We start from the raw sequence: 72,089 nt of genomic DNA on the forward strand, positions 1-72,089 counted from the left end.
TGGATCCAAGTTTAGCCACACATTTAACCTTCTCCAAGGGACTAGAAAACCAAAACTTTTGCAACAGATTCTCGTTTACTTTGTACAGAGGACTTTGGTTGGAGCATTTTATCATATCTGTCCATAACCGTAAGGTGAAACTGAGCCTGAATGTAAAGTCTTGTTGCATCCTTTCTTCTGGGTTTGTTTTGTGTTTAGGTCCATCTTTCATGAGAAACTTTCTGTAAAGAACACATTTGATTTTTTTTTTTTACATTTAACTTATTTATACAAAGGGGTAAGAAAGAAAGTGGAAAAGAAGCCATTTTTGACCCGACGTTTTTCTCTGAAGTCTGACTCCACCAGAATGCACTCACCATTACAGGAATGTGTCCACTTCTCTAAAATTGCCTTCTGCCTGCGAAATTAATGACGGGCATTTGTACAGTGACAGGCTGCGCCCAGTACAGCTGTAATCTCTCTTCAGCTTTGTCACAACACGGCAGAGGACACAGGGACAAAATAAAAAAAAATAAAAAACACAGACAGGAAAGGCTCGTCATTAGTCTTTGCAAGGATGCTGAAAGGATTTTTTTTTTCCATGTATGTATCCACTGTTTTATTTTTTTTTTTTTTTTTTTAAATTATGCAACTCATTGAAGCCTGGGAATCTAGAGGTTATCAAGATGACACAAAGTAAGCAGAAGTCAGCGTGTAGCTCTGGTCATCCATTAATCATGAGCACAAGTATGGATGAGCACAGGATGAAATGATTCCAGCACCTTACTTTATATTTTTTTTAAACAATGGGACATGTGGCTTTGTACTCCCCCCCCCAACTAAACAGGATAAAGAATAGATGTAGAATCTGAGTGATTTTAGTTTATTTGAAGACGTTCACCACTCTTTCATGCTGTAGCTCTGTGGAGATATTTGCTTTTTGCCTGAGTTTGCTAAAGTCTCACAAACTTATAAAAAGCTTGTTAATCCAGTTCCTCATCTGTTGTTGAATTTCTTTAGATTTGTTCACGATATGTTGCTTTATGAGAGCTTTGTTTGGTCATGCGAGGTTTTATTTAAGCATAAAACGTTGGGGATCTTCTTCCAAACACGGCAAATCTCACTATTTTGCAATTGGGTAGATTTTCTTTCCCCCCACATTTATTTAAAGCAGTTGACAGTCGTTTTGACTGAATCTGTCATAGTCAAGTTTCAGCCCGTAACTCAACAGTTGTGCTCCTTTTTCTTTTGTGCTAACTAGAAGCTTGAACAGACCAGCAGTGCCAGTCAGCAGTAACCGATGACTCAAACAGAGGAACAAGCAGGGTTGATGTTTTGGACTTTCTCTGCAAAAAATGAGCTTGAGTGTGAAAAAGTTGCAGGGCTAAAAAAAAAAAGAATCACAGTAAAAGGTAGAGCTTTCATTGGAGGTCCAATTATGAAAGTAAATGGTTAAACATTAACGAGGTACCTCGAGAAGCTACTGGACCGTGAATATTAGAGTATTTCTCTTTCGTCTCAAGTTACGCTAAAATCAGGTCGCCCTTTTGTACAAGACAGAAAAAAGAGAGAAATGTTTGGAAATTGCCAGGTCTTTCATTTAATATATAATTTAACAATTAAAAAAAAAATCTAATGTTATATTTGAGAACTACATTGAAAATTGTGCTTTGGAAAACATTTTTTTTTTTTAAGAAAAAGCACAGTAAAAGAAGGCCAGAACAAAAATAGCAAAGTTACAGAGGACAGAACATGTTTTCATGGCTGCACTTAAAAAGGAGGATTTTTTTTCTTTCTTTATTTTTTACTTCTCCTTTTATTCTCGATAAAAGCATTCGAAATAGGACTGTGTAAAGTAAAAAATAAAAAAGGGGGGTGCATAATTGAAGAGGGGCCCGCATTCTGTTGCTTGGCAACCTCTCTCCACATCTCTGCGGACCGTTAGAGCGACTGCATTTGTTTGTTTGCGAGCATGCCGGCGATGACTCCCACATCAAGGAAGCGCAGCGGTTCCTGGCTGTTACGGCCCGACACATGAAGGAGGTAAGTGGTTCAGAGTGGATCCAATTAGACTTGGACGTTTCACCCATAAATCATTGGTGCCCCACCCCCCCTACCCCCCCACATGTGGAGATTGGTACAAATGCTTTTTAGCTTATAAGTCACTGCTACAAGCCAATATTTTACTCCCCGTTTGTTAAGAATCATCTGAATCCTTGGGTGAGTAAATGGGTAAATGTTAAAATTAGGCAATGTGAGTAAATCTGAGAAGCCTTCGGTGGCAGAGCGGAGCGCTTAATGTCGTTTAAATCCAAATGAGAATCGGTGTGGTTCAAATCACACGGCCGAGACGAAACGAGAGAAACTGATTTGTGTAAAAAAAAAAAGAAGAATTTTCTCATCTCGACATCGTGGATTACGTAACAGGTTTACTGGTGGAACATGAAACTGGGCTTTTCTCTCTTGGTTTACCCGTCCGCATTTTGTAGACGTCTGGATTTGTGCCTGGACTTTGAGTCGACCTGTGCAAAGTCTCCAGTCCCTCTTTTTTATTTCGGTTGCTCTGGATCTTTCATTTAAGGCATAAACCAAGCACAGTTGGAGCTACAATCATTAATTGATGCCTGGCATTTCTTCTTGTCTTCATCTCTGAGCTTATGTTTTGTTTTTTGCTCAGCAGTCCTGGAATTCTCCATTGGATGCCTTTTTTTTTTTTTTTGTCCGGTTCCTGTAATTATTGAATTCTGGACGATGGGAAGATCCCTCATTGCTCTAAAGTCCTAAAGCTTCAGAAATGATTTTGGAAATCTGGTTTTCAGTCATGTCCGCTGATCTAAAACAAATACTTTCTCTAAAGAAAAGAAAATAAAAAAACCTGCATCAGCAGACATGCACTGCATTTTGTGCAAACGCCACTGAAAGTAAACTTTTGAAATGCCTTTTTTTTTTGTTGCTGTTGCTCGTAGAGGCTTAATTAGTCCGTCGCCGTGTCTTTTCCAGACAGCATCCACTCGCACTGGCACACTTTAAGCCCCGATCGCACATTTTGGGCGCTGGGCAGCTGCTGTATCTCTAAAGTAATGAGTCATCACAGATGAAAATGTTTCACAGTCAAACTAGGCCAGGCCAAGATAATGACCGAGTCTGAAGTGAGAGAAGAGGACATTGGTGTTTGTAGAGAAAATCCCGGCGCTGATTTTTATTTTTTTTTTGCCCGTGTCTCTTTTTCTTGTCTGTGGACACAAGCTGCAAACAGTCTCTCTCCTGAAGGAAGAAACTTGACATCCGAGTGTTAACTCTTTTTTTTTTCTTTTTTCCATTTGTTTATGCCTTGTATATCCAAAGCCTAGTCACCCACACACTCAAATCACGACTGTACAGAAAGTGGGACTCTCAGCCATGCTGAACCTCCTCTGGGTTATATCACAGAGTGGAGGGCTCGGTGCAGGCTGCCATAATCATCCCTTGTTTATGCTGCACCTCAGGCAATTGGTCAGGCAGCAACCACCTATGGATCAGCAAGGCTACTCCAAAAAGGCCAAGTGACATGCAGCATCTACAAAAACACTCTTTTTTTCAGCCAAAATGTGGGCTATTTTCTCTCACACATAATGCCCTTCTGGCTTTTTTCTTCTTCTTCTTCTTCTGTGTAGCGCTAAATTCAGTCTTGGGTTATTTGGTTATAAATGTTTTGTCGCCGAGCCGTATTGGTTTTAAATATCTCTTGGATTTTACGGGCTGAAAAAAAAAGGCAGAGACTTAATTTACTGGGAGAGTCACGTTGGATATAAAAAGACTAATCATCCCTGTCAAAGTGCCAGGTTTTCAAGGTGTTAAACTTTTATTTTCCTAATTACTTGACTAATTTGACACACGGTCCTGCTCAGTCAAACTACTGTTTGCGTTTCTCTGACGGCGTTTGGACTACTGATGCAGTCATCAATTTCATACCTGCAACCCTTAGTGCTTAGTTTCCCAAAAACATTAACTTGTCTACTAGCCAGTTGATATTCCTTCAAACCTTCACAATAAGAGCCTAAGGCATTCGGTTCTGCCTCGAGTGCAGAGAGAGTAAACAACAGGTGCAAAGTGCGTGAAAAGCTAATATCAAAGTTTTTTAAAGTTTACCCCCTCCACCCCCCTAGCTGTCTTTAACGACCAACTGGAACAACAGCAGTCAAAAAACCGGAAACATGAGTCAAACTGCGACAAAGTTGGACTTTCTTGTTGCATGTGGGATTCATTATCCGTTTTCTGAAGGGAGACAGCGCTCTGGCTTCAAGCAGCATTGCACGTACTTCTATGCTTTGCTCATTTGTTCTGTTTTTTTTTTAAGGCAGTGCCTGTAAAAGTCTTTTTTTCTTTATTATGAGAAAGGGCAGGCAACTGTCAGAAGACTGTTTGTTTGGCTGAAACGACAACATGAATCTGTGCTGGAAATATCCATCAGACTTTTTTTTTTTCTTTCCCCACCCCCCCAATTACTTTTACAATTTCTTGTTTGGGATGACAAAGAAAAAAAGAAAACGAAATGGATTTTGCAGCTGTCAACCAACAGTGGCCTGATGTCACATTTATTACTACTGCAATACTTGCCCATCTAAATATGAACTCAGTCCAGCCCTGCTGCCGTCTTACCGGTGAGATGTTCACCAAAAATAAAAGATGAGATGCTCGTATGCCTCCGAGGGCATTTGTGCTTTGATATCACTGAGAAGAAGTTTGTGAAGTCTGTTAAGTTTGAATTTAGCCTGACATAATGTAGGAACGCTCTCTGCCAAATCCTGAAGGCTACTCTCTGCAACTTTGCATACAGGTCTTTGCAAATGCATTCCCACTAATTGAGCCTAATCAGGTTACAGCTACAGACTCGTGGGATTTTACAAAATACGCCAACGGAAATGAGGACACTATCGTAAAACGAAAGAAAATTAAAGTCATTTTTCAGCAAAAATATGGAAATTTGGCACGAATTTTTCGGTTCCCTTTTTTTTTTTTTACCTGATACCCTTAAATAAATTCTTGTGGATAATCACTTAATTTGCTAATCTATTCTCATTATGAACACAGTTGTTATGTTTGAATGCATACAATGTATGTCAGGTGTGAAAACACCCAAAGAACGAACTCCAATCAGATCAATGTAAAAAAAAAAAAAAAAAATTGAGAGAGCGCCGAATGAGAGAGCCGCTAAACTCTAAACAGCCACAGATGCAATTGAATGGTTTAGATCAAAGCATGTTGATTTGTTGGCATGACACAATCAAAGCCTCAGCCAAACTCCATTTGATAAGCAGCAGCGCATTTAAAAATGGATGTGTGACGCAGAGGAATGAGCCTGCATGTCAGACTCTCCACTCCGGTTGAGAGAGAAAATATCCAAAAGACTTCTAGGTGCGTCTGAAAGTATTCAAGCAAGGATGCTTAGTACAAATTCATGTCTCTTTGTAGATTTTCTTTGCAAAACACAAATGTTTCTTTGCCTTTATGATTATTTGTTTTTACTATTAAGTTAGTGGCAAAAGGTGAAAAGATAAGTGTTTGTGACTACTTTTTCAAGGCACACTATGAAATATTTTCATATCCTGAAAGGTTCACGCTCTTCCCTCCATCAGGGCACCAGCTGATCGGAGTTGTGCTGCGATCAGCTCCCTTGCGTAGACGCACAGCAAGCTCCGGCCTCCCTTCCTTGACATCTCGGAAGCCCTTTGACTCGCTCGCCTTGAGTTGATTAATGATCCGGAGCGCCGCCATGCCCACAGATGACAATCCCGCAGAGAGACACACGCGTGGATGAGGCTCGGCTGATTAATGGAAGGGTTAATCCGAAGAGAAGCATACGAAAAGTGTTTCGTTTTGCGCCGTAGGTGACACAGAACAGCCTTTATTTTAGCTCCGCTCAACATGTAACGTCCACGTTTAGACGACATGGAAGCCGCTTTTATAGAACAGGGTCTGGTGGCGGTCAGCGCTGATGATGGCCTAACTATGAAAAGCCTATTTGCCTCTGTGTTTAATCGTTGAGCTCCTGGATCATCACAAAGCGCCGTGCCGTGGCAACATATCCTCCTTTTCCTTGTGATGTGCTGTTATTACTGCTTACACCTCTCGGTTGGGGGAAAAAACACACACACACACACACACACACAAAAAAACATGGTGGCATTGTTTTATTTCACACATAAATCACCTTTATAGCATACACAACCCTTAACGGCACTTAATGTAACACATAGCCTAGAAACAGATGCCCTGCCAGATCGTTGTGTTCTTGTATTACTCAAACTTCTCATGATTAGATGTGGGAAAATTGTTGTTACGACACTGCAGGCCTTTGATGGGTTTCTCTGGGTGTGCATTTGATTTTTTTTCTTTTTATTTTTTTTATAGGATGAAGGGAGTATTTCTTAATCTAACACGTCAGCAAGGAAAACATTTACGATGGTCATTCCTTTTTTGTGTGTGTGTGTGTGTGTGTGTATTTAATTTCTGCTATTGTGATTAAACAGCAGAAATACTACGAGGATGTGATGCCGTCTTATTGATTTTGGAGCAGGGAATCTTTTTATTGTTGCTTATTGCGCTTTAACTAAACTGTAGCCTTAATGCAGCGTTGTGAAGATCCAACAGACTTGTTTTCATTTTGATCCGTTGATCATGTTGGCTGAGTTCTTCAGTGACTGGTACCACTGCCTGCTGGTATTTTGATGTTGTCAGTATTAATTAGCACCACGTGCTTCTATTGACGTTGCTCTTACATGTGTGTATGTTTGTTGCTGCGGTTTTTGTGGATCTAAGTGTTTTTTTTTCTCTCTCTCTCTCTCTCTCTGCAGGTGTAGAAGCAGAATTAGATGTTTTTCTTGTATTCTTCTCATTCTTCCTTCATCTCCTTTCACATTTAACTTTTATTCTTCAACATACAGTCGGTTCTGCAATAAAATGCTTAGGGTTACTGTATATTCATCTCTTAGAGCCTCAGACCAAATTGAGAATCTGTAGAAAGTCTTTGAAGTGTGTGCATAGATCTTCATTTTCCAATCTAACCGAGTTTGAGCTATGTTGATTTACCTGACGGTGACCGACTTGTTGCATCTAAAGCAGCTCAAATTCTTCTGGGTTTTCCTCAAGGCTTAGGAATGCTTGGTTACTTTTTGCCTTTTGTCCAGAGACCCATCCGTGAGGTCAGACACTGATGTTGGATGAAAACACCTAGACAAAATCCTCTACAATAGCTTACTTGCTGCTGTAAAGTCTTGTGGTGGAACGCCTACGCTGCTGCAGCTAGCACCAGTAACCTTCTTGGAAACCAAGTCCATGAAGTTCTCAAGTCAGGTTTCATCAAAATGTCGCATGATGTTTGGATGCCTGTAGGAAGTTGGTGACTTTGCATCTTCAGTATTTCCTTCAGAAAAAAACTAATTGCTTGAATCTCCTAGTGCACAAATCTGGAGTGGTGATACATGTCGCCCAATCTTCCAGTGCTCTTATTTTGTATTCTTATCCACTCGTTTTGTTTTTTTTTTCATGACAAGACTGTTGAAGCATTACACTGTCAAGGCCTCTTAAGTGGAAAGAAGATGGGAACCGAGTTAGACAGCTGAGCAATAATAAAATGCTTACAGTAGTTTAAGCTTCAAAATGGAATTAAAGGTCTGAGGAAATTGGAAAAAATACGACCGCAATTAAGCCAACATCTTTCCCACGAACCTAATCCTTGACTGTGTTTCTCCTTCCTGACAGCAGCTGACATGTTTGTGTCTTGGAGCCGCTCCGCTGAAAACTACATAAGGGTTGAACTCTTTCGGAAAGCGCTTTAAAATCCCGGTCCTCCTTCCCCGGCCTCGTGTTAGACAGCTTTACCCCGGGGCTAACTAACAAACGGCTTGCCCGATGAACCGAGACGACTAAATGACTTGTTGTTGTTGCGCCGCGCACTTCAAAGCCAGGTGCATTTAAAGGCTCCGCAGATGAAAGGCGGGCTGAGAGGATCCAACGGCACGCCGCTTGTTAGCGTGCAGCTCGGCGGGGCGAGAGAGAAATATCAAGGTGAGAAGATCAAGGATGAAAAAGCGGAGGCAGAAATCAGAGCAAAGGTGGAACAACCTTCTGGCTCAAGTGCCGAACTTTTTTTATGCCGTTGTGGATGGGATGGTGACTGTCGTGTTGGGGGAAAGAGTGACTATTATGTGACTGCTTAGAGTTCAGCAAAGATGTAAAGGTGCATCTCAATAATCTGGGATATCATCACAATTTACGTATTTCAGTAATTAAAATGAAATTCACTTTGATTTGCAATTTTCCACTCAATCTTCCATTAAAATGTATGACTTACCGTTTTTGCGAAGAGTGTTAATGACGCTCTTCTCCATGATGTATGTAAAAAATTCTTTTTTTTTTTTTAAAGAGATGTCATTTGTAATACGTCGACATTTTGTTCGCTTCCACTTTCTGACCCGAGACGCAACTGTACGTAAAAGCGACATTCTCTGCGCGCGCAGCGGTGCGTCCGAGTGGGCCCACGTTTAAAATCCACGACGTGGTTTTAAAATCGCGGGGAAAACAACAGAAGTGTTTCCCCCCAGAAGCAAAACAACAGCAGCCTCATCAGGTCGCCCGAATCACCAGCTGCTCCAATCAATCCCTCCTCGAGAACACCCACGGCGGCGCATAATGAAATAATTATAAATAGAAGGCGTGAGTGTCTTGTTGATTCGCGCAATTTTAGTCTAATTTTTCAACAACAACAAAAAAACAAAAAGAAAGGGGGATTAGCTTCGTCAGTGGAAACCCAAACCCACCACACGTACTCAATTACACCAGGACAGAAAGAAAGCAGAGATTTTTAATTAATTCAGAAGATTAGTTACGATCTGAGTTTGGCTGTTCATGGAGTCATGATGTAGCAGGCCACCGCCTGACTGTGGCACTGACATGCTTGACGCATTCATCACTCTGATTATAAAGTAGAGGCGTGCCGTCGTCCTTGCTTAGCTGCACACAAGTGAAGTAAGTCAACAGTCGGCCTTCAAACTGCGTCGCGCAATCGTCAAACCACCGACTACGTAGCAATGTTTTCCTCACTGACAGATTTCTCCTGTTTCAGCTTTTTTTATATATATTTAAATGTTTTAATAGACAAAGAGAACTTGAGTGAATGAAAGCGTCAACTTTAAATTTGGATTTCTAAATACAGACTTGGACCTGCCGCCCTTTGGAGGCGTATTGGACCATGTACCAACACAATCCTGGGAGTAAATGGAGACTTTGATCTAAAATATAAAAAAATCTCTAAACAGATAAAGAAGTGTGTATCTGTCTTTATGAAATTGATTTTGTACCATTTAAACTCAATTTGAGAGCAAAATTGAGATTACATCGACAGCTCTCTGCTACTCAACGAAGAAAAAGAGCAGAACGCTCAGAATCAGAGCTCCGCTATTAAAACCGTTCCACGATGAAAAACTTCGTCTGATGGGTGGAATTGTTTTCTGTGATGACATCCCTCCTCCCATCCTCCCCCCCCAAAATTACTTTCCGTCGCTTTTTCCAGCCATTCCCTGCCCACGTTCTTGTCGCATTCAGACCAAACAATACATGCATGTGATCTGGGCTTATTTTTATCTCTGTGCTTTGTTCGCTGTCTTTATGTGGCGGCGGAGCGATGCTTCAATAACGCCCACTCGCATGGCGTTGAAAGAAAGTAACTGACCGAACACTGAATGCAGCAGATTTAAAGATCACTAGATGTACATTACTTTTCATTTCTCAGCTTTTTATTACTTTTTTTTTTGTTTGGACATTAATTAGTGCCAACGTGAACAATGTTTCTAGATGCCCTGATATTTTGTCTTGCAACATACGCTTTTCCCTTTGTTTTTATTTTTTATTCTGTGAAATCCTTGTGAAAATCTCACCTACTCCAAACATTGTCCACACTGTTGTTGTCCTGCTGAATTTCTAAGCAGCCTGCCTCAATCTTGGGAAGACACATATCTTTGCAGCACAGTTTTTTTCCCTCAAGATTGTAGCTGCCCACTGACTATTGTGAGTCATCTGAGCTTTATAGAAAATGCTCAGGTGCCACAACTGTTGACAGAATTTGTCAGAAGGACAAATCTTCCCGAGATTCAACTGTCCAGCTGATGTCTTTACAAGTTCGCTCAAATATCAGATCAGTCTGCAGTTGTTGTACTCCAAGTAAAGTTCTTAAGCTTTTGTTTCCTAACCAGATAGACAAACTAAAACATGGAATTTTGTTTCTATGTTTTTGTTGGTTGTCAAAATGTGTCCACTTGTGAATAACTCAAACTGACTTCACCAGCTTTACTCCGGTGTCAGAATCCCTCCAGGTACAATGACTGTAAATAAAATGATAAAAAAAAGTCTTTAATTTTTTTGAAGTTTTAATAATAAATATTTTGCTCTGTCAATCATACAAAACCACGCACCACAGATTTAGTCTAAAGATGAAGTCAAAACGGAAAAAATAAATGTGGAAAAAAATTATTGCACTCAAAAAATAGTTTTTTGTGTGCATTTTGAAGCACTTTGAAATCTGAGATAAAAAAAAAACAGTCAAATAGGTTCTGAAATAGTGGACGTTTACTTCGCATGACTTTGAAAAGTTAAATTAGTATGCTACGCTTAAATATCACTCTCCGTTTCAAAATGCAAATTAATCATAGCCTCTTTCCTTTTCTTTGCTGCTCCTGTAAGGTTAAAATCAATATCCATAACACCAATATGATGTAAGCTAATTACCGCATGCATTCAAATTACGGTTATTTCTCTACTTTTCCAGACAATATGTGACATTGGTAAAACCATTTCACACAGCAAGCACAATCACGACTTGCCCAGTGATGACACATTCCTGGAAACCTCTCTGCATTTTTCTAAGAGGAGTGCTTCTATTCTGACCTTGTGAATATTTCACTATAAATAAAAAAATAAAAAAAAAACCTTGAACTGGACATTGTGACAAATATGTAGATGTGGGAAAAAAAAATACAGTGTAAAATATGCAAACATTAAAGGTCACTAATGCAGGGCCAGCCCGAGCATTTTTGGGGCCCTAAGCCCACATACCAACACGTCATCATTCCTTGGCTGCACTATACATGTAACATAGCTACAACTATTAGTGCACTAATAGTTAGTATAACTAATAGTTGCTTACATAGTACTGGTAATGATGGGTATTGATTTTAACCTTACAGGACTAGCAAACAAGCAGAGATGCTCTAATTAATTAGCATTTTGAAACGCAGAGTGGTATTGAAACGTGGCATACTAATTCAACGATTTGAAAATAACATCTTCAGACAAACACTGAAAAGAAGGTTTAATGTGATAAGCGTGAAATATGGAGAAGTTAAATGCACTTTGATTCTGTTTAAAACTTCTAACATTGCTTCAAGGGCATAATTAAAGTGCTTTTTATTGTATTTAGCGTTCTGCCTTGAAATCTTTCTTTTTTCTTTTTTTTTTTTTACTTTTCTACCAAACCCTTCGAAGACCAGGATGTTTTCTTTGTCCATTGTTTGCATCCCGGCATTCACGCGGACGCCACTTTGAAGCTCAAAATCTCGCTCGACGCCGTCGCAAAAATCACGCAGACGGCCCCGCGGGCGTCATCCGGCGGGAACGCTCACTTCGCTCCCCGCAAACAGAGGAACAAAGGTTTCGACCGGTGCTCAGATCCCCGGCGTCCGACAGAACGCGGCGGAACGTCTATTTTACACCGTAGTATCTGCTCTGTGCAGCTTGTTTTGCTGCATCTGCTCTTCCTCTTATTGAATGCTGCTTTCTTGGTTGCAGACAGTGGCCTTAATCAGGCGGAGCCTCTTCGCACAAAAACTGCTCAACAGAAGCCAAAAAGGCTTTCAGCGTGTTCACCCTGAACAGATTTGCTTACACTGTAGCCAGCACTTCCTCCCCTATTAGTGGAGAGTGAGCAACAAAAGCAAAGTGACAGCTGAGTGAAAGTTAAAGTTGTGGCTCTGCCTGGTGAAGGTTTCGCGTGGCTTGAAGGCAGGTTGGTGTTAAGATGCGCTGTAAAACCAGGGCAAAGAAACTGCATTCAGGTAGAAGTAAGAGGAGGAACTTGGACATAAAATGAAAACTTGCTCTGTTGAATCAAGCCATGAATTTTAAAATGAAGTACAGGCAAGCGATTTAATCATCTTTTTTAAAAGAAAAACAAAAAACAAAAATCAGCTATATGGAAGGTTATAGGTACAAAGTGGTCTGTTTACAGCTGGGAAATGGAAGAAGGATCTGTAAAAAATGTGTGGGTACAAGTTGGCAAAGGAGCTAAATGACCCGAGCGCTGACACGTCGGCAACAGAAAGGTGTGGAGATTGAAAGCCAGTGTGAGAAATCTGAAAAAAAAAAAAAAAAGGAAAAAATAAATAAATAAAAGAGAGCGCTGCTGTAGCGTCTCGCCGTTCCAAACCATGTGGAGGGGGGGAGGGGACGTGTTAGCGTTAGCAAATTGCAACCCATTTCATGCTGAGTCAGACGAAATCAAAAATGTGACCGTTTCAGCCTATGTATCATCGGCCCATCATAAACAGTCATGTTTGTGAACCAAACACAGCTTGCGGTCAGTCAAATATAGACACTTGCGCTGACAAAGCCGCCTTTTAGTCATACAAAGGGGAAGATAAGAAAGGGAACGGGAGACTCACAGATGGCATTCGCTAGAGCATAGTTTGCTCTGGGGCCAATGAGTGGGACCTCTGTGTGCTTTTTTTTTTTTCTTTTTCCAACGAATGTCATTTGTTGAGTTGCCCAACAGAGCACAGCAGCAATAAAACATGCTGTAAAGCTTGTTTGTGGATGTTAGCACACCCTTGTGATTTTTCCCTCTCGCAGTTTTTCACCAAAGGAGAAAAATCCTTCACCTAAAATTCTGAGCCTGTATATTCTTCCCAACTCTCAGCATTTGGGTTTGAAAGGGCTTCGCGTTATATCTGCATACAATATATCTATTGGTCGCATTTGAATGTTTTCCCGCTCTGACATTTTGCCTTCCCAGCAGCCGTCTGTTGTTGAAATCTGAAGCGTTCGGGGATCAAAAAGCAGCATTTATTTCCTTCCTGACACGGAGCTGCTGCTTTTATACCCAACAAACGTTTCTAGCTTTGACCAGTGAGCTGAAGTTCTCAGCTGCGTGGTACTCACTGGGGAAATTACACTGCAAAGAACAAGCAAATAAGAAAAAGGTAAACTTATGGAAAAAAAAATAGAGGTGTGTTTATTCAAGTTAGAACTTTCGGCTTGGTTACAAAGTCTTAAAGGCGTAGCATGCATTGATTTATGTTTAATTACTTTCTTGGACTCTTAGAAACCACATTTTCTGCACTGCTGATTTCATTCATGTCAGCCCTCATCTGTGTTTTGTTCTCCATTTATGAAAGAGAAGCATTTTGACTTGAAATATAAAATAGGATTAGATGTAACTTTAAAGTGGAGACATTTTTAAGCCAGAATAGCTAACGACACATTTATCTTTAGCACCATCTTGAGATTTGATTGCTCGATGCTCACCGACCTCAGTTTGTAGCTGAATCAATCGTCCTTCATCGGAACGACAGAGCGTCTGCACAGCGTAACATGAGATTATGTAATATTATCATATCTTTACTGTGACATTTGATTAGCACTTGCCTAAAGCCTGACCAATAGTATTAAAAACAGCAAAAATACAATAGAACCTAGCAGCTAGAACATCCAAGTAAATGCAAAACACCCTCCCCTAATCTAAGAAAAATAGAGAAAATAAGAAATAAAGTATTGATCGGATATTCTAAAAAAGAAATTTGACAATGCAATTTCAAAGGCTGAGGGATTCCTGCAAATGATAGTAATGCAAAAATAGAGAAAAACCTGTTGACCAACAACACAAAACTTTGTCTTTGGTCAAAACATTTCCATAAAATATGACAGAAATACCACTTTGTCATAAAATATCCACGTCCCGTTACGTATAACAATGTAAAAGTGTATGCCATACAATGTTCATACTTTTTTTCCCCCCAAAAGGTATCCAGACCCGAAAACATCTTAAAACAATTACCAATCTTTTCCACACTCCTTCGACACCCTGTAAATAATAAGTCTTTCTTTTTCTTTTTTTTTTCCTTTTCTTCCTCCTTTTTGAAAGCAGCTATTTAAATCTCTGCACATCATAGTACTTGAGTTGAAAGGAGCTTTTTCTGTCATTACTCCTTTTTGAGTTACACCAATAAAGTGCTGTGGGCATTAGGCCGTTTTTTTTTTTGTTTTTTTTTTCCATAATGGTTCATGTCACCGGATACTTTGGCGAGCACTAAAATGCCAACGACACTGTTTATACGCCACTGTTCACACATTAAACCCACTCAGAGATTTGTTCTTCTCACTGCTGTGAACTTTAAAATAATAACCCTCATAATTACTAATTACACTGACTTCTTCACCTTTTCCCCAGCATATTATTGATAGCAAATCCTCTTGGAAACATTTCTTCCTTCCCCCTTGCACAACCTCCTGCAGTCTATTTGGTCCCTACATTCATTTTACATGCACTATATGTCCCGTGCTTCTGTAAACGTTGTTCGACTAGAACGCAGCCAATTACTGAAGCTCTGAAATCAAACGCCATCGATCACAGCAGATAAGTTTTAAAAAATATTCACAGGATAAACTGAGGGGGTGTAATTTTTTTTCTTGGCTACTTCTATTGCTTTAGCGTTTTTGTCACACTTGTGTGTTTGATTTATAATACCACACAAAGTTAATTTTAGTAAATCCAGAGAAATTAATATTTATAACAGGGTTAAGTGGTTTTACAGATCGCTGCACATTATGGATGACTTTTAGATGCAGTCTTGGAGTTATATGTTTTCTCTACTTCGGTTTTTGTTCATCCGAGTCACCGATTATGACCCGATCTGGAAAGAAATGTCAAGCACCGTGTCAGCTGTTGTTGAATTTGAAGAACGTGTTGGGTTAGAGCAGGGGTCCCCAAACTTTTTCCTGCGAGGGCCACATAGCTGTTCCTTCCTCTGGTCGGGGGCCGGTCTTAGTTTTTGGAGAAAGAAACCTTAGAAAATTCTGGTCGATGGGGAGGGGGGGAGGTTGCGACGACACATTCGCGCTTTTAGATAGATTTTTACCCAGAATGCAAATGGAAAAAACCGTGAGTGAAACGGTGACTGGGACTGACTAGTATATATTCCATTGAGGGAAAGTTAGTTTCACATCTGCTCAAGCCCCCTGGTGGTTGAAGAAAAATCCACATATAAACCAGAAAATACAATATATGAAAAAAAACACTGAATGCTCTCTGGTATGAGGAGGCGGGCCGGATCCGGCATTGTTCAGGGGGCCGGACCAAATGACGTGGCGGGCCGGATCCGGCCCGCGGGCCGTAGTTTGGGGACCCCTGGGTTAGAGTGTTTTTTTTGACCTACTTCATGTTGTCACAAAAGTTCAATTTAAAGGTTTTTTTCATTTTATAGGTATGGCAGAAAAATGGAAAATGGAAAAGTTGAATTATTTAATTCATATTTAACCAAGGGTTGATGCTGCCACCACCACCGCACTTGATAAACTGCGAGTTAAACGTTGCGTTTAAAAGGTTCGCCTTCATTCCTAGAAACGTGACTCACATTCACCGAGCCAGAAAGTTGCATATCTCTTTTTCTGAATAAAGTTTCAGAAAAAGAGCGAACTGAACTATTTGTTCTGTTATGAAAACAAAATAATAAAAAAAAAAAACACAACGGGGTAAAGTGAAGAAGTTGAAGAGCAGACTTTCACTTTCGCGTTTAAAAATCACTAGAAAGACACGCCAGGATGTTAAGAATTTGAGTTCTGATTCGTTCTGTTCAGAAACGAAAACAAAAACATATCGATTTTTAACGGCGCAAGCAAAACATTCGGTACTGCAGTCCTTGCTTGGAGATGTGCAAGGTTATCTGCGAACAGTGAACTGAGGCACTGATATTGACTGAACCTCTTTATCCAGGACTCCTGTATCCAAAGTTTGTAGTGCATGGCAGTCAAGCAGCTGGCAATTATAAATAAGGGCATAAACGAGACATTAGTTAAAGATGGATAAAAGTTTTTTTTTCTTTCTAGTTGTAGGTAGACCAGGTTGTCCTTTTTTCTTCTTCTTCTTCAGTAAGCTGTTAAAAGGCAAGCAGTTCTCTTTTAGAGGAGCTTAAAGAGGTTATTGCAAATGGAAAGAATGATTTCTCGTAGATGTTTTTTTATCCGGGCCAGAGGAACCTCACACCTTCTGTTTGATGGGAGCAGCTGGAGTGAAGGATGAAGGGGCTGAGATGGATCTTCTGTGATCAAGGTTGTTGCCTTCCTGATCAGAGATTTCCTCAGCAGTTCATAAAGGGGTGTTTGTGGCGATGTGGTGATTTTGTTTGGGTTTATATTGAACCGTGAGAAAGTTGGGCGAGGATGCAATGTTGAAGGAGAGGCTGGATTCGATTAATGACTTATAAACGAAAGGTACAATCCCCTTCCTGAAACACATCAGCAGGTGGAAACGTAGCTTTGCCTTTCTGTATGCAGTCTGCATGTACTTGGAAATCCAAGTCTGTGTTCATGTCAGTTCCCAGGCATTTAAAAGACTCCACTTACTCCACCTGCTGGTCCTGAATGGTAATTGTTTGATGCCCTGTCATCTTTCGGTTTGCCTTTGCCCCAGCAGCACATTGGTCAATGGTCTTTGAGTAAAAAGTTGTGAAAACCAATGTTGGGTGAGTCTGGGAGTCTACAAGATGATGGTACACAAAAGTCCTGAAACAAGATGTGCTGTGATGGCATCTACAAGCATTAGGTTGGGATCTTACATCCCATTCTTTGTCTTAAAGGCCAACTGGAGCTGATCCAAATTGCCAGGCACAATATTCTTAGAAAAATGACTATTTTCTCCATACAATTGCAAATTTTTGAACTCAAAACCAGCTGTGTGCTGTCTTTAAGTCTTTAGCATACATCACAACCAATGTCCAGCAGTAGCTGAATCAGTCTGGTGAAAACTCCTACTTGTTTGGCATAGTCCTTCAGCGTCCTCCCACTAACACTGTAGATGCCTGATGTCTTGTGGGAAGTTGATGATCTTCAAGATGGAGGTCATCAAATGCCTGAAGGTTATGAAGCGAGTATTAGTTTTGGACAGGTCACGGTTATTGGTACCAATCTGCTGCTAGCGAATAGAAAACTGTTTGAGTTTATCTGCTAGAGAGGAAGAGGCTGAACAGTTGACCGTGGCAGGTTTGGACCCTCCACCCTCCTTTGTGCCTCTCTTGCACCACCTTTCACATCTAATTGAATTTAGCTAACCTGGACTTTCACCTGGATTCCCTTCCCAGCTCCTTCGCCCTGCTATTAATTTTTATTTTTTATTTTTTTGCCTTGCACTGTGGATGTTTTCAGAAGGCTTTGCAGAGACCCAACAGGCTGGAATCAGCTGTTGCTGGCAGATTCACAACCCGCCTCCGTTATCGGCCGATTCTGTTTTTTATTTGTAGCGCCGCGTAACTGACAGATCTCACAGGCTCGTCTTTGCTGTTTATCTCAGCCCTCGCCGCTTTGATTTATGCGGGATCCATGAATAAATGATTCACGCTGGCAGGAGCGCGCAGCCGCAGCCGTCACACATTCTGCTGCATCATGCCTGTCTGGCTTTAAGGAGCGGCCCCTGAGCAATCTTGCCGATCTGACAGGCTGATCTGTTACACAATCTACCCCCACGGTCCTGCCACTTCGCCGGGCTCTGCTGCTGTGCACTTGTGCGTCGACCCCGTGCCGTCGCAGTCGTCTTTGCACGGGCCACCATTTCCTTTTCCACGCTTCTTTCTGCGTTACATCATTCTCCCAGAGGTTGTTTTCACCTGACAGAGAGTCACTTGGTGGTCTGTTCAGTTTGCAAATCTGAGCACGCAGCTGACAAGCCCTCAGTGTTCACATATCTACTTATCAGAAGCCAGAGCACACACAGAGTGAGTGCGCAGCATCGGTTGAGGGGGGTGGGGGGGCGCCTGGCACACGTCCATTTATGTACTCAGGTAGTGGGAGATTTGCACAAAGCAAGGCCGTGGCGACCCGCTGCTTGAAAAGAGATGCCATCTTTCTTTTCTGGTAATTACACAGGATTCATGGCGTCGTCGCAGCGCGCGGTTTCATTAGACTCTCAGGATGTGGCGCGGAGCTGGAGATAAAGAAGCAGAGGAGAAACAGTCAAAAGGGCGAAGAGCGAGCAAAACAAACGTACGGCACACTTGCAAGGCCCTCAGGGAGGGCTCAAGTGGTAAACACGCTCTCACAGAGCGCTATATTGCTTTTCGCAATTACATCTAAACAAGGCCAGGCATCCTCCTTCAATGCACCGACTCAGATTCACTGTAATCACTTTTGCTAGGTTGTTGTCGGGGATAAAAATGCAGGCGACCCAGAAACTAGCGGGGTAATAATGGGTGTAATTAACACAGCAGGCAAGCTGATATGATGTTTATACCGTATTTACCCTCCACCCACTACTCTTTCTCCCTTATCGCTAACCCTTCTCTGGAAAAAACAAAAAAAAAAAAACACGAGAGCCTTGTTCTGTTTCTCCCTCTCTGCAGCTTTTGCACTCCCTTCTTTACTTCTTTAGCTCCCCTCTCTTGCCTCTGTATCTCTTTCAGCCTCTCACTGTATCTCTCCTCGCGCGCGCACACACACACACAGACACAGAAACACACGCAGAGTCAAAGTCGCTCACTTCCTGTCCGCTTGTCTTCAGTGCAACAGCACCACCCAGTGGCCCAGCCGAGAAAGGACGCCTTTACGTAACCATAGTTGATGAGGTTTTCATTTTGAACATCTGCTCATATCTCATTCCCCTTCCCACCCCCCACCCCCCACCCCTCTCTCATTAAGCCTGTTATACTTTATTGATGTCAGCCTTGCCTGTTAATGATTTATATGTGTGCCCACCATAACGGGTTTGATTAAACGAACTCGTATGTTTCAGGTGAAGATGTTGCTTTTCCTTGTGACTCTGCTGTGGGGAGACGTGTTTTCCTTACATCAGGACCACACTTGGTGCTGGATGAGTAAATAATGATGACGACAAAAGAACATGTGAAACAGAGTTGCCAGGAGACAAAAGAGATGTACAATTACTTATTCCCATGAGTAGTTGTGCTGATAGCTCCAGAAAGAGAACTGATACTTTGTGTGATTCTTTTTTCTTTTTGGACAGACGGACTTGAACATTTCTATTTGACCTCTGATCAGTCTGTTTATTTTCTAAATACAGAAATAAAAAGATAAAAACATCAAATAAAGGCTAAAAATTCAATCTCATAAAGGTTGAATTTTCAAGCAAAGAGGATATTTCCAAGAACTCCGTCACCACACGTTGTTCTTCTAGCCTCTCAGCTGCTCTGAAACCAAGTCCTACCAAGAAAACTGCCCCGCTTGCTAAATTATTTAAAATAACGTCTGTCTGTTTTCCAGATTGAGTACTGAAAATTACTCACTGAAGCGTTGCATTATTGATTGTCTATTCTATGAAATGGCTCTGATGCCTTCTGAGTTCTAGAGTTCAGGAAGTGAGCTGCAGGTAGATGATTAGTAAAGAAACAAAACGCATCAAAACTTTAATTATTATTACAAAGGGAAAAAAAAATTCTATATATTTCTTGTTTTGTTTCTTTGAAAGTTTATGCCTGTGAAGTTATTTCTGGCAAACCCTCTGATGCCGAATATAATATTGTAAAAAATAAATAAATAAATAAATTCTTGAATTTCTGACATCCTTTCAACTCAAAATGGCATCGTTTTATATTTTAGCAATTCTGAAAACTTTTGCCATATTGCATGGTGACCAGCAAACTTTTGTGGAGTTGTTATTGTCATCTTTTGCCACTTCTTTTTACCCAGTTAGAGATATATTTTAGTATTATTATTAATAAATAAGAACATAACCCATTAATTTATTATTTTATCATTATAGTTTGATCATATTTTTGGATAAAGATTGCTGAATGAAAATAAATTCTGTTTTGATTGACTTTTGGAAAAATTATAAGGCTTTGTATAATAACATGCTCATATCTAACGGTCAATTAAAAATGTGCAAAATTCATAAAAATGAAGTGAAAGTATTTAAACACATTATTCCCCAAATGTTGACTTTTTATGGACTGATTTAAGCTTATGAGTGTTGTGCCGATTAGAATCTGTTTAGCCAGTTTAACAGCAGTACCTCACAGAGAGCTTGAAAAATAAATGGCTGCTTGTTTCTCTGTGGAGCAACTCGGTAGAGCATTTCCTGTTTTAAGTAACAGATGGCGTAACTCTGCGCGTGATACAATTAAAGAATTTGCTATTAGCTTTAAATGACTGAAAATAAGCTTCAAAGCTCCAAAGCTTGTTGTTATACCGACAGTTACACACATTACATTTTAATACACGACGCGGGCGATTAAAGGCTTTATCAAAACTGGCAGGAGAACAAAGTACAGCGGAAATGTTCAGTAAGTAGGAGAAGCCTCGGTTTCCCGCAGTATTTTGCATTCTAAGACATCCCGACACACGGAGCGTGAGAAACAGGGAAAACTTTCATTTTCGCTGTGTAATAAGCCATATCTATCATCAGCAGGACCCTGGAGGCGTTTCATGATGAAGGTGCTACAAAGCAATTTGTGCTGTGCCCAGTTTTCTTCAAATTGCATCATGTATTTGTAATTGCAGTGTAGGTTTAGGCTGTGCATTTGCCACCAGGGCTTAAAAATACAAAACAAAAAAACAAACAAAAAAAAATAATAATAATAATAATAAAATGCCTCACACATACGACAGCTAAGGTGAAATTGTGTAGATGCTTTTATTAATAGCAGCAACTTTCATCAAAGCGTGCCGCGGTCTGAGGAAAACAAATTGCGACAGCTAAGATTTTTACTTATAACGCTGTTTTTTTCTTGGCAAAGTAAAACCAAATCCCGTTAACAATTCGACAAAACACCCCCCCCAAAAAACAGTTAAATTATGGAGCTTAAAATTTCTGCCTCGTCTTGATGATGTAATGAAAACCTTGGTTTGTTCTGAATCACAGATTCGATGAAACCTAACAGGGGTGGGGGACCTCATGGACTCGTATCAATGCAAAGGATTGTTCCAGATGCCACTGTAATGGCGCCTCAGCTGCTAAATCTCAATTCCTCCAATCTAAGCTCTTTATTTACTGTTTGGCAGCTGCACACACAGCCTCGTGTCCCCTGCTGTGGACTTGTGAGAGCCTAGTGGGAGCCTCTCTGCCGCCTCGGATTGTCTCACTGCAGCACAATGGCAGTGCCAGTCTACGGCATCCAGCACAAGTCAGGGCTAAGCTATCTGTCTGGCACTCGGATCCCTCAGTGGCACCCGGCGAACGTGCGCAGAGTCCCAAGTTGTCTGGACTCCCACAATGCCTCGCTGCCAGACAAAAGGTGCTGTCAATCTGAGCTAGGTCGGGCAGGAGGAGAAGTCCTGCCAAGTGTCTGCAGACGGAAGCGATTGCACAATCACTGTATCTGCAACATCGTTTTCCTTTTTTATTAAAAAAAAAAAAAAAAGCTCATGGACGGACTTTCACTGGTTCTGACGGGAAAAATAATAGAATAGAGGAAGAAGATGCACCTTATGTTCATACGTTAGATGATCTGTTCTACTCTGCTAATGTTCATAGACTTCATTAGTAAGTAAGGCTCTTACTGGATGAAGAAAGTATGCGTCTAGTCAATACTAACCTTTTAGAGAGTGCTTCACTGTTGTGTAGCCTAACGTCTTGAGTTTTGTACATTTTTAAGTCTGAATTCAGGCCAAGTCCTCAATTTGATCAAATCAACAACAAACACATCAAGAGGGATAAGGTACATGTCAGTTTCTAAGCTAGATATTTTGAACGTTTGTGAATATCTGGTCTACGAGCCCCAACTAGGTGAGCTGCTTCCACAAGCAAATTAGCTTGACTTGAACAAGTAGAGGCAATGTCTAGCAAGTCAAAGACGATCTGAGAAAATAATCTCGGTTCAACACTCCCATCCCTCGTTTCCATCGTCCGTCATGGTGCCTGTCAGTGATTAGGTGACATCGTAGCAAAGGGTCAATTTGTAGGGTCATTGTCATGTTCTTAGCCTCATATACCCAAGCTTTAGCTACTTTTATAAGATGGTTGGGAGCAGGACTTGTTTCACTGTGCATAATAACTCTTTTAGGAACTTCAGCCAACATCTTGACAAGGTATTTTGCTGTATTTCTGCGGTTGATGTAGCACAGAGAATTTGAATGTTGTAAAATGTGGTTTTTTTTTTACTATACATTTTTATTATTCATCGAGGAGTATCTCTAAATATCTCTAAAGTTGACAACATATTGGAAAAGAACAGTTGTTTTATTTCCTTACCATTGATATATTTGAAAACATCTGATTTACCGATATCTCACTGAGCATTTAACAACTGCAACCGGGAACAAGAGAGTAGCATATGTCTGTGGCAACCAAATAAACACAGATAAATCAGGCTCTCTCTCGAGTCCAAATATTGTTTTCCCACAGCAAAGTTATTTGGCCGTGATCTCTCCAGACAGCTTTGTACATTACACAAGTTTCACGCTGTTCTGAATTTATTAACGGACTCTGTAGTGATTGATCACTGCTTCCATATCACCGGGAGCTTTCCGTTTCCCCCGCAGGCAGATTCCCCCCCCAGCATGTGACTGTGTGAATCAGCACAGCGTGTGGCCCAGCGGGTGACTTTCGGTCTCAGGCTTGTTTCTTTCCGTACACGTTTTTGTGTTGCGTTCCAAACTACGTACGCCCCTGAATGAGATGATTTTGGGTTTCACAGCATTTGGATGTTTCTAATACGATGCATTCGCTTTGTCTTTCACTCCACTAAGCTTTGACATCGCCACTACCAATGACCCTTTTGGAGTTTCTGTCTAAAACCAGCCGCCTTCAGCCGAAAAAAAAATAAATAAATAAATAAAATAAAAATAAAAACAATTCTGCTGCCTTGGAGTCTGAAAGCACTCCGGATTCCCTTACATGTCATTATCAGCGTGTTCCTTTCCTCCCATTCCTCCCACACAGTGGAGGGGGCAGGAAATTTCAGCTTGTACAGAACCTTACTTTCCCATCTGTCTGTATTTTAGCTACAGACGCAGCAACAGCTATGTCAGACTTTAGTGTGTGTGGGGGGGGAGGGGGGTATGTTTTTTTTTTTGCCCACAATGCTTGCTAGATCAATATGCGCAGATTTGGATGCGGGCAGTGAAGTAATGATACAGTATTTTCATTTTGCATGAGAAATGGCAGTGATTGCTGTTGTATGAGAATGACATTGAAAAGTAATTCACTGGTATTCTTTTCAAATCAGGGAGCTATCTTGTCACATATGTCAAGGGACTGAGAAGATATTGCTAATTTATTAGAATTAATAACGGGCAGTAAATAATTATAAGCAATCGTGAGTTAATTAAGTGAACGGAGCAGAAACTTTAGAATACATTTACCAATCTCTCGCGGAAGTTTAGAGATATTTTGAGGGGGTTGAAAGTGTAGAAAGAATTCACGAGAACTATAACAAGGGATGGATGACCTTGAGTGTGTCGACTTTCAGCACCAGAATTGCCAGAAATGAAACTGATAAAAGGTGCCTTTTTGAGTTTTTTTTTTCTTTTTTTGTGAAACTAATCTGCATTTTTGCAGTGTTAGTCTAACTCCATCAAAGGCATGTCAATGTCTGTCTCTCTGGTAAACTCAAGGTTTTCTTGGATAATTCAGAAGTTCTAAGATCCCGGCATACTGGAATAAAACTTTGGAGAGGAAAGTGGAGGAATGAGCTCCAAGTGAGTTCATCAGCTTGGGCCACTTTGATATTTTAGATATTGAACTAGTTTAGTTCAATATCTAAACCAGTTCAATATCTAACTAATACGTCTCTTTCTTTAAGGACTGAGTTTGCAGTTCCCAGACTTCCATCTCTAAAGCTGCTGATGGGGCAACATCTTGACACCCAACTACAGTTCGGTGGGAAAAGGTCATTCTTAGACCTATTTGCCATTTTGACCATCTCGCGGTTTCTTCGTTTGAACTTGGAACCCTATTGTAGCCAATTTGCATCATAGCAAATTAACAAAATCAGAATTAAGAAAATTACTTCAATAGAAGGCAGATGAACTCAGAAAACTGCCACATAGGGTTAGTACATCTCAAACGTTAATAACCTTGCATTTTAACCCTTTTAGACCCGAATTTCAAACGTCTGCCTATATAAATCTTCCTTATTTTAATTGTAAGTAGTTATTTAAATGTCCTGTGAGATGATATACTTACCCATGTACCCATAACAACTGGAACTTTCAATATCCAACAAGTCATTTTCACAATTTACCGTCTATTAAACGAGTGCCCCCCGGATTAATTTCACTCTCTGCAGCTGCAGCTGTGAAATTACCATAATAACCCGATAGTGGCTGGAAAGTGCAACGTCTCCCCTTTCAGAAACCGTTGGAATTTTTCAGATAGCGCCAAGTGTGGTGGAATTACGGTACTGCAAATGTTTACATGTCGGCGGTGACAGGTTCGGTTCTAGAAGGGTTAAAATGTTTTGACAAAATATCAGTTGAATTCAGAAATACAGCATCTCAGCTTCAGCAAAAAAAAAAAAAAGATTTCAAAGCATTCAAATTTTTTGATTTAGATTTGAACTCCATAAAGTGATAGGGATGAAATATCTGCTCATTCGTCCGCAATGAAGCAATTTCTCGTACCAGTAATCAAAGGGTCTTTGAAACTGAAAGTCATTTCATGGATATGCAGCGTGCCACAGGACGAATCAATCGATAATAGTGTGAGCATTAAGGAGAACAGAAGCCGGTCGGGAAGGGGATTATTTTTCCTGATGAAATTGAAGATTTGTCATGCGGAGAGCTGCTGTTTAGACCCACTTAGAATAACTTTAAACAGAATGGGGGGGTGGGGGAGAAAGGTTCCTGTTAAGTAGATGCACAATACGAGTGGCCTTTCAAGTAGACTGATGTTAGAAAGTTTACTTCCAGTCTGGTCACTGTTTAAAAATTAGAAATTAAACCTTTGTCTGCATTCAGAGGATGATATGAGAACATATACAGTAAGAATAACCAGCAAGGCAGATCCATTCACACTATTGCTTTGTGTTTCTGTGGTATTTGCTCCCCGTGTCAGAACCGATTGTGAAAACGTCACATTTAACTTCTAACTGCTTTGTATTCTTTGTATTTCTTAGCTTTTGTGAACTTGCTTATCCAGCAAAATATCAAATTTACTTTTGTCTGCAAAGAGAACTTTGAACCACCGAGTCACAGTCTTCTCCTCCGCCCAGGAACAATATCTCTGTCTCTGGTTCAGTTGTGGCTTAAGATAAGGAACATGATTTGTAAATCGTGTCCTGAACTTTTCAGTTTTTTTTTAATGGTTGTTTCTCTTGAAGCACCAACTTCATACCTTGTGAATCTCCCCTCAAACAGCCTTTGCTTCACTTTCCTCTTAAAGCTACAGCTATCCCTGTCAGCTTGGCATCTGTTCCTACTGCAGTTCTCTCCGCTCAGCTCTCCGTCGATATGCTTGGACACAACACTCTGTAAGCATCCAACTTCGTCAGCACAACCTTTCGGGGTGAGTGTCCACTGCAGACACTTGGACAGAACAGGATTGATCTGGTATTAGAGGAAATAAAAACGATGGTTTGATGGAAAGGTACAGCTGCACTCCCTGCTTTTAAAATGTGACACCATACGTAGAATTAATTCCCTGTGGAAGCACAAGTCAAGGTTCAGTTTGGATTATGATTGAAGGTCTGAATTGGCCCGTGGGTGGCTAAAGACTCTAAATCCTCTTGGACAGAAAACATTAAAGCAGCGACTGTCGGCAGAATAATTTAGCGGGAACAAAAGTTGCCTGCGAGTCGTCGTCTTCTCAAGGTCCTGTGTGGGTTTGATGTGGAGCGGCGCATTTAGCAGGTCTACAGGGGTTGAATCGTTCCCTAGGCCGAAACTTAAAAGCGGTGGAGTGGCAGCAGACAAGGTCGGAGAGGAACGCAGGAAAGTTTAAGAGTTTACAAGTCATAGATATGTTTGCTTCCATTCGGCGCTGTGCTTAGAAGAAGGAAGGTGAACGTCCCCTATTCAGAAAAGTGCTTCATTATTAATCGAGCTTAAAAAATAGATGATTTTTCCAGCGGTAGCCTAAGTTCTTTTGTTACTTTTTTTCTTTCTTTATGTCAGCACTTTTGACAACATGAAGCGCTTGTACAGTGGGGTACCTGCTGATATCCTGACAGCTCAGCCTGCTTGTGCTGCTAATAGCTTGGCTCGGTGAGAGCCTCTGAAAGGCCTTCTGCTGTGTAATTGTTTCTCGCTGTAATCATGCTCAGTCACGGCGGCGATACCAGAGTGTCACCGGGAGTGGAGGTATGCGACACAGCCAAACTAATTCCAGTAATTATTCAGCTGAATTGCTTTTCCGTGGACGGAGGCTTAGCGGGATGCAAAGCAGCCGCTCGTGGCGAGATACCCACGGAACAAAAGCAGGCGCGGCGTCTTCGGGAATCAGATTATTGCTGCACTGTTTTATCTGCAAAACAAAAGGCGTCAACTGTTGGACTTGTATTGGAGTCGTACTCTGAGCGGCTTTAGACGTTACAGCGAAGTAGCAGAAGTAGCAGCTCAGAACTGACCCAGGTATAAAGTCCAATCGGACAGGATGAAAAGCATCTTGTAATGCTTTCACAAATAGATTTGGGTCTGGACTTTAACTGGACCATTTTTGATGCATGAATTTGCTTAGGTAGACTGAGTTTTGGGACTTTGTTTTCCTAGATGGTGAACTTTCCAGTCTTGAGACTTTTGCAGGTTTTCTTCCTATTTTTATCTCCATCTATCCTCAAATTTAACCACATTTAAGCATTCCCATATCATGCTGCTGCCACCACAGTGTTACAAAGTGAGGGTGGTGGGTTAGATTTTATTTATTTTTTTGTCACACAGTGTTTTTCATGCATTGGGAAGAAAGTGTGAATCAAAATACATGCAGGACTTTCCAGATGTGTCTTATTGAAAAACATAAACCATGTTTTATTCACTTTTCACTTGACAGTTCTGCACTACATTTTGCTGGAGAGTTACATAACATCCTAATTAAATGCTGTTGTACCTTTTAGTACTTTGTTGTACATTCCCTAAACATAAAAGATGTAGTAATTAATCATTTGTACATGAACAAATCTAAAGTAAAGGTGTATTTAGATTCAAGATTATTTTCAGGCAATGAACAATGTAAAATGAGAATCCATTCTAAGAAAAATATAAAAGATTGTATGATTGTGCATCTATTTGCAGCCATATAGTGTAAACTGTGTTGGGAGGAGGCAGCAGCTTCTTTGGATTTAAAGTGGCAGGAGCCCCTAAAGGAGCTAAAGACAGACAGAACTGAGCAGACCAATATCTCAGTATCTAAGGATGATTCTGTGCAAAAAAAGATATGACAAACATGTTTTGTATAAATCTATCCATGTCTGTTCAACAAATCATATCCAGTCATCTATTCACATTGATGTAATTTGGCAGTGCATAGATAAAAACTGCTTAGATTTAACTGATAAAACGGTCATCTTGAAACTTTTATTTATGTCGCCTTTTCGAGTCGAGAGAGCACAGAGATGGTTGTGGGCCTCCAGTTTGACACATTTTCTTGAAACAGTTTCTCTTGGAATTGCAGTTTTGAGTTTTTGAAACTATTTCTTTGGCTTTGTGCTGATGTGACTCAGCGATCTGATCTGTCCCCTGCTCTTCCATCTTGTTCTCCTTTTCTGCCTGAGCATACTGGCCTCTGTCGGCTGCTGATCACGCTGAGATAAACATAACAGAAGGTGGAATATCTCAGAGCCATTTATCATTTAATCCAATACAATGACAAAAAATATCGCAATGTAACCTACTGTACAAGTTTTAGGGTATGTTTCCTTTAGCTGTTTTGAATTTCCAGATTGTTTGAAGCTTTTATGAACAAAAAGGTTCAAGTTTTTCCCCACAACATTCCAATCCTGAGTCACATGTTTCATATTTCATCGTCTATTTTTTTTAGTTTTTCTGAACTGGGAGGCGTTCTGGGTGACTCGAGGATAGAAACACGAAGGTGCGCCTGGTATGTGTTCGTCAGTGCCTGCCGGTCTGGTGGCAGACATCAGTAATCCCCATCAATCTCCAGAGCAAATTATAAACTGTGTTCATTTAAAATCCAATTATCCTCATTATTGTCAGTGGTTGATGCCTGCTAATGATGCGTGAAATAGATGAGCATTTATTTATTTATTTATTTATTTATTTATTTTTGGGTCAACGTTATTATGATGATGATGATACATTCAGGTTGTAATAATTTCGAGTTGCCACAAGATGGCGGTGTAGCTCCGCTGTTTTATTAGGAGCTTGGAATAAGAAGAACAAAGCAAGGCTCGGATGGTGTAATGAAAACCAAAAAGAGAGAAGAAGGTTGTCTGTTATTTTAGTTCAATCTGTGATATTTTAAGCAAAAAAAAAGAAAAAGAAAAAAAAAGCTGAACATGTGTTGTGTTCAGCTTGGATTTCAGCTTCTGCTGTTTATTAAATCAGGTTTGAAATGTTATTTTTCACTTCCAAATGAACTCTAGTGGAAATAAAAGGCTTCAAAGTGCCCTTCATAGGGTTCCTTTGACAGGGCTATTCACCAACTGTTGGGATACGGCGACAGCGCGAGCTTTCATGAGTCGTAAACTTCACTCATGACTTATTATAGCCCACGTGTGGAACTAAACAGCTCCTGAGTCTGGATCTCAGAGAATGCGTGTGTCGGGGAGACGAGGGGGGGTTCTGCCTTTGTAATATCAAAGTGAGAGTAGAGCCTCTTTTATTGGGGGGGGGACCGACAGTGCTGTGTTTGCGCTTTCAAGAGCGTAGAGGAGGAGAGAAGGATTAAGAGGAAGAGTGCGAGGAGAGCTCCAGCTGTAAACAACATGACAGACGCTAAAGGAGCAAACTGAGTTTATAAGCCCTGTTCTGTCAACGCTGTGACTAAACACAAAGGGGAGCAGCCGGTCGGGGCCCCCGCACTAATCACATCAGACTCTGTTAAATCTAGCCATGTCCTCGGTGACACCTCACTGTGACTTGCATTTTACCAGATATGCAGGTAAAGTTAGAATTAGACCGCTCAGAAAATTAGAAGACACATTGTTTTTTTTTTTTTGTAGTATTTTGAAAGTTATTGCAGAGTTTCTACTCATTTGTCATGTAAAAACGGCAAGTAATTCCAAAGTTTGTTTTGCAGAGTGTAGGTATTTTCAAGGTAGGCAGGTTTTAAAGACTCTTCCATTCATTGTCTGGTCCGACTATTCCATGTAGGGTCTCAAGAGGCCTGATACCTTTTGCCAGGGGTCATTGGGTAGCAGGTGATGTAAACCCAAGACAAGTCAGCGGTCCGTCAGAGAAACAAGAAAGAAACAAAGGAATGATGCATGTAGAGGAACTAAATAAGGGGGAAGGATACAAACAAAACGAGGGGGGAATGATACAAGGAAAGAACGACACTCAATTACAGAATGGAGGAAGAAAAGTTACAGGAAGAAAGAAGGGCAAGATAAGGAACTATAAAAGGAAATTATAAAAAAAAGTGGACAATGGATACAAAGAAGGGACTCAAGGAAGGATCGAAAGAAGTGTACAAAAAAGGAACAATACATAGTTTTGGAAAATACTGGGACTATTTTCCAGACTATAACAGCCATGTTGGTGTCTTTCCATCCTGCACCGTCCGACATCGCCTGACATCGCCTGACATTGCATGAACTCGGTCAATGACACCTGAAGAATGTTCGCTATGTCGCTCTCCAAGCCAAACCACAGACGTCTCACCAGTCATGTTGTTTTAGTAAACTACTGTTTATCAAGTTCAACAGTAGTCAGCTACCGTCGGCAAACCCTCTAAATGTAATGAGAGCGCAAGGAATGATGCGATTCCACTAAATAACTTTGCAACTGCTAACTCTGCAAGCTGGAACATATCAAAACGCCTCCTGTCCCGTTTACTCACGAATGCACTTAGATGCCAAAGTCATGAGGAGTGTGAACTTTTACTCGTTTGTGTTGTTCACGCTGGGGTTTCTCGATGCTCGAACATGAACCATCAGCTGTCGGTCGCTATGGATAATTTCATTCCCTAATCAAACACATACCTGAAGTGTTGCTTTGATTCATTCATCTATCTATTTAGCTTCTCCACAGGGAGGATGCATTGCATATTAATGCCTTTGTGTCATCTTAGTCCAGTGTGATGGCTGCCCAGATGACCTCACATAATATTTAGTTGGCTTCGAACTCGGGTTTTGGGTCGTACAACTTCACACCCCTCCAGCCACCGCTTAGCAACTTTGTTGCTTCGTCATCACTGAACAATCTATTTGACATTTGGAGCACTTCCTGTCATCGGCTAACATTTGGGTTTGACAGAATTACAGCGTCCAGTGACCCGGATATGAGAATTTTGATGTGATTGCCTGTATTAGGCAAATCCAACTATCTCTCTCTTAATACGAAAGTGTTAAGAATGGAGAATGTCATTATCCGAGGCTGATGATTAAAGGAATATGGAGAAATCTCGGTGTGATGGGAACCCGGCTCAAAAGCAATAACGAGTCCTAATTTTATAAATCTTCAATAAAATAAGCTGGATTTACTAATGGAATAAGTGTGTAAGCTCTCAATGCTTTCATGATTAGAGAGTAATGTGGTTTTCAGGGAGTTCGCATAGATAAGATTTACAGCAGCTGCAGCTTGATAATGCTGAGAAAAAAAAGGGCATATTTGTAAATTATCAAGGTGATATTTGATACGTAGTGGCTGAATGGTGCAGCCTGGCTTCCTATGAACCAGATATGTCATCCAGTTTTATATACACACATACATAATAAAGATCTCATATTGTCACCTTCCTAAAAAAAATGGCTGCCAAGTTGGTGTAAAGTGAACATTTGAAGCAAATAGCCTGCATCTAGTGGTCGGAGTTGAGTCAGTTTATGCATTTTGGTCACATTTGCAGACCAAATGTTGACCGTTATACCTAATGTATGTGCTACTTTAGATTTAAAATCAGTACTTTATTTTGAATTAGTTTTATAGCTAGGAGATGGACATTTTTCACAAAAATGCAAATGTGCAGTAAGCTGTTGAGTTTTGATATTAATTTTTATTTTTATTCAGTATTTTTCTGCCTCTTACTCAGTAATTGCTATGAGCTACAAAAAAAAAAATACATAAATTAATTGTGTTCACAACTGCATGAGTTTTTTACAGCTTGCACCGATATGTGGGCGGTGGCAACACAACAACTTCTGTGGCGTTTAGAGGCCCTTGTTTTATTTGCTAATTATTTTTAGCTCGTGTTTGTTCTGCTATGAAACTGAAATCATAAACGCAGTTCCACATTTCTGCCCGAATTGTGATTCATCTTGTAAATCGTAGCTTTGAAAACAATCTCTTAGCTCTCATTTATGCTCAGGATCAGTTTAAACGTTTACTTGGAGGTGTACGAAATCGTCCATGTTTCTGGACGGCGCAATAGACCTTCGCTGTAAATAATAACGAATTACAATAACACGAAGCTGAAAACATCTGGACATTTTCAGATTAGCTATCCAACATTCCCCATTTTGACCACTCAGAGGACCGCTTGTGTTCGGCGCGCTCGACCTTATCTACACGACGTCCTGCTGTGAGGAGATTTACTTTAAAAATGCTGCCGAAAATCCGGTTTAGCAAACGGGGGGGAATAAAATATTAATGTTCAGCAGCTACTTCTGCACTCTGATTTGGATGTATGGACGCCTGGGCTGCGTGTAGAAGCTCTGATGTGGAAAAAACGTTTGACATATTCATTATCTAAGCAGAGCTTTTGCCTTTTATTAAAGGTCACCGACAAGTCAAGCGCCCGAGAGCAGATGATGCAAATATACAGTGAGCTTTTTGAACAGCAAATATCTTTAAAGGAAAGTGTTTTAACGCAACAGATTCAGAAATGATCTTCACGTGTTCCCGTTAAGTAAATTTAAGCTGTAATGATTGTTCGCTCTGTCAGGAGTGGACTGATTTGCGCAGATTAATATCTTCCCAAAGCTCAATTTATCCTCCTCATCTTGTCAAATGTCGGCAACATAAATTCCGGGTCATTTAAATGAGCATCAACGGCTACAAGAGGCTAAATAAATCTGCCTGGATGAATGAGGGCTCTCGGTATATGAAAAAAAAAAAAAAAAACGGATTAAGAACTAGATAGTTTTCATGTCTTCCAGCCCCATTGGAGACTCAAGTAGATGTGCAATGTTTTTGCAGGAGTGAGCTCATCTCTGTTTGCAACGCTTTCCGAGGAGCTGTGAAATTGAGATAATGCGATTAATTTCTCGCATCTGCTGTTACACGCTGGGACATAATTTTTATTTTTTAATTATTGTACGAGTGCAGAAAATTACAGCGCTTGTGGGCGGGGGGGGTGAGCTCCAGGTTCACAGGGCTCATTACCTACGCAGGATTGTATGTAGTGTTGTTGTTTTTTTTTAAGATCCAGGATTTTTTAATGCTCAGTCTGTGGAATTTATTTTAGGTTAATTGATTACTCGGCTGTTTTATACCATCCTTATCACTTTATTGAAAACAAACCAATACATACAAATTCGGTTCAAGCAATAAATCTTGCACTGATTTTTTTTTTTTTCCTCCAGTTTGGCAAAATATACACTTGAATTACACGTTTGTAATTTGTAGGGCGCCAACAACTCACTGATCAGTGAAAAACGCGATGTTATAAATTATGCTAATCTGCGTTCAGTGCTCAACCCAGTTTGTCATTTAAAATGAACACTGACATCTACCATTGTACAGCATAATTTTACCATGTTAGATTTCCTTTCTTTTTTTTTTTTTCTTTTTTTTTGCCCTGGAAGAGATTTAAGAAGTCTCATCGGCCCATTTCACAGTTTCTCACAAAAGCATTTTGCACCGACTGCATTAGATGACGTTCTGAAACGTTTAATACGTCACGTTTCCAAAGAGAAAGTTGCCAACTTTTTGAAATGTATTTTAAAATGTAAAAAAAAAATATATATATATTTTCATTTATCTTAGCTTCTATTTCAGCTTAGACAATGAAGTGATGAAATCTTAAACATAGGAGTCATTTAAAAGACAAACAACTCATCGTAAGCAGATTTAACCTTGTAAGAAATGCATCTGTTCTCAATCTGAGCAACAACTGGGTTTTTTGTCAAACCCCATTAAAAATAGTGTGGAAAATGCTGTAGGGATGCTTTCTCATGCTGATATGTCAAAGATTAATCACGGAGACTTATCATGAGCACTGAGTGACACCCACTCTGGACATACACTACACAAAGGTCAAGTTATCGGCAGCGGCTCGTTGACGAATTTCTTGTCTGGGCATTCCTTCATAGGTCAAAGGTCATGAACAAATAATATAAGGGTAATTTTTGAGATTTTTCCCATAACTTTTATGCAAGTCTATACTAAAAAACAAAAAACAAAACAGTAAATACACAATCAGAACACGTTTACATTCTAGCTATTGCATTTACTAGTAACAAGCCGATTAAGCTAATCTAAACTATTTATTGTTAATCTTAGAATCTATACTTTCCTGTAAGTTACACCAGATTCATAGTCTGCATTTTGAAACGGTGCAACTAAAATTGAGACCAAATAAACTGACAATGTTTTTCAAGCCTCCTGTTGTCCCATTCTGGTGAACCTGAGCGTACTTCATCCTCAGTCTCCCACATTAAGCTGATGAACATGTCTGCTGTAGCCAATCTGCTTCAAGGTTCAAGACTCTCACCCGACCTCTGATATCAACCAGGCGTTTCTGTCGACAAAAAGGTCGAAACAGCTGTACTCACAGCTGGTTATCTTAGTTTTCTGTAAGCCAGAGAAATGACTGTGAATGATTAGCCCTACAGATCTGGACTCAAAGAGAGAGAGAGAGAAAAACCATATGTTAAAAGTTCCTGAAATCTTACTTCTTTCCCATCTGTATCCTGACTTTGAAGTTTAGGGAGTCATCCCCACCGTGCCTAGACGATGTGGAATCGGTGCCACATTACAAACCTACTTACTGTTTTACTGCCAGCAATTGAGCAGGTGTTCCTAATAAACAGGCCGGTGAGTGTAAGCCTTTTGACATTCTCATTGAGAGTTTTTGTGCTTAGAAGACATAAAACATCATCCAACTTAAATTAAATGAAATGAGCCGTTGAATAGCGTAAGGATACAAGCTCCCAACCCAACACCGAAAGTCCAATTTTCCAAAGCAAAAGCACATTTAGGCACGTTTTTGTTCTCTCTGACTCAATAAAAAAAAAACAAACACACACACACACACACACAAACTGCAATGCCTTGACAGAACTTTACCCGTTGAGCTTTTCAGAACCAGCAGTGCTCAGAAAAAGCTTTCTGGGCAGCACAACGTGTGGTGGTTAAAAGGGCGCCGGCGCTCATTTTTTAAAACCGATTCGACTGATAAACGTTGCTACTTACACGTGTGTTTTACTTTAAAGTCAAAGACAATGTTCATGTAAGCCCCATATCTGTCCATTTGTGTGGTTGAACACAGACTCCTCCGCTCATTGTTGAGGGATTAAGACCCTTAAGCTAATTCAGTGGAGTAATAAGGGATTTCTGTAAACTCCAGATTAATTGGGATTAGGCACTTAAACATTTTAGGTCTTGCTGAAAATGAAAAGAAGGCGCGGAAAAACACTTCTTTTTTTTTTTTTTTTTTTTTTTTTTTTTCCCCCCCACCCGCCTTTTTTCTCGGGAACGTTTCTCTCAACCCCGATGGAGCTGGCAATCATAAACTGCTTGACGTCTACCAGTTAAGAATAAGGCGGAAAACTCGTGGCCCTGAAGCGTCGGCCACCTGTGTGCCCCGTAATACCCTTTTGTACATGCAGGAGTGTTGTGTGTGTTTGTGTGTGTGTGTGTGTGTGTGTGTGCGCGCGCTTCAGATTTCTCATCTATCTTTTCTTCCACCGCTCTGATGGAACAAGCGAGCTGATTATAACACGACCAAGGTTCGGGCGGCGAGTGTGTAAAATTGGACCTTGTCTGCCAGTTTCCACCAACACCTCGGATAGTGTTGCGTGAAATGAAGAAACAGGGGAAAGGATACGCGGCGATGGGTGCAACCGGGGGTATTCGAATCGGTACCGAGGCGTTTAGGTTGGTGGAGTGCTTGCTTTAAAAATCCTCGCAACTTATCTGCCCAATTTCGTTTTGACAGCAAGAGCCGTTCCGCTCGGTTGCTCTGTATTTGTGTCTTCAGGCCCTAATAGCTTTTGTATCTCATGGCCTCAAAATTTCAACATACAGAGGGATTTGGAGTTGTAACTATAATTGCTTTCTCATATCCTTTTTTTTTATTATTTTGTTCCAAAGTGCGGCTATGTTATAAGGATTTCTTCACTGTTTCATATTTTTAATCCTTAAATTTACGAACTGGATGTTCATGTTTTGTTTGTTTTTTTCCTTCCCTTCTTTAAGTGGAGTCATTTCACACTCTTCTTTGTGTGGCGAAGCTTTTCCCACGCTTGTTACTCTGAAACCTTTTTCTGAAGGTCAAGCAGAAAGCACAGATCGTTACTTTTTCTGAGCCGCTTTAATTCTGGAGATGCTGAGCACACGGCGTACCGCTGCTGCACGCCCGCTCTGTCTCGGTACGTGCGTTGCACCCGAGAAGCCGAATTTCTTCCTCTGGGCCCAATGAAACCACTTAAAGAACTCAAGTTTTATGAATCCACCAACCTTTTTGCTCTTTTACACCAAATCCAATTAAGGATTACTTGCTGAAACGGCAAAACAAAACCGGGGACGTAGGGGGAACGAGTAAAACACGAGGACTTAGCGTTTCGTAACTGGAATTTAAAAATGGATTAACAAGTGGGCACTTGGATAATTAACCTCGTAAACCAGAGGCCGTGTTTCACATATTGAAGTCACCTCACGTCTTACATCGCTATATAATATTTTCAGTGGGAGTGAGGCTATAAAAAATGCATCTTCTCACAGTAAAAGAAAATAAAAAATGGTCTTGATAGAGAGAAACAAAAAGTGCTTTCCTCCAGCAGAAGAAACAAGTTTAAGCTGCCAGTGCAGAACTTTTGTCTCCCCCTCCTGGCAGTCGCAGTAATGATGTAACCGCTCATGTGTCCGTAACATGTGTGCCTTGTGGAAATGTACTTCTCGCTCAAACCGACCAGTCAGACCTGTCCGGTCTGGCCTCCCTCTTTCTCTTTCTTCCCACATCAGCGAGGCAGAGCTCCAGCATGTGGCCCTCGCCTTGGCAGAGTGTGTAATAACCAATGTTTGCTTGTGGAGCTGCTGTTTGCTTGAGGTAATGCAATGAAAATACAGTCGGCTGAAAACTGGGTGGAGGGTGGAGTGCTAGCAAAGAAAAGGAGCACTCTTTGTTTATTTGCGGATTACGAAACCTATTATGAGTTGAGCCACTGTTCAAAAAGCAAAATTAAAGGGATTTACAAAAAAATAATAAAAAAATTGAAGGTGGACTTTGACATTTATACAAGTAAGACATTAGGAAGTAAAGGGAGATGTCATCTAAAGCACATCACGGCAAATCAATGCAGCTTTTTTTTGTGCGGGAAAGATTTTATTTGTTGTTCACAGTATAAATAAGTTTGGGATTATAAGTAATCGACGGAAACACTGGAGCATGATTATGCAATCATACTCCAAAGCCAAAATGTTGACCTTTTTGGCTTTAGAAAAATGCTTAAGTTGGCTTGAGTTAGCTGTGACATCAGGCGGTGAACACAGAACACCTGGTGTTAAAAAGTGCAGCATTTTGCAAATTTATACTTTGCTTTTTTTTTTTTAAAGATGATTAAAGAGTCTGAACTTTGAAGAAGGTAAATGCACAAGCCCCTTTCTCTGAGGCATAAATAGACTAAAGTAAAACAGAGGCATGCTGGAAACAGAGTCAGGAAACCATATCGATCTGGACACACTAACAGGAAGTGTATGACTTTTTGGACTTCACAAGCCACCGTTCCTGGAGATTGTGGTGAAAATATGAGCCCTTCTCTGTTGCTGGCGCTAGTACAAGATGTACTGATTGAACTGAAATTGTACCTGATCTGACACAGTTTAATATTGACATACAGATGGGAACAACTGCTGGGGTAGAAGCTCCTCTCTAAGTCCCAGTCTTTCACGCTCTTTCTGTTTTTCATCTGTAAATCCTATAAATACCTGGATGCTCGCTGGATTCCTGATTTGAATTCCGAAGCTCGTTGTCACGCTCCATCACTTGTCTTTTGTTGTGGCAGCTTTCCTCTAATTGCAGCTTCTGGACGCTAATTTTCTCAACACTGAAAGGCCATTCAAAGACTTTAACACTCAAATAGCAACAGGGAAAATAACATCTACCTAAATCTGATTGAGTTAATTGCATTTGTCGAGCGATCCCGAGTGTTAATCCTACTTTTAAAACGCCGAAAACAAAGCGCCTTGCTCATCTGCTGCGGCGCGCCCCGTCGAGCCGAGATCTAGCTCTGCTCCTATGCAAAGATGCAAATTTATCTTTTTATTTTTAAAAATGACTCAGTGATTTCAGACGGAGTTGGATAAAAATAAATAAATAAATAAATAAATAAAAAGGAGCCTGTTATTCACACATGGGTAGCAAACTCCTGCAGTTTTCTGTTGAGATGCTATATTTCGCGCTGCACATTTATAATCCTGTTTTGCCACGGCCAAAACTTAAGTTTGCACCTTTTTTTGTAGTTATTGAGTTGCTGAAAGACACGACAGACAATTGTGCATTTCGGTGGGACTGAAGACTAATCTAGTGCACTTTATTTTTAGATATGGATTTGTCTAAATAACAAATATGGAACGAGTTCTTCACCACACTGCTCATTTGGAAATGACTTTTGCTCTAGAGGTGAAGTAGAGAATAAGAGAATCCAACGTGACGGACGTTTTTACAAAAGCTATTGTAACCCATAACACTCAAAAAAGGGAATAAATGTAACTAAATCACTCATTCGACGTATGCCTTAACTTCTAAGTCGATCAGACTTTCCAAAAACTTTTAGTTATCCACAACTTTTCCCTGAGGCATTAATATACTTCGACACAGAGGCCAATGTGTTTTTGCCCCCGGCAGCCCACCTGGACAAGCGCAGGTATTCATCTTGCCTCCATGCAGAGTCAGCATAATTGAAAGAGAAGCGAAGTATCACCAAAGGTTCTGTGCTAATTTCCAGATAAAGTCGATTTCCGTCGGGTCGTTAACAACTAATGTCTCACCATCACTTCACAAAATAAACCAAATATGCTAATTTATGTCCAGGAATGTGTCATTTATGTATTAAAAATTTCTCTCTATGCTGCTATGTAAACATTTATGAATCATAAAACAGACTTTGGGGCAAAGCATTTATTTTACTACTAGTTATGCAGAGCTTAAAAAAAAAAACTACACAATATTGTGAAATATGGAAATGTTTCACTGGATTGCCTTAAATTTGACATTTCATCCCTTTTTAACTTGACCTCTGTTAGATGGTGCATTGATTTTTGTGCCTCCAACTACTTTAGCCTTTCATGAACAGCTGCTTGCTTCTGTATCTTGTTCTGCAAAATTCCTCTTCCTAACACGATCCATAACCAATGTGGATTACAGTGACTGCACTGAAAACAAGGATGGTCTAAACAATGAGTCATGAGGAGTGAATCTTTACATAAACTGGTTCTAAATTCAATCCAGTGAGTCAGTTTCTGCGTAATTTCTTCTCGACGACCGCTGGCAAAATCATTTCTACAAATAAGGCCACAGTGCCCACGATAACATAATCTGAGTTAACAAGAGATATAGTAATTCATTTCATTCTGTTTTGTGATATTGATGGATTTCGTCAGCTTTTCGGCTGTGGGTGTAATGAGACCTCGCGGCAGCCTTTTGAGCAAACTCTACGTCTGTCTGTGTGCGTGGAGATTCGAAGACGGAAAGACGAGGGAGTTTTATGTTCAGGATGAACTCTCCTCGATGGGTGCCTTGTTTGCGAAACGCAAAGAAATGATTTCCACATTGAAAATAATTCAAATCAAATGAACGCTTTACAAGGTCGAATTAAAAGTTGTTGTCCGACGTTCTTCGGTAAAACCCTCCCAGCTGCACAGCATCCACAACCGGAGAAGAATCGTCCCACAAGATGTTTGAACTTTTTCTGCCAGAAATGGAAGAATTAAAGAATTAAAGAATTAGAAAACTGAACTCCTCCAACATGCTGCCACCTCGAGAGGCGCAATCCAAGAAAATCGTCTCGCTCAAATAATCATGCTTGTAATTTTCCATAATCAATCAACCATATTTGATTGGGCTACATTTAAATATATTTGCCAAAGAGCGCCCACAGAGAGCATTCAATCAACTCAATAAATTAGCATTTAATGAGTTTTATAAACACGAGACGTATCTGAACATTAATTTGATTGATTTAATTGATTCATTGATTTATGAAGTGCTTAGTAACAACCAAATAAAGCGACCGTGGCGTTTAATAAAATCATATCAGAAAACAATAAAGTCCAAGAACAGAAATAAGATGATAGTTTAAATGCCAGAGTCCTTGAAACATGTAGTAAAAGTTCATTTGATGATCATGTGTAGATAAATGAGTTGGAGTGAAACAAAAACAAAAGTTTAAAATCAGTTTCCAAACGGACTGGAAGTGGAGGGAAAGAGGACAAAAGGTGAAATTTGATGTTTCTATTTTCTGACACATATTTCATGAGTTTCCAGACTGTAAATGAAATCGACGTGCAATAATGGTTACAACTTGAGAGCTGCGGCGGCGAAGATGAAAACGAGCTCTCGGCTCATTTTCCACCGACATAAGAAAACTACGGGGAAACGTCGGGAACTCACGTGCGATGAACTCGGCATCCGCGAGACGCGTTGTTTTTTTTGTTTTTATTGTCTCTGAAGCGTGCGTGCAGAGCAGAGACGTCCCCCGAATTAAAAACAAACACCCTTCCAATAACGCCCCCGGTCCCGAGAAGCCGGAGAAATATTCCTCTCTCTCCTCCAGCCAGTTGATTCGCGTGATTATTCACGGCACTCACCCCTGAATGACGTGACACGAGCCGGGGAGATGATGAATGCGGCGGCTCCGCCGACTGTAACGACAACCGGGGACTGTATGGAGAGACAAACAAATGAAAGGAAAATCCTCAAATAGGAGCTTTGCTGTTTGACAGTGTATTATTGAAGACAGCTCGGCGAGCTTTATTTGGATCTTTCACAGCCTTCACGTCCTGATCTCGAGGGATTTAGAATTGAAATCCTGGACATGACAAGTGACGAGTATTTATAGGACGAGCAGCGTTAAATAACGCCTTATTAGATCACTCGCTCTGAGCCGCCAGACGGCGAGGCGATCCTGGTTCTGTTCTGTTTTGAAGGAAAGTCGTATTTGAAGTCGCAGTTTTACTGACAAATACCTTGAAGGCAACACAGGAGGTTGGCGATTGTCTTCTTTTTATTTTTTATTTTTTTATCTCCTTAGGAGCCTCTCATAGGCCGACGTACGTTACTACAGCGAAGAGAAACACTTATACAAATGTGGAATTAAATAAGCGTTACTTTATTTGGTTTTCTTTCATAAGCTTTCATATAAACATGGCTGGGGGTCAAGTGATGCAGCTGGTATGAAAAGACAGATTTTTTATTTTTTGGAGGGTAATCATGTCCTTTGAGTTGTTTTTTTCCATCTTTGCTCAAGTGTTGCTGGTAAAGTCCTTCCACTGTTTGTGTTTTTTGAACCATACTGCAGCGTTTACGTTTCGAGACTTGACTCAACAACCGGTATCTACCTTCGCAGCAGCCATAAATTCTCTGTAATCTCTTCAAAGTAGCCTCAAGCAGATGCTCTTCCGGCTCTTTCAGGTCTTTGAAAGTTTTTTTTTTTTTTTTTCCTAACACTGCCGACTTATTTTTAAAGTCCTGCCCTGGTACCTTGGACCGTTTTGACATTCTGTTGACATGCGCTGCAGCATTTCTCCCAAATTTAGCGGAGGACTGAAATACATGAACGGCAGAGTTGAAAGTGGAAAGCCCTGCGAAGATCTGTCAGGAAGCACAGAAAGATGCTTCAGCCTTCAATTGCTCTATCTGCTGCAAGTTTTTGGTCAGGAAGAGTCATTGTGTTGGCACAGCCAGGCTGCTTTACGCCTGCCAAACTCTGCTATCTCTGACATTTCTCGTACATGCGGCTTATGAGCGGGGAATGAATTGAAGCGCCTTTGCAAGAATACACACAGCTCTGTTATCCAACATTTAGGTTTTCTGGTCTTTATTTTTTATGCTTCAGTGATAATAGGTAAATTCTAATATACGAAAGTGAGATTGAAAAGAATGCAAGAGTTATGTTTTTTGGGAAATAATTGGTGGTATAATTTGCACATCAGCAACTCGACTACCTTTTCCAATAGTCTATGAAGGTGTGCTACCTAAAGTGGTTTTTAAATGCGTCATCAAAGACAACGCAGCCTGACTTTCAGTTGTTTGATTTGGGCTAAATCTGGATGAGAGACATAGGCCATGAAAAGTTCAAAATTAAATATTGATTTTGGACTAAATGAGGATACTGACTTCCCTGAATTTGCCATTCAATCAGATTTCCACGAAAGTCAAATCTTTCCGAGGTTAATACATCAGCACACATTATATGGACGGAAACGCCAAGCACTTGGCCCGGAACGTGAAAAATTCAGCTAAGAGGCAGAGGGAAAAAATGCAAAATATGTTTCTGGATTGTAGGATATGTGGTTTTAGCTTGATGTTATTTAATCAGTGAGCCCAAGCCAGAATGACTGACCCAAGGTCGTCCAAAAAAAACAACAACTCTGCATTACTTGAGCTCACCCTGAAGGCAAAGGCCGTTATCCAACACAATGTTCTCAAAAATGACAAAAAAAACTAAATGTATCTGCGTTTAATATACAAAGAAACTCCTTTTATCTATTCTCAAGACTTCAGACTCAACTATAGCTACCATTATGCATAATTAATAGATCCAAGGTTGTTTTAAGCATCCTGCCTATGCATTTTTTAAAGAATTATCCCCTGAATATATTATGTACAGGACAAGAAAATTGGACAAAAGGAATCAGCATTCCAGAAACCTACGTGAATTTCACTTCGCGGCATCTGCTCACAACTTCCCCCCCGAAGGGTTTGGTTGCTAGGGGACTAAAATACTAATTTAGTCTTTCCACTGAATATAAAGTCTTTCTAGAGACAGTTTGCATATATGCCAGATACATTTCACTGAATATGTATCAGAAAAAACACTAGCTAATCTGTAGTTATTGCAACACCTATGTTAGCATATAATTGCTTAGAATTATGGGAAATCCTAATGTTGCTTTTAATTTAAAGCTGCACTTTAAATTAAAAGTCACAGAGAAAAGTCACAGAGAGTCTTTTCTCTGTGACTTTGAAAAGACAACGTATTGCTGCTTTAGATAAAAAAAAAAAAGACAACAACAACAGAATGGGAAAAGATGCCGCGCTCTGTGCAATAATCACATGTAAAACGCTGCTTTGCGTTCGATTCAACAAAATTCCGTTTTTCCGGCCAAAATTCATTCAGAGCGTTAGCGACGGCTTTCTTCTCCGCTTCGTTACCGTCGCACACAAATCAAGGAAGCGAAGTCGTGCGACTTGTTGGACAGCTTCGCACGGGACGCTCTCGTTTATAAGCGTCAAAACTCCCGTCTCCTCTCTGTAATCCCAGAGCGCCAAACCTCGATGATTCACGAGGAGCATCAGCACATTTCTGACGCACTTAGCTCTGTCCCTACACCTCATGATCAAATCTGCTCCGTCGCTGCCAGCTTGTCATTTATTGCCTCACTGAGGTATGCATGCTGACAAACGTCTCTTTCAGGAGGGACTGTGGAAGGGAAAAAATAAAAAAATAAAAATAAAATAAATATGCTGAGGAAAAATAAATGCCTGCAGTTGAGAACACAGGAGGGTTTCATTTGATGGGTAGATGCCTTGAGCGCTGACAGCTTTCATAAAACTGTGATCGTGTTTGTTGGTTTTCTCCGGTAGCTTCGGTAAGGAAATCGTACCATAAATAGCCACGAGTCAAATAATGCATTCTGTTACTCAGTGGGAAGAATCAGCTTTTAATTTGGAAGTAAAATGCAGGAATAATCATGCGAGTGCAACACAATGGGACTCCATGATTAGAAGATATCGCGGTTGTTGTTTATGTCCTCCTCCTCATATTTCATGTTTCATCCCTTTGTTTCCCATGCTGACTCAATAACTTCTTCTCATTTGTAGGAAGTGGGAAGGACAACACAGAATCCCCTGGGTTACACAGTCCTGAAAAACACACACACACGCACACACACACGCACACACACACACAAACCAGGTCTTACTTGAGCACACATGCACAAACAGAAGCACACGCGCAGGGCTTCACTATACAGTCCATTCCACTTTCATTAGGCCCATGCACAGGTGCAGAGCAAGCTCCTGGCTGATGAAAAATAATTTATCAAAGTCGATGGTGGCACTGCGGCAACCTTTTTCTCCCCCCCTAAATGTCACCTTCAAAGGGAGCTCCTTGCTCACGCATTATTGTTGTAAGGGTAACAGAGCCCAGGAATCGCCTGGGGCAACTAATCGAGGCTCCTATTATCAACGCTATGATTAAATGGCCCTTGGTGGAGTAACAAATCCCCGAATCACCTCATCCCACCTTTAATCTATATTGTGTGCCTGGGAAAAGGGCAGGAGCACTCCTCTCACCTGTCGACCTCCACCTTGATTCATCTCGATTTCGCCTTGTTTAAAAGTTTTAGCCGTCCCAGCATCGGACGGCGATTCCAACGCGTGGACCTCAGCGTAAGTGAAGCAAGAAGTTTTTTTGTTGTTTTTTTTTTAATAATTATTTCCACAAGAAAACACACACATATTCAAGAAGTTTAGTGTACTGTCTTTTGGGGATTTTTGGTGTGTTTTTTTTTTTTTTTTTACTGGTTGCACTTTTTATTTTTGAGGAATTACGTTTTTTATTCGCTGCGCTTTCTCTTCAATAAAAGATCAAAGATGCCCTGTGGAGTTTGCTGAATCGCTTATTGTTGATCTTCAGATGAGGTCTGTGGGTCTCCAGATGTAGTTTGGTGCAAACTTCAAAGACTCCTCCGTTGCGTTCAGATTGGAGTAAAGGTGCACCCATAGAGAAACGGGAACAACAAATTGGTTCCCTCGTTTGCCAAGCCTTAAGAGTAGACGTCTTCAGATGTTGGTTTGTGACTCGTCCTGCCTTTCATTTAGCTCTCCGTAAGCAAAGTAGAGCTCAACCGAGTTGAGATCAAGTGAGCGATTGCGGCGTATTTCTCTCCTTTAACTTCCCAAGGCCCTAGATTTTCCTTTGAAGTAGGCATAAAACCCTTATCCGGACTGACTCGTAGCCTACCAGCCAATCAGCTGCAGCTTTTGTCCGATTTGAAGCTTGAAAGGTCTATTGGCTCACACTTCAAAAATAAATCCCTAGTTTCTTCTTTCTTCTGTCACACTGAGATGAATTACGATAGACGAGAATTAGCTGTTAGCAGTTTTTAGGAGCGAGCATGAAGGGTTTTCAATCGATGGTTGTACTTTCTGTGTGTTGTTAGTTTGTGTGTTTAATGCCAGGTTTCAAAAATGTAAAACCTAACAATCGCTTTGGTTTTGTGTGATTTTGTGTTCATAGAACCCAAGGTGTGCTTATTTGCACCCTTTGGGTAAACACAACTTCTTGTTGTTGGCCATAAAAACTTGAAAAATATGTATTGCTTCTTTTGTATTTGGTCTTAAGGCTAGCACTTAGCAATTAGCTGCTGATATTAATGTTTTGCAACTTAACCTGTAATTTTCCGTACTACATCACCAGATAATGAAGGATTTTTATTAACTCTTAAATGTTTCCATACAGCATTGTCCTTGTTGTTGTTGCAAGCCAATATTAGCTTGTGTTTTCTTGTGTTTCCCATACAAGAAAACGTTATGGCCAGCACACTTGTCAAAAAACAACCCGCCAACACCAAGATTTCCAAAACCAAAATTTTGTTCTGCAGCCTCGAGAGGGAGAACCAATTCTCTTTTTATGCGATGAAAGCACTAAGAATTTATACATTTTGTTTTTCCAACAGCCATTGTCGAGGATTGACGCTCTCAGCTACAACTTTCTGTTCGTATTTTTGGGTTTGACTTCAACATTTCCAAATTTCAGAGTTTTTTGAAATATTTACTGAACTGCGGCTGCTGCCGTCTCACAGCTTGTTGCTTCTGTCATGTTGGCTTTAGTTTGCAGAGCTTGCGATTATCAACAGCTAGCGACTTCCAGCGGCGTCGGTTCATGAAAACTTCGGCTGTAACCAAACTGCTGCCGACGCAGACACTAATTAGCCCGCTTTCGTCAATACGTCAGATTTTAATTTAAAAGCTGAGATAACAAATTTGTGCCCGTGTTTAGAAATGTTCACACTTCAGTTGTTGTTTCTGCAAAATAAAACCTTTTTCTAAGTCGACCAGTCTCTTGTTGGCTTCCTCACTAAATGCCATTAAACAAGGTATTTGATTCCAGGCTGCACCGATTAAACACAACTCCAGTTATAATGAGCAACCCTTATGTTACCCTGTAAGTAATAATACACACACGAGGCAGGGTGCCACGGGAAAAAAAACATGCAAATCCGGTACGCTGGAGGCTTCAATTGGGTTCACACTTGGCAGTTTAGACAGCTGTGGCATTTGTGTGATACGGTTTTCTTGTTCATCAAACTCGTGAATGACCATGCGCGCCCCGCGGACGACGATGTTGTCATCCTGGCAGAAGCCGCTTTGATCCGAGGGAGCCGTGAAAACCTATTATAGATTGGAGCCGATCATCATTCACCAGTGCCCTCAGAGGGGCGACGAGGGGATGTAGAGAGGGAGCCGGGAAAATGTGCTTTGACTGTTTTCATGAATCATATCTATAACTTAGTGAGGCGTGTCCTCGATTTTTTTTGGGGGGGCCGTTTAAGTGTGTGTGTGTGTGTGTGTGTGTGTGTGTGTACGATTCGGCATTGTGCGAGATAAGGCAGGGAGGTTATCTGAAAACCTTTGGAAGCTGGAAGTACGATGGAGGGCTGAAAGAATGGACAGGGGAAGTAAAAGAAAGCATGCGTCTGCTAAAAAGTGTAAATGCATCACAGTAACGCATATCTATTGTTTTCCACGGATGTTGTTGTACGTCTTCCATGGGGAAAATGAAATTGACAAACCTTAAGCCTCAAGTGTGATAAAGCAGAGTCTGTATAGAATTTGTCTTTAAGTAACTGAACACAAGTAAAGTCAAAACTAAAGGGAAAGTAGCAGGAAGTATTGCTAAAATGATCTTAATCATCACCAAATATAACCATCTCTATAGTAACGGGTGTCTTGGCAGGTTGATGGTGTGAAGCACACAGGTGTGTATTAACGCTATGCTTAGGGGAAAAGTCATCAGCATTGACCTTTGAGTAGCAATATCTGCTGGCCATTAATCAGTGAAGGCTACATCCAGATAACTTGAATTCCATTATTATGCATGAAGAAAACGTATTCATAAAGGCTAAGCTAAGCGCTAAAGCTGCTAACACTCTCTTATCGTCCCATACGTGTTGGCATATTGAAGTTATGTGAAGAAATGAAGGGGAACATGTTTAAAACATGTTTGTCACTTTTGTGTATTGGGATCAAGGGTGTGGCGTTTTAAAAATGTGGCGTTTAAAAAAAAAAAAACATAAAAAGATCCGCTCTCTGTGGGGATGAAATTCCAATACTCTGAGTGCAGTCAAGCAGTGGGGGAATTATTATGGCTAACGTATTTGAAAAGTAGATCAAGGCATCAATTTCAGACATGCTGACGCAAATCAATGAATTTTATTTTTATATCTCATCGCGCTGCTTTGAACAAGTCAGTTCAAAGCAGCGCAAATCAAAGTCCTTCAATCCCGACAGCATAGTAAGGTGAGATTGGATCAATGGTGTGTTAGTAATTGCAATTCTGTTGACTTTGTGTTAGTTTTGCACATGTCCGGTGTACCAGGTGTATGAAAGCTGCGGCGTTTGCAGCTACAAAGGCCACAAGAGCAAGTTTGCAAAGCTAAAGGAACGAGAAAATACAGCATATAAACACCACATACTAGCTTTTAAACATGGAGGCAGAAGGATGATGATTTTTAACTTCTTCCACACCATACAATGTAGCGAGTCTCCTAAATAATTTGTCGACGACGTTCCTGTTTGTAGATTCAACGACTTTGAGTTTTGTTAAACATATATTGCGTCTGGCTTTAAAAAAGAGACTGCTTTTTGTCTCTTTTTTTTTTCTGATGAATTCTGGCAGTCAGTGTGATTTGATCACGCTGATTGATCGCTGCCAGTAAAACTCCGCGGTGTGCACCGTCCTAAAACCATACTAAATAACTATAAATGCGCAGCCACAGCTGCTCTCGCCCAGAGGCTTAGAACCTCCAACGGAGCAGCCAGAGGACTCTGAAAATGACTTCTGCAGCAGTGGTTACCAGCGCCTCGGGACCTAGTTTCTTTGTATTGCAGTCTACTAATGAGGTTCATTTGGGATTATGTGAATGCCATTAAATGTTGTCAACTAGTTATCAGAAACCAGTAGAGTTTGCACCTCGTTTGTCTCCTCGTAGCACCTGAGGTTGGCGATAAAGCAACTATCAGTGCTTGTTGAAGGGACTACAGATACTAACAATGAGAGTCTTGGCTTTTTTTTTTTGCAGGAAACGTACAGACCAATGTGCAGCGGAGCGAGTCTTCATTGTTTCTTATTAGTTCTACAAGAACGAGCAGCAGCAGCAGCAGAGGCCTGTTTTCACTTGCTATAAAAAGACAGTAGCACGTTAAAGAAGCTTTGATCGCATTAGATGAAAAGTGCGTTATACGGACAGAGTACATGGAAAACAAAGTGTTCGCGTTTCACACGTTGCTGATCTCGGCGGCGTTCCCGTTCCGGTCGTGTGGGGAAAGCGTCGGCTGAAACCACAGAGCAGTTCATTCACTTCTAAATCAAATGAGCATCCGCGCAGATTAAATCTCAAACTTGCGTAAATGTCTAATGTGAGAAGAGAGTCATGGGTTTGAATTAGTCAATTTGGTTTTAGAGTGTTCTGTAGAGACTGTCCTGAAATTAAAGAAGAAAAAAATAATAGAAAAATCAGCAAATCAGATGTTCAGCGTCTGCCTGTTTTTTTAAATTAGGTTTGTGTTGTTTTTGTGAAGGTCTGAATGGTCAAAGCAGATTAACAGAGAAAACACCCATTGGTATTTATGATGTGTAACAGAAGCGCCAAACACATGTACAAACTCAGAAAAATGGAGGATTCAGACCTGTTTTTGGATGGCGGCGGGGAAAACGTACGCAAAAATGATCAGCCGGTTGTCAAACCTTTATCTTTACATTTACCATTTGCCGTGGCGGGGCAAATCTAAAAATATCCAGTGCGACCAAAGAGAACAGAACATGGATTTGATCTTTGGAATCATGTTGAATGTCATGTTTTATTAGCGTGCCCGTGCATTTCTCTCCATTAAAAGCAGATTTAAATGCTGAATCACCCACACATGCTTTCTTTTAAATTCTAATGCCTCATAGTTCTTCAGTTGAGGCCAAATGGTAAAAAGAGGAGATCTACACTGTATGTCTTTATAAATGATGTGTGTATTTATGCATTTATCTATATCCCATCGGCTGTGAACAATAATCCTCAAAATTTGTTGTGCACGCTAGAAAATAAATCACATTAGAACGGCGTTCTCCCTGAAACTCTAATGCATATCCTCCACTGTTTTGGATTTCAGTCCTGAAACTATAAATTCCTTGTGACATTTCACAAGTGGTAGTGTGAGGCAGATGGTTATAATTTTAGCCGAGTTTAGAAAAAAGCCTTGCTTTTTGAACATCCATAACACCCAGTGACATAAGCGAGAACCTGGCAGTGAAGGCTGACGGTTCTTTAAACAGGAGGCAGACAGCTATTGTAAGCAGACTGAAGCCTGGACAGTAGCACTGAAAAAAGTCACACCACCGGCCATTTGTTTTTGGAAAGAAGCCTGGCTTTGTGGATTCACTCCTGCCCAGCAACCGGAGGGAGGAACACGCTGTACTTCCTCCCAAGGAAGTGTGAATGCAGGGAAACAGTGAAGAATCTGTAATATAATAATGATAATGACACACAATGATAGTCTTGTACTGTTGGTTACATTTGAGAATTTTGGGCATCTAGTTTTTTACCATATTTAGGTCAAAGCAGTAGCTTGGAGGCCGTACATGCAGGCTAATTATAAACTACGAAAGATTCCATGAGGTTGTTTAGCTGTACTGTATATCATCAGGCTGCCAGAACAGCAATAACTCCAAGTTTTGTTGTTTTTATTGCTGGTGTCTTTTTTTCCCATTTCTAGAAACTTACCACTCACTGGGATCTGGCAACTTGCTGGGGAAGGAGTCGTCATGAAGACCCGATGAGCCAATCAGAAGCAAATAGAGTTCTCACGTCATGCTAACCAATCAAAATCCAAAATTTGGGTTCCGTGTTTGTTTATTGGACTTTTTTTTCTTTCCTGGATTGACCCTGTTTTAGTTTTTCCAACACATCTGAGAGCCTTCTGCTTTAACGTCACAAAATCCTGGGATGTTAACAGGAGTAAGAGTAGGTTGGTTTTTATCAATACCATCTGCATTCAGTGAACTGAGGAACTACAGTGTGTGAAACTACTCCTTTCCACTGGTGGAAAAAAAATACTTCCACGCCGGTTTAAAAGCAGCAGCTGTCAGTGAAGGTTTCGTTATAGAAAGTCCAGTGCATTTTTGACCTCACCAGCTTTCATGGCGGGCTATTCCATGCAGACTGAGAGATTTGGGTGGGGGTGGGGGGATGGCAGTCAGCAGGAGAGGCCGCATTTGTCAGAAAAGACAGCTGATGAAGCTTCTTCAGTGTAGCTCCTAATGAGAGTCCCCGCAGGCGCTCATCCTCTGGCAACGCTTCAAGGTGACTCGATTCATCCCCTCCCAAAAAAACGGACATGAGGATCACTTTTAAAAACCAAGGTGCGAGGAAAAACTGATATAACACAGAAGAAGGGCTAAATAATTTGACAAAAATTTACAGGATTTTTTTGGAACGCTCACTCGGGGTCGAGATGTCAAATTAGCAGCGTTTGAAATCCTGGCTGCCTCCGGGATGCGGACATGGGAAATAATTAAGACATCTTGCACACAACATCTGTGAGAGCTCCAGCCTCGCCTGGAACAGAAGCTGCAAAATGGACATTAAAAAATGATGCTCCCACAGACATGCACAAGAGAAGTTACAAAAGCAATCGTCTTGCATGAAAACTTTAGTAGGGACACGGAGATATCCAGCCGGAAATAGAAGTGTCTGACATTTAAACTTCACCAAACTAAGTTCTCTTTTTTTTTTTTTTTTCCCCACATGTTGATCTTTAAACAAGCCCGAAATACCTTGATAAATTAGTAAGCAGTGCATCCATGCAAACCACAATACTTCTGTCATTCCAGAAACTATCGAACTGGACTTAACACAGGAATATTGAGGACATTTCCAGACTTTATTTTTTAATCTTTTCACATTTTGTCCCCTTACAACCAGCAACTTCAACCCACTCAGAGGACAAATTGAGTTGAGTTATAGATTCAATGCAAATTGAGCTAATTGAAAATGTTGAAGGACTATTACTACATTTGCAAGGTACTTTAGTAAAATAATTGTATCTATGTAGCACCTTTTCATCACAAAGTTTCACAAAGACAGAAATAGGATGTGGTTAAAAAAGCAAAACCGTTCCAAAGATCCAAAGAATCTCATCATATCCTAATATAAAATTATCTATGCTTTATTATTTTTTTTTAGCATACAGAAAAGGTATGGTAGTCTAGTTTTAGCTTGTCTTGCATCCAATTTCAGCATCTTTCCAAAATCATTGAACTACGTATTCTGGAGCAGGTCTTCACTTCTTTTGCATCTCAGAAACAGCAGAACCTTGTGACCTTTTCCAACACTGGCAAAATTGACTGGAAAGTTACTGCAGCTCACACAGGAGCGGACCTGCAGCTTTAAATGTGAATGTGCAGCCAGGGAAACAGTGGATGTCATAGCAAAGCATCTTGATCTTTGTCCTAATTTCTAAGTATTGTTTTTCTTCATTACTGACTCTCCGTTCACTACTTTAGCCATAATGCGACTGCGTATTTAGTCCGACCTATATGACTGCTTCTCCTTAATTCAGTTTCGACAGCTCGAGTTTTCTTTACGTGTCAAAAGGTCAAATAGTGGAACTTAATGTCTAAATTGAATACATAAGTTTTAAATGTCAGTGAGGCAACAGAATGCTAATCTGAGAGCTAGCTGTGGTTCTCTGACCCTGTTCAGACGCCACACTAACATCTGTACATGATTGAGAAAAAAATAAATAAATAAATCAGCTCCTAGTCCAGCAGTATAATCGTGCTGTGAATAATTACCAAAATCCAATTATTAATTTTAGCTCTTTAAGTAATGAAATGGGAATATTCCATGTTATGAAGCAAGAGGCTTCTCACATCTACTGTCACACCCTGATCATTTCTGGAAATAAGGACATCGAGGACGATTGTTGTTTATACTTTGATTAGACCATTTTCTCTTTTGCCGATTTTTCAAAAATGAAAAAGATGAGATAAAAATTATATTAAAGTAAGCCAGATATGAGCTAATCTTTAAATGTCAAGAAACAGTAACAAGAACAAGCTGCCTCACTGAACTTTAGCACATCAGCATTCAAAGCAGTAATTAAAAAAACTTCTAAACTAGACCTGTGACAGAAGTGGTTCGATGAGGACCTGTCCTTATCTCACTATAGTTCAAAGTTCTCACTTTTAGAGGCAAAGAGTCATAAGCAAACAAGCTGTTTGGAAAAAAACAATGTCCATAAAATATAAAAATTACCATCACTGGCTTTTCAACAGGGTTTTTACCCAAACGTAGTGGTGGGACTTGAATAAAATGTGCATCAAAAATACGTATTAACACAAACATAATTCAAGAAACCCCATTGCTGCTAAATTATTGAAGAAATAGAATAAGTATGAGCTCAACAAATATATTGATTGTTTCTAACTATTAGGTTTCCCGTCCAATTAGATTATTGTAAAGTGCAGTCCCGTTCAGTTTTAAATGTTTCAAACATGTGGCGAGTGGACGCCGACATTAAGCTTGGGGACATCTGGCTGCAACATGTTCTGCAATGAGTTGCTATTTTAGGTTTTAATGGCTTCCATAATAAACTAACTCCATCCACCACATCTTGTACTCAACAATAGGCGTCATCAGATTGCTTTTTGTAGCAAAAACGAGTCGACAAAAGCGACTTCGTCGTCTATTGTTTTGTTTGTGGACATGGCACCAGAAACGCGCAACAGACGTTCCGTCCGACTCTGGAGAGTCTCAATATTTACTTCTGTAAGTTTTTTGTGGCCTAAATAAATCAATGGACAATGTGACTCACCCATATTTCATTTTAGATTAAAGTCTATAATGTCTAAATTAAATGTCAGGTGTGACAACCATCCCAAAAGCTGTCCACGTATTTCTAAATCAGTCAGGAAGGATGTTCAAGGCTTTAAGCGTCACCTTCACATAAATCAACCTCAACTGTTTTGTAAACAGCTTTCTGCCCGCCTCACTTCATTATCTGTCTTCGCTGCCACCTTTAATCAGCTTGTAATAAGCACAGTGTAGTGTTTCCTTTTCATGCACCGGGCCTAGGAATGTTCTATATAAAACCGCAAAGCCACGACAGCCGGCTGACAGCTTCCCACATCAGTGAATGGGAATTAAAACACGGCTCCAAATGAGCTCCGGTCGCGGCGAAATAAGGAAGCAAAAAGAATTTTCATGTGAAATCCTGACAGCTCCCCGCGCAGGCCAAGGTGAGCGCGGCGTCCAGATCTTTGATCTGGTGCGACACACTATGTGGGAGTGCCAGAACTTTGATAAGGTGCCCTCTGACTGAAAACATCGATTATTCTAGTCGGCATAAGTGTGGGGGAACTTACTGTACCTTCTTGGTTGATGTCTCTGCTGTGCCTTAGAATCAAAAATGGCCTCAGAGCAACGCTCCTGAATGTCTCGTTTGGCTATTCAGTACAACGGCGAAATGTAAAATAGAAGTAGATGTTAAATGCTCTGCAGGGGGAGCCCAGCAGGGGGTTTCTGCAGCATAATTAGGATGAGAAAATGGAATATTCTTTGAATACTAATTGAGTCAGGTCGCAAGTTTCTAGACGGCGGCATCAAATCGTCAAGTGTGGTGACGTAATCGCATCAGGACGTCGACTGTTTTGCAAAGATAAGCTAAATTTAGCAGCCGTACGAGAAAGCCGGCATCAATGCAACCTGGAGCGTCGTGAATGGAGTGTTTTTCTTTCCCTTGAAAGTGACATTGTCCCGTTTTAACCTCAAAGATTAATCCCCGCGTACAACTGGGCTCAGTCAGCCATGCAAAATGACAGACAAAGGCCTCTGATGTTGGCATTTAATTCATAAAAGTGATGACTCCATCAATTAGGTGTCCTAAAAACAGCATTGGCAGGAAATCAATGCCTCGCTGGATGAAATATGGATGGAACAACGACTCCCTCTTAATTGGAACCGGCACAGCTGCAGCGCACATCACAGGCTCCCTTGCTGCACATGCAAATCCTATTTTGATTGGGACTGTAACTGCCAGAGATAATCGCGGCCGAGGCGAAATGCTCTCCGGCAGAGCCGCGCGCATTTTAATATGGTAATGACGCCCGCGGAACGGGGCGCGCGAGAACAAGAGGTAATCGATAAGGCAATAAACAGCTCATTTGCTCTCGGAAAGGTGTTGGCAAGACCGGCGGAGGTTGTCAGGGATGTGAACTCCGAGGAATTTAGGAGCCATCATAGTCGCTTTAAGCTGAAAGCGAACCAGAAGGGCTTCACACCTGTTTGAACTTCTGCTATTAGCCCTGTGAAGAGGGAATCAATGAAGCAACAGGAATCACGATGGTTTCTAATTCAACATCTTTAAATCTGTACCATTTTTTTCAGTATTTCAATTGAAAAGTAATTCAAGTAATTCTTTGAGGCTGTAATTATTTTTTTTTAAAAATGTGTTGGAAACAGTTTATATCTCTTGAAGCACCATATTATGGCCTACCTAATACGGTGGTGCAAGATTACTTCACAAAGAAGGACAAGGCAACAATTGTTGCTGCCAAAGAAGTATCAATGAATTAAAGATAAATGGAAGTAAACATATGGAAATACTATTGTGTATACTATTATTGTACATCCAGTATGTCAGATTACATCCTGCGTGCGACTCCTGAGAACATTCTTACCAGACCCTGCCGCTCGAGCAGTGCCAGCTCTTTTTTTTTTTTTTTTTTTTTTTTTTTTTGGACACAATCAAAGACGGAAATGAGAGATTTCATCAGTTATGGGGCAATCATCACAAAGTGGGATGTGTAAACAGAGGACCAATCAAGACAGAGATAATCTATTTGGATAAAGTAGAAAATGGTGAGGTTTTATGTAATTCAGCACTGCACCACGCTCGTCTGCTCAAATTTTCTATCGTCCCTTAATGACTGCTTTCCACACTTTCTCTCTGTGATATTTTTGCTGGGTTGCTATGGTTATGCTCATTGTTGGTGTTCCAAAATGGCTGATTGGTACTTTTTTTTAATCTGATTAAAAATTAAATGGATTACTTTTTCAATTGAGTCACAGAAATACAAGAGCATCTTAGGTAAATAATTTAGATGCTTTACCCCCAAACCAAGGAAAAATGTAAATCCAAAAGTTAGATGAATAATGAATTCTGCCTTTAAAAAAAACGTCCCAGAGAAAATGACATAGATCCAGTCTCCTGGAAGATGGTCACCAGTGCTGCGGCGCTGCCTTTCTTCCCTTCCTCCAGACGCGGAGACAAGCCAGCCATAACTGTGTGTGTTTGCCTGGCAGTGACAGGCTGCATAACTGAGTAGCCTGCGAGGGCTCTTTGAGGCTGGATATTAAAGTGAGTCACTTCCCAAACACATCATCATTTGATTTTAATCTGGTACAATAAGTAAATTTGGACTCATTTGTCCTGTTTTTGAACCTTATAAAAGGCTTAAAACGATTGATTCATAGAGGCCACGACTGCTGATCCAACTCGTGAACATGGCGTCCTCCTTTTGTGTAGACCTCAAGCGTTTGCCCGCCACTGTTAAAATACCGAGCTTTTACAACTTAAAAAAGAATGAGCCATTACAAAACCTTTAAAGTGTTTGTCAACGTGTGAGAACCCTTCAACACGTTCTTAGTTTCAGAACCTTTTGATTCACAAACAGGAATTCGTCTCTAGGAGTCTGTAGCTTGGACGTTTCCCCAAATATTTAGCATCTGTCTGTTTGTAAGGACAGCTGTTGTCAATAGTATTCTTAAAATGACTCCAATTTATTGTCAGATTTGGTTCTGAACTCCACCTGGCCCTTTCCAAGGCTTTAATTATCTGCTGAAGCAATCCTCTTGTTGATTTTGACATGTTCTTGGACTCGCAGTGATATCTTTAGCTTCAGACACCCAAAGGTGTTGAGGGAAGCAAAACTGACTGATCAAATACCCAAAGCTCATTTTAGCATTGGTCTTCTTTTGTGTTTTCTTTTTTTGGGTCAAAGCAGACCTTGTGGAATAATGACCCAAAGTTTCACTCTGGCTTAATCAGACTATAAATCATGACCCCACAAAGATCGAGCAGATTTCTGTCAAGTTTTCTCTGGCAGAAAAGTTTTTAATCTGGCAAACTTGTTCCTTAACCCACTTGGATGTGGGTTAAGGAATGTATGATTGCTTTCTCATGTTCACCACCATCTTTGTTTGTTACGATATTGTGTTGTTAATCTCCTATAGGTCCTAAAATTACTTCTTGACAATTAAACACTTTTGCAACCACTTTGCTTGCAAAGGATGCAACTGAGTAATCATGAAAATTCAGTGGCAAGACTGAACATTTCATAATCCGTTAGATTCATCACTATTGATGTGTGGTGTGTGCTCAAGAAACCTCAATTCTAAGGTTGTGGACACTCCGGCAATTAGATTTCTATGTCTTTTTTTTTTTTTAATTTCCACCCCTTTTTTAAATCATAGTCTCATCATCTCTACATCACAAAACCCTTGAAGTTTTGAAAGGCTGTGCACATTGATCTAGCATAAAGGCTGAGGAGCTGTTTCACACTGGAAGAAATTATGAATCGACTGGACGGACATCAAGGTTCCTGAAGCAAAGCTACTAGCATGAACAATCAAACACAGCTTGAAGCTTTAGAGATCCCCACTGAGATGGAAGCCCAACTTATTTCACAAAGGCCAGCGCATGGACGAACGTGAGTAACAGGCCTGCTCGCACCTTTTTTTTTAATCTTTTTGCAATGCCAGAAGTCTCTCGGTCGTTTCAGTGGGTGAATTTAAATAAAGGGCTGCCTCTGTTCTGCCTGGATATCCAAAGGCAGAGAGAGTTTTATCTCCCCCTACATACGCATTGTTCACCCAGTGCTGTTTTCAAGGAAGTTCGGTTGTGATGCTGCTCGTGTCACCCAGCGAGTCCATCCAAGCTTGATGCAGGAACAAATGAAACTCCCCCAAGGGGATCTTCTTTGTTTCTTCATGCTGGAATAAATTAATAAAACAAAATTATAGAACTCCGGCAATCGACTTTTATACCCATGTGTGTTGGGGTTGTGTCTTAGAGGGCTGACATAAGTAGGATTTAAATGAGGACAATAATCCTTGCCCGGCAGGAAGCAGCTTCCATAAATATTAATGGCAAGACTTTTTTTTTTTTTTCTTTACTTGACGCTATGTAGTGTCATTGAGGCGAAACTGCAAATGGATGTCATCAAAGTTAAAGCAAGGGCTTATGGGGAGGTTTTATCACTCATTTCTGTTTCATTATGTTGTCTGCATGCGCTTAACGGGAGCGAATGCCGCGATGTTGTCCTTTCAGAGCAATAAACATCACAGGAACTCAGCTGTGTGGGGGCTGGCATGGGGGCTACAGGGCCCTTTGCGGAACACTTAAAGCCAGGTTAATGCTTCCCGCGCTCTCTCTAAAAGGCTTTTCTTCTCCTGTCATTTCAATCACGTCGTCTTTTCACAACTTGAGTGGCGGCTATTTTGGCAGCTGCTTCACCACCCAAGGTGCAGCGATAAGCATGTTCCCGTCGTGCGAGCGAGGGAGGAGGCGGGCGAAGTGCCGCATCAGGAGGTTTGCGCTGCTCTTGGTCACGGCCTCCTCCCCACGCCGCTCCATGTGGGAAACATAACGCCACCGTTGTTACAGGAGCCAGGGGTTTGTGTTTGCAATCGACCGGCGCATTGATTTTGAATTAGCACGGCTGTAACGGCCCCTTCTGTCCAGCCGTGTTTTATAAGATTACGACGTGGAAGATGGAACGCGCCGCACTTCAGGTTGACACCTCGTGCCAGCACCAACAAATCCGTTTATCCGTGTCTTTCCGAGGGATTTCTAAAGAGCTTGGTTGCAAATTCCTTATCCGTGTAATGTTTGGATAAGGAAAAACTTTGGTTGCCAAGACGCCCCATTGAAAAGCCTGCGATTAACCTGCATTTTTTTATTTATTTTTTTTCCGCTGGCCCTCTGTTGCCTTATTTTTATTTCAAACAAACTCTTGAGTTTTCCGGTGTTATTATGAAAGATTAACCCCACTGTTGTGTTGGCACCGACTCCACTTGTCATGAAAAAAAAAAAGAATAATCATGAAATTTCCTTTTCAAATATTTTTTCCACTCTACCTTAGGGATTCTTCTTCTGCAAACTCATTATTTGCACGTCAAGACATTGAAATGACTAATTCGTCTTTGCATAATAGCAAAGTTGCATAACGAGGCCACCACCATGCCTGATAGTGAAAATAAAGTTCTCAATATGATAATAGTTTTAGCGTTTTCTAACCATGTCATTCCTGTGCCGCTGCTCTACCCTTCCTCACTGGAAACGCCAAATGGGTACCTCAACGTTTTAATATTTTTAGGTTTGGCGTAAGGTAGCTCATAAAGCAAAGGTCATTATTTCCCAGCGTGACCATTCTTGATTGTATTAGCGTCGTTCACAATGGTCGCTTTGTCTATGCAGTAATCCAGAAGAGGAGAATGTGAATATTTTGTAAAACTTTTGACCATTTGCTGTGCAGTTATGATTGGGAACTAGTGATTTTTCTACTGGCTCCATGATTTTTAACCTAATATTTTGTTATCTTATGACATTTTCAGAGAATCCATGTGATCCCGAGTTAAATAAGTGGATATGCTATAACTGAGTTAAATAGAAAAACAGACGGTAGATTTTTACTGAGATATCATTTATTGCGAGAAATCCTTTTTTTTTTTTAATTTTCAAAGATACAGTGCCTCATGAAGTCATTTCTTTGATGAAATTAAAAAAAAGTGACAACACCCTCACTGATATAACTTTCACCAGACACTCTTTTTTTTTCAGATTAGTGGCTCTTTTTCTGAAAGTCATCAGCCGTTATCAGAGTTCCTCCACCTTATCAGCGGACGTATACAGCTGTGTGTCGAGGTTAATTAAAAGGACTTATCTGTCATTGACGACCAACCTATGCAACGAGCTTTCCGCCACGCCGGTCGCATTTGTCCCTTTCCTTCAGCGCTCTTGTCAGCAGTTTCCATCACCGCGAGTTAGCGTTCGTTGGGAGGATCGTAATTGTACACCAGACTTGGCTCCACGCACTCGAGGAGCCTCAAGAGAGGGATGACTGCCCTTCAATAAAGATAATGGAGCATGTGCTTCAAAAAAAAAAAAAAAGACAGGCCCACGGGGTTTGCTGTGGGTAAACAGTTTAAAGAAGAAGATCCAGAAATCACCGCGACAAACGCAGCTGTAATCAGAGCACGGGAATTATCCGGGGCGTCGAATGCAAACGATCTGATTAGAAAAGCGTTGCGGCATTAGTTTGCTGATACAAGCAACTTGCGAGCGCCCTGTTTTAAACATTGATTATTTCAGCTTTGCAGATGCTGCTGTTCCCGGGGCCAAACAACAATGTAAGTCAATCACTGGGAGAAAGGAGCCTCGCTGCCGATTCTCGTGATTGCAACAGGAAACTTCTTCCTGAAGGTAAAAGCCGAAAAGAAAAACTAAATACAAAACAAAACTGGAGATTTCTGAGTACAATATGAAAGGCCAACGTCACTGAGGGGTGTAGTGAATAATAATAATAATAATAAATCCCTTCTGAATTAATGGAGCAATACTTAAAATGTCACTAATGGGTTTATTGTCCAGTTTAGTTAATCCTGTAAAAAAAAGTAACCTCAATGTTCTGTTTTTAGCTAACAAAAGTGGTTAGCTGTGTGCTGCTCTGATCATGTAGCTTGTCTCACTTTAGTTTTATCGTGCTACGCTTTCAGAGATGTATTTCACACACCTCGTGTGTGTGTGTTGCAGTCGTCGGATCATAACACAGATTTTCAGTCTGTTACAGATATTTGCCTTTATGTTTTCTGTTGTTTTTGGATGCATTCTTTGGGTTGTTTTCATCCTTTAAAAGAAATGAAACCTGAAGCTATTTTGATGGCATTTGGAACTGTTATGTATTTTTGCTTCACCTTGATGGAAAACTAAAGCCTGAAAGTCTATTTTCAGCTTTGAAAATTATTCAAATTATTCTGTAACCTTCTACTAACTATTTTTTTTTTTAACAATGAGATTTCTCTAACGCTGAAGCTGTGAGCAGTATTTTAGTTTTCCCTTAAAAAGCTGTTTTTATACACATTTTGGGTTGCACAGCGTGTTATAAATGCAAAACAACGTTACTCTGCAGCACTCTGCGTTAGTGAACGTTTCCATAAGAAATTGCAGTAATCCTCCATCAGGTCTTATTAACAAAACCTAGTTTGTTGCTGAGTAACTAGTCTTTACAAAGTCATGTTGTGTGTCCAAGTTTTACTAGCAAAGTCGCATCCTTTGGTAATCATGAGAAAAACGTTATCTTTCCTTTATATTAGGTCCAGCATATCAAACCAACCACACAAGGACTGTTTCTTTTTTTTTGCCTCCAAATCTATGATAACCCTGACCTCCGTGTTGGAATTTAACACCCTTGTCGCCATCCATCACAGCTGATGTTGCTGCGAAACAACACTGGATGTTATTTCCTCCCTCTGGTAGCGCCGCTTTGGATGTGCCTTGCCCTTTTATCTGTGTAATCACCAGTCACCATGCTGAGATCAGACGCACTGTCCGAGTGACTCCATTCACTGTGCCTGAAAGAAAAAAAAATAATAAAACAAATCTGAGGCCATGTGAAAGCATGAGTAGGTGTTTTGTGTGTTTGCATTGTGCCGTTCCAACAGCGCGGTGTCAGAACTGCAACTTTCCAACGCAAACACTGCTGGCAGCTCTCCGTAGTGATCAAATCAGACGTCACAAAGCCCGGCTTGAATCAGCTGTGAAGTTCAGACAAGTTGGAAGGCGCGTAGGCTTGAGGTCGTGCGTGTGTGCGTGCATGTGTTTCTGTGCACAAGCCAAAATGAAGGAGCAGGCTTCATGTGCCCACGCCGCAACGACTCCCCGGTCACCACGGTGCCATTCACAGTCAGAGTTTGTGACGGCTGTCAGACGAGCCCCGCAGCAGATGCCTTGATGTGCTGATGCAGACAGAATGTTTTCTTCGAGTGTTTTATTTCATCCCAGAGAAAAACAAAGAAAAAAAAAAAAAAAAAAAGGGAACGTCTCTGGGTCCAGTTAGCTCAGCTCAGGCGTCTGTTTCTTACCTTAGCTAGTCATGCATACATGTTGCAGAGCTAAACAGGCGGTAATATCAAAATTAATAGGACAGCAAAACGCAGCGGTAGCTTCAGATTACAGCTTGCTCTGTATCTTATCTCTCCACAGATCCTCCCTGCTGCATGCAAGCTTTCCATTTAATTTCCTGCCTTCTCATTCCATGTTTTTTTTTGTTTGTTTGTTTTTTTTTTTCTGCCTGTTTAAAAAAAAATAAAAAAGTCTAAACAGAAGCCCTTATCGGTAAATCCATATGTCGTTTCCCTTCGATGGATCATAATCGAAGCAAACATTATCGGAAATGGAAACAGCAGATTTTCCTCCATATCTTTGTTTCTTTTTTTGTTTTGTTTGTTGTTATTTTTTTCTTGTGAACAGCATTCAATAAGCGTTTCAGAACTGATAAGATGTGGCTTATCTTCTAATCTTTTAACTTTTTCTGCTTCAACATAATGTCTGCAATCTACACTCGCCGGCCACTTTATCGGGTACACACACCTTCCTGGAATAAATCCTCTTTTGCCCGCGGAAATGCCTAAAACACTTCCTAATGATTTCAGTCTGTGCTCACGTGGCGGCGGCGCGTCATTGCTGCAGTAGGTAGACTGTGATATAAGATTGATTCTCAGCTGGGACTTTTGCCATGATTTCTTTTAATGTTACATACGTCTATAATTCTCACCTCACTTATTTCTCATCTAAAATAAAAACGGATTCAACCAGACATTTTTTCCAATCTGTAGCTAAATTGTAAAATCTTGCACTTTAACAAAAAACTGCCAATCAGGGGATAGTTTTGCTTTTTATGGACCATTGTCTTCAAATATAAGAACTGGTTGTGTATGAAACTCCCAGCAGAATAATAACAATTTTTTTTCCAAACACATCTTTGAATTTCAGGCATTACGTATGGAAATGAACTTTATTAAGTCAAGACTAAATGTGGCGTCAAAGTAGACGGGCGACACTGATTGCATAGGAATCTGCGAAGCCATACATTTCAGAAGATATTTCATCTCCCATTCTGGTTCCATTTATTTAAGGTTCTGTATTTGTCCCGGTCCAGCGCTGCTCTCTCCCTTATCGGTCTTCTTGACAGTGATTGATATTTTGTCCTAACCAGAGTATCTACAGGACACCATTAATATGCAGCTCCAACACATCAGCTGGAAAGCTTTATCATTTGTTTCTGAAGATATGCCTGACTTGACACATGCAGACTTCAGTTCATGTCCATCTGCTGCAGATGTAACAGAGGAGAGGCTAACAAAAGCGTAGCATGTCAGCAAAATGCTCTATTCATTCAAAAACAAAGGATAATTGGGCCTCTGAAAATATTTAAAACGCTTTTCCATGCGCAGACCAGACTTGTGAAAAAAAAAAAAATGCTCTGAAGCCACAAATTGTAGTTTTTGTTTGTAAGGACAGCACCTGTAAATGTTAGCTAGTTAGAGAATTACAGCAACAACCCTCAAACGCATTAGCTATCACATTAAGAAATCTGTGTGAAAACCAACATGTAGCAAGAAAAATAAGATGTAATTGATGTATTTAGTGAGAACTGCTTTTTATTTTCATTTTCTAAGTGGTTTCTAGAGCTCAAGGAGCAACTTCCACTGTGACTCGTGTGTGTGATTTTTAAATGAAGCGCTACCTTGAGGCTGTTTAATGTTTTTCTTTAAACTTGTCTACTGCATTTTCAAATGTTTATGCTGTTTCTATAAAGTTGAACTCTTACAATCTGAGAGCTCTTTTTTTTTCTTTTTCCCGCAATTTCTGACTATTGCACAGTCGGACCTTGGAGAGACGTCTCTGGGACATTCACTATTCAAACGTGTAGAAAGAATATTTGTATCCATTTGCACTCTTTTTTTTCAATTCCATGAAATTTTCAATTAGGTTTTAAAACGCTTTATAGCACCGGAACTTCAATTCCAAAGAGATTAAAAGATCTTTCATTTGCTGCAGACACAGAGGACACCACTCTTCTTCTTCTTTTTTTTTTTCCATCTGACAGCTGCCTTCAATAAAACTCACCACAATATTTTGATCACCCATCACATTTTGAAAACAATCTAATGACGCCCTGCAACTCAGGAATTAAAGATCAAAATTGCAAACTTCAGTATTAGTATTTTATACGTCCTTCACTTTTTGAGCTCAAACTTCAACAAGTCGATAAATGAAGCAGGAGTTATTATTTATCAAGCAGATGCTTGGTTATTTTTTTTACCTCCATCTTTCAGAGTGGCAGCTGCTTTGTCTGAATGTACCTGTTTGAACTCTGTATTGCAGGTTCTCATCATTTGGAAAATGTCGGATTTTGCCCAATAAAGAATGAATGAGAAAAATCTCACCGTCGGAGAAAGTGCCTGGAAGGGCCGTGAAATGAAATGTCACCAGTCGTGTACTGCAAAAAAGCAACAAGTCATTGTGAGTAAAAAATGAATGCATTCACCCTTTTTCCCACCTCCCTCCTCTCTTCTCTCCCCTCGTCTTTCCTTGCGGTAGAGGTGTGTGTATGAGGGTGGGTGGAGCGCAATCACATTTATCTTCATTGCACACCCTAAAGCTTGGATAAATGAGTTCAAATGATGGAGTATTTGCATCACTGAGCAAGATTTTGGATGAATGAGCCAGAGCTATTGATGAAATCCTACTCCAGGCTCATGTGACATTCATTCAATTCATTCACTCCATTGACTTGCCTCCAGTGTGAGCCATGGTCTTTACATTTGCCTGGATAGGCAGAAATATATGGTTTTCAAACGGTTTTATTAAGATAAGTACTGGTGTTAAAAGAGATCATAGTTTTGTGATTATCTCTCTTTTTTGCCTTAGATTTTATAGCTATGAGGCCGGAAACTTGAATCAATTTTCACCAGCATATGAAGATGGAATTTTAATCAGATTAAATACGCCAAAGGTATCAAGTGCTTGGTCATTATTAATTGTTTCCAATATTTAATTTTTTTTCCTAAAAACATAACATTTTTAAGTTGATGCTCACTGTCTCCTATCCTGCCATATATCAGGGTGTAAAAATGCTACTTGGGTCTGAACATGACAAAATGAAGCCAATTTTTTTAGAACATCCAGTCCTGTTGAGTATTGGCATCAAAAGTCTGGAATTAACAGCTTTCATGTGCATTAAGGCCTGGTATGCTATTTTATTTATTTATTTATTTATTTATTTATTTTTACTGTAATGTCACCATCTTGACAGTACTCTAGAATCCCATGTCCCATAAGTACTGCACGGACAGATAAACTGCCACGGATTGTTTTGGACATGCCATCAAATTCTCTAAAAGCAAATCCGTTACACAGACACTACTACTGCTGCACATAAAAAATATTTTCCTGAACTGTTGCAGCAATGACCCAAAAAAAAAACATGTCTGCACTATGCAGACATTCTCTCTGCACCGATGAAGAGTCTGGAAAAAATAGCATGTCAAGAGATGTCAGATCTCTTGTTAAATTGTCAGATTTACTTCTCTGATTTATTTTGTACACTATACATGTTTTTTTTTTTTCAATAAAGAATAAGTAAAAAAAATAATAATAATAATAATAACTTCCTGGTTGAGATTGCGTGACATGTAGCTGGGCTGTATCTCTTAAAGGGACAGTCACTGTGTATAGATAAACCCACTAAAATACTCAACAGCACACTTTCCGTTTAAAGGTAAATACAATGAAGGTATTCATTCAGGTAGATGAATACAGTGGTAGAAAAAAGGTTGAGATGCGTTTTTATCAGGTTTAGATGTTTGATTACTAGTGAAGTTGTCTAAAGCCTGTGGGGTTTGACTCAGTCTAGTTTTACTGCAAACCAAATCTTCAACTGACTGACGGAGGGACAACAAACTTTCAGCACTCATGTCTGGCGAAAGTCTGAAAACTGCTAGTAATCAAATATTTGTATCCAATTTATTTACAGGACCAAAAACAAATGTTCTATGAGTCCAAGTTACCTTGAGAAAAAAATAAATAAAGGAACTTATCAAATGACTTCAAAAGAAAAATTACCTCTTCTACTTTGTCTGACTCAACTATTTTTTTTTTTTTCCTCTGTATAATCTCCACTCTGTCCCGGGGTCACGCTTCTACTGCCCACTTGTAATGGGAGCCACAGCACAGCCTGAAGAAAAGCAGTGAACTTCTGGGCACTGAAACTTTTTTAATAGTGAGTTTTGGGGTCACTGCGCGCTGAAGTCATAGCCAATGTGTCACAGATGGCTCTCAAGTTGGGCGACGTCCCAGAAGATTCAATATTCCATTAGGACTATTATTTCTAAAGTAGATTAATCCCTGTCATTTAACGCTTGGCTGATGTCCATTTGAAGTCATTATGTAGAGGCACTGACAATGTTTCATAAATTATTCACAGCTTTATCTGGGACGCTCTTCACTCACTATGCAGGAACTTAAAGTGTGATCGCTTGTCACCAGAAAAAAAAAAAAAAAAAAAATTGCTTACCTTCATGAATACAATAGAGAGATCATTTTAGACATGAATTCTTATGGAGGACATCAATAGACGGCATAATTTTTTTCTGTTTTTTTTTCTTAAAGTCTGTCTGAAATCGAGAGACGCTCCAGCAGAATCGAGTCCCTTGCAAAAAAAAAATAAAAAAATTGCCGTACCGCGTCTTTAAAAATGAAAATGTATTTGTGCTCAGCTCCTCTGAGACAATTCTTATTCAAGTGTCTTTTGCTGCAACTACAGCAGCGACTCATTGCTGTTTGTCTCTACCAGCGATGCACATCGAGAGAAACCCTTCCCCTAATCTTTCTGTTTTATAAATAGTTAAGCAGTTCAGTTGAACTGGATGGAGAGCTGTGAACAGAACAGGGAGCAGATACAAAATCAAATTGGATTTTGAGCTGGAGCTTGACTGTTCTGTTCTAATGCAGTGGGAATTACAAAGAATGTCCTTAAAAAGCCTTAAATATCTTCATCATAGGTCTTAATTTTTGTTTTATTCACTAATGTTCTCTTAACAAACTTCTGAGGCCTTCATGTTAGCTGCTTGCATTGGGTTTATTTAAAGGCATTTGATTAAATCGGGGGTTGATAGTTTAGACTTTTGGGAGAAAAAAAAATGTGATAGCACCGCAATGTAAAAAGGCTGAAATCACAGATTCAATGGAACATTAATGCTTCACCATTATGTACACATTTGTAAACTAGTTCTCAATATGTTCTTTAGCTGAATCCACTGGTGGTATTAACCTGAATACACCACAGCCGATCTATTCTCGTGATTCATTTGTTTCTGCTGCAGAAACCCAGTTTCCCCATAGGGATAATTAAAGTTTCATCTCCTCTAATTAAAGACATTTCAAAATTCTGAACACACACGCACACAAAGAAGTCCTAATACGAGGTCTGAAAAGGAACTGTGAGAAACACACGCGCACACAAAGAGGAAAAAAGATGGTTGAGTGGCTGAATGATTGAAAATGCAGCCATGCTGAGAATGTATGCCTAAAGTTTCCTGCCAACACTTAATTGGCATGCTGTCAAAGAATGGCGGTGTACATAAACAACCTGCCCACATGTTGTTTTTGTGTGTCAGGCATCCATCATCCCTTCATACAAGGATGAGTGAAAAGCGTTTTTTTTTTGTTTTTTTTTTCCAGTGGAAGGTTTTCCCTCTTACTTTGTTATTGACTTCAACAATATGTTTGATGATACACTTTTATTTTCATTGGCAGATCACACAGGCACGCTGAAACCGACAATAAGTGGAATTTAATTAAGACTGATGTAGCTTAAGACACAGATATGGCGTGAGAACAAACATGCTTTCAGTTTGACTTGAAAACAGCTAATCTAGTTTAAACTTCATCTCAGCCCTCAGGTCACATGAAATAAAATGAAAAGCCACTTTTTGTATTGCGTGCGTACTCGTAAAATGATTAGTTACGCTCTGCTCCTCCTTTCAGCCCGGCTGAACTGGGATCATTTAAAGTCAGGTATGACACACGCTACTCAAATGCTGATTTTTCATTTCCTAATGATGTGCTGATAATGACTCATGAGGACGTCATTAGGAATGCTTTTGTTATCACTTTGAGCCAGAGATGGTGATTGATGTCAATGACTTAGGTTGTGTTCGCGAAATTGAACCAAAGTTTTAACATTTTTTTTGGTTGCGGTGACTTATCTGCTGCGTCTCTTTATTTCCACTTCAACAACTACGTTTTCAAACATTACATCAGGTTCCGCTGATCGAGGTTTGAGAAACACTGTAAATTATACAACTTCAAAAAAAAAAAAAAAAACACAGCTAAAAATGTTTTCTGAATAAACAAAACATTAGTAATATTTGCTCAGCCATCTGTTCTCACTGCTGGTTGCAAAGAAATGATTATCTTGCTGCATTGAAGTGAAACAATTTACCGGTGTTGCAAATTAATTGTTAAATGTTCTGGAATAGGTCAAGAAATTTAGTAAAGATGTAGCTTTTATATAAAAACCTCACTAATTTCTGCTATAAGGATTTAACATTGTACACAAGGTTTACCCTGGGAATAATTTGCATTCCCAAATATTTCCATTTATTCAGAAGATTAAAGTGACAAAATTGTTTTATCAAATCAAACCAATCAGAATTGTATTTTTCAAGATTGGTCAGGAATAAAATTGTCATCAGCATAAACGACAATACACTGTTCTCTTGGTCCGTACAATTCCGAAAGAAAACCTATTTTCACAATTGGACGGCCTCTTATTATTAAATCCTTTGATGTTTCTGTAGCTGCAAAACAAAACCAAATCACCCTCCTGTCACCATTGTGGAGTGAAGAGTTATTGTTATGTACCCTCCAAACTTTGCACTGGTGGATTTCGTCAAGTATTTCTGCTTTGGCCCCATCTGTCCAAAGAACATTGAGCTGAAGTCTTGTTGCAACTTTGCTGCTTCTATAATTTTAAGAAAAAAATCTTCCACCTCAAAGAAATTGCGAGGGTGTTGAATGTTTTTGGTAAGTTGCCAGTAGTTGGCAATTGTCTTAAATGTTTTCCACTAAGTGGAATGAAGAACGTCAAAATTGTTTCACTTGCAGAAACAATAGTGTCTCTAGGGTCATCTCTCTAAAGTCGTTCCGGTTTGCCTTGACCCGGAAAAGGGTGTGCTTTCTTTTTAACATGACCTTTTTTTTTCATTTGATCTTCTCAAGTTATTTGCTAGCTGCCAAAGCTGTGAAGTAGCAGACAACATCTCCTTTGCCAAACTACTTTGTCCCAATTTCTTGTAACTTCATGACTTCTTCAGGTTGTGACATTAAAACGGTATTGGACAAATAACATTTCATACACTTTCTTGGAGACTTGGCTCAAGTTTATTGACTTCTCCCTGGAGGTAAGAGGAAACAGGTCTTCCTAGACAGGTCAGCCTGTGGCAGATGTAAAGCTTGCTGGAGAATTTATTTGGCAAGGGAATATTTCAGAACCCCTCCATCCCCCTAGAGGAGCAGAGGGAAGGACTTTGCTCGAGCTGGTCCAATCAGTCTGTTGGCCCTGCAGATCAGAGTGAGCTGCCAAAAGCAAGCTGATAGATGGATCTCTGCCAAGCACCTCAAATGCACTGGAGTGTTTTGTATTGGCATGGTGTTCTGCTGACAAGTACAGCAAGAAGCACAGCGGAGTGCAACCTTAACAAAACCAAACCCGTCCCATAGGGTTTATCGTTCCTGCTCTGCTGTTTGGGTTATTGATGCTTGTCACCTATCAGCTGTAGAGATTTGTTGTTTTTTGTTGTTGTTTTTTTTATTTTATTTTGAGTGACGTGTTTTCTATTTGGCCAAACTCTCAACATATGCCTCGGCTTCTTGGCAGGCGGCCAATGTCTCGACACTGAGATTACGGTAACAAAAATAGTTATGAAACCTGTTCGTGCCACCGAAGTTCTGAAACCTCGGTAGGACGTTTAAATAAATTATTATTTACAACTTGTACAGTTTTCATGAGGTATGTGCTGTCTTTTCAATTGTAACATGGGTGTGATTGTAATTTCATGGGAACATGATGCATTTACTCAAGCGTCGGATAGTAAATCATTTATTGGCTTCGTTTTTTTTCTTCTTTTCTTTTTTTCTTCCAAACTAATCTTCTGTCAGGGTCATGGCAATAATTAGCTTCATGAAAATCCTTGCAGTCTGGACCGTGCTGATGCTGCATGTGCTCATGATTTCTTCTCATGTATCACATCTAAGGGCTGCTTTTAATAAGCTGAGTGCATTTCATTAAGGTTAATGTCTTTCTTAAATATAATTTATACTCTGCTTGAGCAATGTATATAGAGTCTTCACATCAAGTAACATCAGTGCTGTATCTTGGCCTCAAGTGGCATCAGAAATACATTTCAACCATATATGTAGATCACATTACTGCCGTATTCTTCAATGTGTTTTGTTGAGATTTCATCTGATAGGTAATTTTGTCAGAAGAGACTAGAAATTACATTTGTTGGCCTTCATATAAAATGTGTATAGTGAGAAACTAACTCTGAACATCCCTGTTAGCATATTGACCCAACGGTGCAAAGTAAAGTGGCAATAACATGATGCTTTGAGGATGATTTTCTTCAGCAGGAAAGGGAAAATGGTTTAGAGAAATTTTGGAGACAGATGGAGCTAAACGCAATGTGATCTGGAGGAAAACTTGGACTAGGGCGGAAGTCCACTTTCCAACAGGAAGACAGCTCCAAAAGACATCAATATCGACAGTGGAGTGTCATGTGGTGGTTTGTTGTGGTGAGGATAGGAACGCAGGTAGACTCAGGTTGAAGGTGAAGATGATGAGTTTAATGGTGATAATCCAGGTAAACAGAGCAACAGGGAACAACACGAAGAACATCTGACGGCACAAGGAATCCAGGTAACACTTGACGTACGACAACATTAGACAAGGATCCGACGAGAGACAAGGACAACAGGTGGGTTTAAATACACACGGGGTAATCAAGGGGATGAGACACACCTGGGAAACAATCAACGGGGAGGACAGGACAGAGACTCACAGGAAAAGCAGGACTGAACACAGGAAATCTCAAAAATAAACACACAGAAACACGGATCGTGACATGGAGTAGTTTAGATCAAAGCATATTCATGTGTTTGATTGAGCCAGTAAAATTCCAAACCTAAATGCAATTGAGATTCTTTGGCAGAACTTTAAAGTTGTTCGGAGATGCTCTCCGCCCTACCTTAACGATTGTTTTTGCAATTGGTTTGGTAACAAAATCTTGCCTCAGGGAGCTAAATACAAATGAAAAACACACTTAAATTCATTCTGTTTGCAATGTTAAAAACCAGATGTCCTGATGTTCTAATACATGTTGATAAGTTGTCCTAAAATTCCAGTAAAATACATTTGAGTTTGATACAGAAACTTCAGTGGGTGTGAATGCACTGTTGTAATATCACATGTCATTGATTAGCATTGTGTTTTTGGGGCATTTGGAAATAATCAAGTGGGTTCAATATTTCCTAAGTGCAGCAATGCCTTGCTTTCTTTTTGTTAGCAGGAATCGCAAACATCAAAAGATGCATCATCCATCACCACAGCGAGTGTCAACCACCTTCATGAGCCTGAGGCGTTTTATTCCTATAGAATCCCATAAATACGGTTTGGCACACCAATGTACCAATCACAACACTCCCGCTTCGGTCCGCAGAGATTGCCTGTTATCAAAGAGAGCTTTGAAGAATATCAAAAGTATGGATTTTGATCTTATCACTCCTCTTTCTACCTGAAGAAAGGGCCTCCTACAGGGACTCCTATCCATCAAAATGCACGTGTGGCTGGATCCAACACCTTAACTCTGTGTGCACTCGAGTACCTCACGGCACCCTGCCCGTATCTCAGCTGTAAGGAACAGGCTTCTGCTCAATAAATGTGCAATAAATGGGCTGCCTTTCTGCGCGTCGGCTCCCACTTCTCAGGAGTTCTGCGCTCTGCAAAGCGACGCTCTGGGCGAGTTTCCTCAAACAAGAATCTACTGCCGACGTATGGCTCGTATTTGTCAGCGTCTTTAATTATTAGCGCCGACGACCGTGCGCCGTTGTTCCTCTAATTAGTCGTTTTATTACAAGCTCAAGGTTATGGTCTGTTTGGCCCCCTCATTAATGGTGGCCCTAACCAACGCTTGGTCTCACCAGGAGGTGTTCTTCAATTAGCGGCACGACTGTGCTCTCTCCGCCATGGAGCCAACCACTGGCATGTTCAAAGGACATCGGATGTGTTTGGACACAGCGAGTGGTGAGCAGCGTTTCTGTGCAAACTAGAGTAGGGATGTTTGAAGAGTAAAAGTAAAAGACTTGCAAAAAGCCATACCCCCCTAATGGCAATGCTGGCCATTTTTTTTTTTTTTCTTTTTCTTTTAAACAGATTTGTAGGATTATCAGCCCGCTTGTAGATGTAAATATTATCTGGCTTTTTTTTTTTTTGCAAGAATTACCCCAATTCTTCAAGGTACATTGGAACAAATGTGACAAAGACATTTGAGCTGCGTAGAGGAAAGCCACGTAAAATGGAGTTGGGGCCATTTCTGTTGCCAAACTCAGTTTAGATTAACTATTTATTTGACTTGTTAATGATTTCAGTCAAAGGTTACATCTTCCTTCAATAATGGATTCAACGTCTTCCTTGTAAACCTGTAAAATCCCATCGGAGGAAGAGGCACAGCACCCTCTAAAGAGGTTCAGCACTCGTCACGAGGCAGCATCCCCTCACCGGCGACATGTGCTCAACAAAACTACCTGCTCTGCGTCTTCCCACAGAGACGCCTCACCTGTCTGGCAACTCGCAGATCCTATTACCTCTGTCAATGTGCCCACTCAATAGTTTTCTCAATAGGAGTTTCTCAGTTCCACTGAGGAATCCGAGAGGATTTGTGTTTATGCCAGAAGATGGAAATAAACTCTTGTGATTTCTTGCTCATTACAACCTGACACAGTTTTGCAGGAATTTTACGTGACAGACCAA

General features: G+C 40.4%; 1 long non-coding RNA gene across 3 annotated transcripts; it reads left to right on the top strand.

Annotated features, from left to right (window-relative positions):
- The first annotated feature begins 1,929 nt into the window (after nt 1-1,929).
- LOC107836774 (uncharacterized) lies at nt 1,930-60,606 on the top strand. 3 transcript variants are annotated; one of them, XR_001662729.1, is made up of 3 exons: nt 1,930-2,022; nt 59,309-59,419; nt 60,310-60,606. It is a non-coding gene; the product is annotated as an uncharacterized LOC107836774 (long non-coding RNA). The 3 variants fall into 3 exon arrangements; XR_001662728.1 differs by lacking the exon at nt 1,930-2,022 and adding an exon at nt 47,128-47,202; XR_001662727.1 differs by lacking the exon at nt 1,930-2,022 and adding an exon at nt 47,128-47,185.
- Nucleotides 60,607-72,089: the final 11,483 nt, after the last annotated feature.

The sequence above is a fragment of the Poecilia formosa genome, unplaced genomic scaffold, assembly GCF_000485575.1.
Source record: "Poecilia formosa unplaced genomic scaffold, Poecilia_formosa-5.1.2 Scaffold83, whole genome shotgun sequence".
Lineage (NCBI taxonomy): Eukaryota > Metazoa > Chordata > Actinopteri > Cyprinodontiformes > Poeciliidae > Poecilia > Poecilia formosa.